The sequence below is a fragment of the Medicago truncatula genome, chromosome 1 (assembly GCF_003473485.1).
Source record: "Medicago truncatula cultivar Jemalong A17 chromosome 1, MtrunA17r5.0-ANR, whole genome shotgun sequence".
Lineage (NCBI taxonomy): Eukaryota > Viridiplantae > Streptophyta > Magnoliopsida > Fabales > Fabaceae > Medicago > Medicago truncatula.
The window spans coordinates 41,859,774-41,931,862 of record NC_053042.1 but is presented as its reverse complement, the minus strand read 5'-3'; the positions used below and the strand labels follow the sequence as shown (position 1 = coordinate 41,931,862).

General features: G+C 32.9%; 5 protein-coding genes across 7 annotated transcripts; 3 read left to right on the top strand and 2 right to left on the bottom strand.

The window, feature by feature from the left end:
- The first annotated feature begins 31,220 nt into the window (after positions 1–31,220).
- On the top strand, positions 31,221–36,475 carry LOC11405950 (phytochrome A). The gene is made up of 5 exons (XM_013613649.3): positions 31,221–31,663; positions 32,174–34,240; positions 34,354–35,170; positions 35,331–35,621; positions 36,102–36,475. Exons 2-5 carry the CDS (start codon positions 32,185–32,187, stop codon positions 36,310–36,312), a joined length of 3,375 nt encoding a protein of 1,124 aa, XP_013469103.1. The 5' UTR covers positions 31,221–31,663; positions 32,174–32,184; the 3' UTR covers positions 36,313–36,475.
- Positions 36,476–39,159: 2,684 nt separating this feature from the next.
- Positions 39,160–43,957, top strand: LOC11407510 (glutamate--tRNA ligase, cytoplasmic). The gene is made up of 6 exons (XM_003591225.4): positions 39,160–39,382; positions 39,462–39,558; positions 40,285–40,438; positions 40,844–41,967; positions 42,140–42,607; positions 43,485–43,957. The coding sequence occupies exons 1-6, from the start codon at positions 39,237–39,239 to the stop codon at positions 43,701–43,703; spliced, it is 2,208 nt and encodes a 735-aa protein (XP_003591273.1). The 5' UTR covers positions 39,160–39,236; the 3' UTR covers positions 43,704–43,957.
- A 270-nt stretch (positions 43,958–44,227) lies between these two features.
- Positions 44,228–45,947, bottom strand: LOC11405949 (rhicadhesin receptor). The gene is made up of 2 exons (XM_003591224.4): positions 45,728–45,947; positions 44,228–44,980 (listed from the first exon to the last, which is right to left on the bottom strand). Exons 1-2 carry the CDS (start codon positions 45,840–45,842, stop codon positions 44,436–44,438), a joined length of 660 nt encoding a protein of 219 aa, XP_003591272.1. The 5' UTR covers positions 45,843–45,947; the 3' UTR covers positions 44,228–44,435.
- A 3,663-nt stretch (positions 45,948–49,610) lies between these two features.
- Positions 49,611–57,188, bottom strand: LOC11412823 (flap endonuclease 1). 2 transcript variants are annotated; one of them, XR_005643795.1, is made up of 19 exons: positions 57,028–57,188; positions 56,826–56,942; positions 56,678–56,736; positions 56,235–56,294; positions 56,078–56,131; positions 55,930–55,978; positions 55,779–55,826; positions 55,595–55,660; positions 55,467–55,517; positions 54,163–54,282; positions 53,997–54,081; positions 53,797–53,878; positions 53,437–53,551; positions 53,288–53,344; positions 53,150–53,196; positions 53,013–53,067; positions 52,149–52,337; positions 49,917–50,041; positions 49,611–49,810 (listed from the first exon to the last, which is right to left on the bottom strand). XR_005643795.1 is itself a non-coding variant. In XM_003591222.4 (18 exons), exons 1-17 carry the CDS (start codon positions 57,037–57,039, stop codon positions 49,964–49,966), a joined length of 1,155 nt encoding a protein of 384 aa, XP_003591270.1. In that variant the 5' UTR covers positions 57,040–57,187; the 3' UTR covers positions 49,611–49,810; positions 49,917–49,963. The 2 variants fall into 2 exon arrangements, 1 of the variants encoding a protein (XP_003591270.1); XM_003591222.4 differs by lacking the exon at positions 52,149–52,337 and having other exon boundaries at positions 57,028–57,187.
- A 994-nt stretch (positions 57,189–58,182) lies between these two features.
- LOC11412326 (putative FBD-associated F-box protein At5g53635) lies at positions 58,183–61,704 on the top strand. Of its 2 annotated transcripts, none has more exons than XM_013613645.3 (4): positions 58,183–58,579; positions 59,616–59,798; positions 60,354–61,289; positions 61,375–61,704. In XM_013613645.3, exons 1-4 carry the CDS (start codon positions 58,331–58,333, stop codon positions 61,651–61,653), a joined length of 1,647 nt encoding a protein of 548 aa, XP_013469099.1. In that variant the 5' UTR covers positions 58,183–58,330; the 3' UTR covers positions 61,654–61,704. The 2 variants fall into 2 exon arrangements, with proteins under 2 accessions (XP_013469099.1, XP_013469100.2); XM_013613646.3 differs by having other exon boundaries at positions 59,616–59,834.
- The last annotated feature ends 10,385 nt before the right edge of the window (positions 61,705–72,089 follow it).

Sequence of the window (72,089 nt, the reverse complement as noted above, 5' to 3'; positions counted from 1 at the left end):
GCAGCTCGCGAGGCGGTTGCGACAGACAACTCTACGGGAACAGACCAGTTTTCAGCCAAAAACCCAATTTTTCACCACCCAAACCCCAAATTTGATAGGAAACTTAACCTATGATTAATCTGCAACTTGGACACCAATTATTACCCTAATTCATCAGATTATCTACTCTTAAATCAACCAATTACAACTTCTAAACCTAATTCCCAAAACATCAAAACTAACAACAACTACAAGGTTAAACCCTTTTTCAGAATTATACAACCCATTACTAGAGAAAGCTAGTCCCACCCTTACCTTAGATTAACGATCGGCAACCTCTCTTCTTGGTTCTTCTCTTCTCTTGGCTTCTCACTTTCTCCCTTTTTCTCCCAAAAGCAGTTTGCACGTAATCCTTATTTTCTAATTCTAACTCTCCCTTTTTATATAAATCCTTAACCTACTTATTTTCTCTTATTTCCAAATTTATCCTCCTAGTCTCAATATTCTATTCTAATATATATATATATATATATATATATATATAATATAAAATATCTCAATAACAAATATATTTCTATAACATATATATATTTCTACACCAAATAAGAAATATATTTCTACATCAGATAACATATATTTCTACACAAAATAACATATATTTCTACACCAAATAACATAATATTTCTACACCAAATAACACATATATTTCTACACCAAATAACATATATTTCTACACCAAATAACATATATATTATACTAATAAATACCAACATATAACATAACAAAATATCACTCATCAAAATAAATCGACTAAATTATAAAAAGACATCTAAACTAAATAAAATAAATAAATAATAAAATAGGGCGTTATGTAACGCTCCTATTTCTATTAAAGCAATTAAACATGCGAATAATACATTTATTCAAGAAATAGAGATTACGTCTTATTCAAAATTCAAAAACCGATAGACATGTATGTAAACCTCAACAGTTACAGCGGAATATAAATCAGAGTGATCAAATATATACATGCCATGAGCAAATAAATCATATCCAAAAGATAAATCTCAAAACCCAAACATCGGGTAGTCATCAACAAAATAATAATCCCAACGAAAATATAAACAACCTAATCTAGACCGACACGACAAGCCTAGATCAGAGCCGACACGACACCGATATCGGAGGAAGCTCCCGATATCCCAAGCAAAGACTCACCGAGACTACTCCTGCACAACGTCTACTCACCCATACAGGCAAGTAGGCGGTTAAAACCACTGGGGGTAAGCATTACATTATCATAATCCAGATAATAATCAAATCAAATAAATATCATGTACCTGAATAATAATAGTCATGCATAAATACTTATATCACAACTTGATAGCTCATATCCACATATATCAATCACATGAATAATTATCCAATCATAAATATTCATTCACAACATCAATCATAAACAATCATTGTCAACTTTCATTCTTCTCAATTCATCACCAATCACATATTTCACATAGGACTCATGCTATGATATGCACTTATTGACACATAAATGCATGTGGTACCAAATCTCAACAAGGTCGTCACCTCCGATGGACAAGTCAACATCGCATGTAAGGCTCACCTCTGCCTTACAATAATCTCGAAGTAAAAGATTCATCCCTTTTACAGCAACAACGACTATGATGCATGGACATGTGTAAGGACTCGATAATGCGACAACAAATCACAATCTCAACTCAATATATAGGACAACACCCAATTATATTGATTATCTCCACAACATTGCATTATCAAGAAAACATGCCCACACAAATAAATCATAGTATTCATCATCACACATCAACATATTATCAATAATCAACAATGTCACTCAACATCAACTATATCATATAGTTTCACCAATTCAAGCATTCTCATATTCCAAGTAAGATAGCAAAATATATCTCATGATCATTATCACATCCCAATTACATATTTACATACTCAATTATTCCCTCTAAATACTTCATTAAGCCAAATATCAAGTTTGGAAAAGTTTCACGACTCATAGAAAAAGTTATGCTAAGTTTTCACAAAAATTCACATGACCCATGTGTAGTAATTTGATCATAACTCGAGTTCTAAAAATCATTTGGACCTGAAACCAACGCCATTAGAAAGCTAACAAAATTATCTAAAACTTTCATGTTTACACCAAAGGCCAATTCGAAACAGAAATAGGTGAAAAAGACGCAAGAACGCGAAACAGGAGATGCTGGAACTGGCGCTTCTTGAGAAGCTTCTGGCCTACTTCTGAAGAGTGCTCCTGAAGTACGCTTCTGAAGAGTGCTTCTGAAGTACGCTTCTGAAGTGTGCTTCTGAAGTATGCTTCTGAAGTGTGCTTCTGGCCTGTTCGCTTACAGCTTTTCCAAAAGTGCGTTTTTCACCATTTCGCGCGTAAAATGCAAACCGTTAATCGGATTTTGATGCCGTTTTCACCTACATGATCTTGACACTTGACTCTAACATAATCTATAAAAATTTCATGTTTCAACCATCCCAAAAGTCATTTTCCAAAACCTCACATAATCACTTATTGGCGAAAACGCTTAAACATCGACATTTCACACGAAAAACCCGTTTTCTCCCAAACGACTCAACTAACATAACCACAACGTGAAAACAGAAATTCTCATAGGTTCAATTCATCCAACAATAACAAAATTTCAGTCAACAACCATATATATATCAAAAGTTCATTTTGGTCCTTCACATGAACACTTAACTCAACTTCACTAATTTCACAAAACCATCAACAACAATTTATTTCTCATCATCAATCCACAATTAAGTATACCCAAATCATAATTCACTTACAATAGCATCAGTTAACAATAACCACATTAATGGAATATGAATCACATCTCTTTTCAATCAAAACATATCAAATTTCATCAATTAAGCATAATTTCATAACTTAACATTTATACATACTTTGAAACATGTAATTTCACCCATAAACATACCATAATCATCAATTCAAGCACAAGAAAATAACATCACAGTAAAAGCACGAATTTAACAACAATTGTTCACCAACCCATTTTCATACAACATGAGAAGATGCAAAGATTGTACATGATTATGATAATAACTAACCCCCTTACCTTTGAAGTTGATTATCTCTAACCCTTGCTTCAATTCAGCTCCTAGGTCACCCAAATTGATTCCCCAAGCTTTCCCTTCAACACTCTTGTTCTTCTCTTCACCTCTTTCTCTCTCTAGGAAAATGTTTTGTGAAGTGAATGATATTTTCTATGACAACCCTAATGTTATCTCCCTTAATGGGCTTAACTCAAAATGCTAATGGGCCTAACCCATTCTAACACAATTCAAAAGTTTCTATACACTCAACGGTAATTACTAACAACGGTAAAATATAACGAACGGTCACTAACGATAAAAACTAATCATTACACTAGTAACTTGGTAAAATAAGGGTTCTCATTAAATATTAAAATGATTCTCACCAAAATTACCATTTTACCCTTACCCGTCAAATGACTAAAATACTCTTCTAATACGGTAATCCACGTAGATGCACCCGACGACAATTAAATACACACAAGCACATTTAATCACACACAAACACAATTAAAAGTAATTAAAATAAATCTAGCTAAAAATTGGGCTGTTACACGTTACAACATACTAACTCCAAATCTGCATTCATTAGTGAAAAGAGCACAATCAACACAACCAACTAGGCGAGTCTATGGTAGCTTGTGATTCAACTTGGGTTGAAGAGAGAGCTTTGTTGCACCACTTATAGTCCCTAACAACCTTTAAGACAAGGTTACATTACAAGTTTTAGCGTTTGAAAATGATTTTTACTCCCAAAGTAAAGTGATACGGTTATCCCATATACTCCAAACGGTAGCAACAAAATTGAATTTAAATCGTCATTTAGACTTGCCATAAGAGGGGAGGGAGGAACACAGCAGAAAACTGGTGGCCAAAAGCAAAAATGGTTATCAATTGCCACAAGTGAAGCTTATTCCAACACTTAATCACGTGCATCTCGTCTTCCACTCCAGTGTTGCACATACAGTCGGTTTGACAAGGGACACCAAAAATGAAGCAAACGACAACAAAAATGATTGGTTTTTGGAGGGACATTCAATGACCAAACTTGACCCCTATCACCACAAATTCGAGGGATTGCATCTGCATGAACTGTAAGATTAAAGCAAATTTAGTATGTTGTTTTACCATATAAACATTAGTTGGAGAATTTTCCAACACAGTATAATCAACTTCAACTAGACAATGAATAGGGACTTTGCAGATATATGTTGCATCGTGGGGATTCATAATCGATGAGATGAAATCATGATTCCAAGAATTAAGCGTCAGATCAAAGAGATGGGAGATCGTTACATGTGAGAGATGAATATGAGGTGGTGTTGAAGGCCTCATATTTTGTCTAGTATGAATCGACAAATCACACCACACACTGAAGCCTCTTATACTAAGATGTTTATGTTAGTTCATGTTCCCCTCAAAGTTTAAATGCTCAAATAGAATACGTGAAAGTCATGATTCATTATTGCAAGGAGATTTTTTATATATATATATATATATATATATATATATATATATATATTTAAAACATCATTTTGGAAATCCAACCAAAACATCTTATTTTCCTACATTGGGGCCTTGATGATGAGATAATTTCTCCCATATTTGATAAAGAAACTTAAACCTTCCATATGAATATCATAGCCTATTAGTAAAAGTTGTCCGAGACTTAAAATATCGTTCTTGATATTTGAGATGTAATACACATTTAAAATTTGAAATGTAATACACATTTGAAATAAATTGATATCTTCCATCTTTCAAGCAAATCAATATTCAAATATTCAAATTACAACCAAATGAGACATTGTTACTTGCCCATTCATCAAGATCTACAAACATGTTCCCCTTTCAGCACTTATGGTTGTTTGCACAAGTGTCAAGGTACCATGAATTTTTGTGGGGTTTTAATCGTCACATCCATGTGCTAGAAGTACTATTTCAAACTTTTCATCATTTTTCCACATAGTTGGTTTTCACTTCTACTCTATTACTGAAAAATCTACATTATGAAGTGCAGCGACCTAACTTCGTTTAAGTGTAGCATTGAATTTGAGATTTACCATACCTATAGTTTATGAATATCCTCTTTCAAATCCTCTCGTTAGAATTTCTCACTTCTTATAACTACTGTTAGCTAAATTTGAACTTAGTACACCATTTCCATGCATGTTCAAATTTATCTCGACTACAGCCTCATTTTTTTACCTTTATCTCACTTTTGTTGGTTTCTCTCATTTCTTTGAATATATTTCCTCGATTGTGCACCATATGTTAGCCATCCTGAATGATAGACATAAGGATGAACCAAAAATGATATTTTAGGGAGACAGAAACTCTCGACTTTTGACTGTTAAAAGTGATAGATAATATGAGCTCACTCCACAAGGTCACTTGGTACAAGAAATACAAAATAATTACTAAAAATTAACTTCAAAAGCTTAACAAGAGGACACTTTAATGTCTATCATTTCTCTTAACAATAAGGGAATTACAGAAGTGATATAAGGGTTTAACTTCAATGATCACCAAGAACAATCCATAATTTTTCTCCTTTCCTCCCTTTTCAACCCACTCAATAATTTTCAATCACCCAAGGTGTTTACGATGTGTTTCTAACACTAAAATCTCAACACCAGCCCTCAATTCAAGAGCACATTTTGAGTTCCCTCTTTGCTAGTGTTTGTCTCACATTCAAGAACCTCGCAAGCACTCAACACAAGAGTCATGATCTTCTTTTTGTTCTCTATTCTTGCCTCTTGTTCTTGAATCCTAATCCCTCTCCCAAAAAGCACCAACCTAAACCTTTAAGTTTCCTAAGGATTCCATTTTTTTTTTGTACAACTGAATAATGAGGTAAAAGTATGTTTTATAGCCATTTACACATGTAATTCGAATCACTGTTTATGAGTTTCAACATGATTCGAACAACACCTGACACAAACTTCATGATCACAAAAAAGGAACATGTATTGTCAATTCGAATCACCCTCGAAGTAATTCGAATGACTTCAGCTAAAATCCCTAAAAAATCAATTTTTGTGCACTATCTCCACTCGTAAATTTGATGCGAATGCGGGGAATAACTCATCTTAATATGGAGAGTGATTACAAAGTACCAGTGGAGTTGGTAACCAGAAAATACAAAGCCATTCTTGTCCCCTACTTTGATTAGGCGTATTCATACGCATATGAGCTTTAATTGGAATATTAAGATAAATCATACTTGGTGTGATTGAATTGCAAATTTTTGTGTCACCCTAAACTTTTATTTATCAAGACTCCTCCGAGTGAAGTTGAGAGTCTCATTTTCGATTAAACATCGATAATTTGCATGCTTAGAGTGTTTGTTTAACTTAATTAGTTACATTTTCTTTTATCACCATGCTTTCTCCTTGTACAAAAAAAAAAAAAAAAGAGAGAGTCGAATGTGTTAATTTTTTGCAATGGAAAGTATAACAGACAACACAAAAAGCACGTGACCGTCCATCTAAAAGAAGAAGAGCTTATCCAGTTGTCAACGTGTTATTATAAAGTACTCCTCCTATACTTTAAAATAATGTGCTGCCCCAATACTTAAGAGAGAAGAAGTAGGAGAAGAAAATATTGAGTTTGTTTTAAGACTTTAAGCCACTGTGTGGTGGCGTCCTGGTCATAACGCAGCGAAAACACAAAGCAATTCCAAATCAGGTTCGTTGAACTTTTACACCTTATACTTCATATTCATATTCATACCCCCTTTTCTTCCTCTTTTTCTTCACTTAACACGTATTTGTCTCCATCTTTGAAAAACTACAAAGTTCATCGAATCATATTATATATAATACTTTGTTCTATACTTCCAAACAGAGTTCTTCAAAGTTCAAACCAAGACATGGGAAGTGTGACTATGAATCCATTATTTAGGACTGAATCTTTTGGATATTACAACTTTCCTGATCAGAACTACACCATGATAGAGAAGAGACAGTTATTCCTAAGAAGCTACCAGTTCTGTAGAAAGAAGAGTCTGACAGAGAGAATCAAAGGATCTTTAGTTCGTGCTAAGAAAGTTGTATGGTTAAAGTTAAGGTATGCTCGTGGACTAAGAAGAAAGTTGGTGTTTTTTCCAAGGTTTAAATGCGGGTTTTATTACCGTAGAAGAAGGTTTTCACAGCTTTTAAACAATAGTGGCAGCAGCCACCACCGTAAAGTTGATTCTTCCTCGTGTTTATGGTAGTGCATGGTAAATACAAAGACAAACCAAACCAGTCTGTAATTCATTTGTTTTTGTTTTGTTTTGTTTTGTTGTTACTAAGTTTTATGATTAGAGTTTGGAACATGTATGTATGTATGTTGTTCATTATTCTTGACACAAAAATTGGTCTGTTTCTTTATACTATTGTTTAATGGTTTTGCTGGTAGGTTTATGTGTCATATCTTTAACTGCTCCTTCCTTCTTGTCTTTTCTAATGGCGTTAGCATACTATAGAAGAATTGATTCAGAAATTGATCTTAGTGGTTGCGTGCAGCTCTAAGGTTTTAAATATATTAATCATTATTAGGTTTTTATATTGCCATTTTTTTTTTCTTTCTTTTTCCAAAGATCTTAGAGCAAAGAATCTCGGGTTCAAACCTGCGACCCAACATATCAATTGTCACTAAAGAGTATTTACATTTAAGTTGTATATTGGGAGGTTGAATTGGACTTAAATTTCTTAAGCAAAGATTTAGGTTTGAACTTCAATATAATATATATGTGGTTGGTAGGAGGACAAGATATTTTGCTAAATTAAACATGATTGATCATATCCTTCAATGGAAAGTAGTAATTGGGAAGATATGTGAATATTTTCAACTTAGAAATATTAGAAATATTAAAAAAATTACTATTATATCTCATTTTTCAACTAAATTCTCTCATTGAGAAGCCTTATAACAAGGCAGACATTGGGGAAAAAAACAAAATTGGTCAATTCTGGAGCAGGATTTCATGCGTATTATTAGAGTTAGGAACTTCATAATCCCAAGATAATACACACACTCCAAACAATAACAAGGTCTTTTTAACCCCGGCAAAGCTGCAAGGGTTAAGGACTTTGGTAGGGGACCCTTAATTTGGCATTGTTAAAGAGAAACATGAATAGGAAATGTAACTGCAAATTACTATTCCAAAGTTGGTTTTCTCAAGTAATGGGACAAAGCACAAAAAGTCAAGTATTTCAAAGTTCTATACTTAAATAATTGATTAATGAGTTATTGGGGAACATAGAGATAGGGTTATTATTATTTTTTACTGAAATTTATATTTTCACAGCTGTGTGTGTGCGGCATGCATTTTTGCCATTAAATTTGGTTGGAAGAACCACACCAGTTTCCAGTACTTTTACTTCTGATTGCCATTATTATCAATAAATAGTTGGAATATTATCATATTTCTACTTTCTTGTTTCCAATTTAAGATGTTTCTGAGCCATGCCTTATTCTTCACCTCCATGTGATTCCATCAACTTTTATTTTGGTGATAGTGATTCTGGTGATAGTGATTCTTCTAGTATTAACTTTAATTCACGGGCAAGTGGCTAGCCATAGTAGGTGTTTGGTGGTTGCTTCTATTACTCTCAGGCCATCAAAATATTTATGACACTTTATTTTTTAGGAGATATTTTTAAGATTGTATCTAACATAATGTACTCTAACAAATTTTAATGTGTTTTTACTCAACAAAATGGTGTAGCTAGTGTAATTAGAATATTTGATGAGTGATAAATTGATGAAATAAAGAATGTTACTAAGAATACATACGAATGTGTTTCTAGATTTTCTCTCCTCTCATCTTTATGTTTTATTCTATCTATCAAACTCCCCACCACCACAGCGTGCCAGAGCGGCCACTTACAACAATTGCAACCGATCTGAGTCGGAATTAGAAATTGCACCGGGTCAGTCACTTAGAAGCAAACAATTATTAAAATGTGAGATTGACTTATTGAAGCAATTTTTTATACTCAAATCAGATCACTGAAGAAAAATCCTCATTCTGTTTTGATATTTTATTTTGGTCAATTTATGTTTCAAGAGTAAACTACACCTTTCACACTTTTGTTTTTGGCTTAAATTCATTTAGTTTAATAATAATGTAAAACTCCTCCTTAAAACTAGATGACTATCTTAGCTGCGCTCATGTGATTGATATATTTATACACTAATCTATTTTTGCTTACGAATAAAAAGCCCACGTTTGAAAGCATTTTCAATTTTTCAATCTTTGCAGATCCATCGATGCCATAAAGTATATTATTAATATTTTGATCTACAAATACAGCTAATGACCTTAGCATGAAGTTGACTAAAGCAGCTAGCAAATGAATGGAAACCAATTAATGTGAATCGAGTTTTCTTCTTTAACGGATATATATAGCGTGCTTCCATTAGAAGAAAAAGATTTTTCCATCAAAAAGTTGAAGAAAAAGAATGCTACCAAATAAATAATAACCTTGCTCAAGGAAAGATGAAACATGTAGCATCTTATTTAGATATATATAGTACTCGTGTAACGTTTTATTAGATAGATGCTAATATATATATATATATATATATATATATATAGGACATATCACATGAGAATGGTTTATGTATGTGAGAATGGTGAGAACAATTATAGGCCCTTGGATATTAAATAGATGGTTGAGATTAAAATGACTCATAAAGCAACAAATGTATCTCTTCTTACTCTATTATTTTTTCCTAATCCCAACATCACGTGCGTCGACTCTTCTACTTCCTTCAAGGCTACTGTTTCTTCTTCCCCTCCTTAGCGACCCCAACCATCCCCGGCTCAAAGCCTCCGTCCCACCGATTCCCGGTCGGAATCCTGCCGTCACCACCGTTTGTGGTCGGAACCCGCCGTCGCAACTTTCCTTCACCTGTCCGATGTTGGAAACTGATCCAAAAGAGAAACCAATCCAGATCCCATAAATCGAAAACTGCTCCTTTATTCTTCCCAGTTCCCATCCCTTTCTATCGATCTTGATCTCTTTACCGCATACGACTAAGATTTTCAATTAAATATATTTTTTTGTTTTGAAATTTTTGTCTGGGTTGTTTTCACTTTTTAGTAACTAATAACCCGTTCAGCAAAATATTGAAGAGGTTGCAGGAAAAACCTCAAGCATGAAAATTTAATTTCAGAAACATGTGTTGTTGATGGAGAATTTAATTGGAAACTATAAGTGTAGGAGTCAGGTTCAAATCTCAATCACAATATTCAATCTAGTAATTTCAACATTAGTCAGGACTTGTGGACTTACTCGTGTAACATTTTATTTGAAGGAAAATAATAATTTTGTATGAAAAAAAAAAATTATGTTCTAGTGTAAATTTGTAGGGTTGTTCTTTGAGAGGTGCAAACAGCTCTATAGAGCCGAGCCTCCAATTTTGGAGCCCAATTTTGTTTTATATAATGCATGTTAGAAATGAATAAATACTGATAACGCGGATAAGTTTGTAGAAACGGTCCAATGGTAGCATTCTGTGTTGAAAATTGCTTTTCTGACATTGAAAAGTTTCAATTGACACAAGTAAAATACCTAAATACCCCCAGCGGCAGTTGACTGCCGTTATGCTATGCGCCAACAGTTAACACCCGCTGGCCTTCCAACGACAGTTAACTGCCGTTGTGTTCGTGATATATTCAAGTCAGTAGCCAGACACTCACTCACTCCATCATCTTCACCATCTTTCTCTCAAATTTTCACTCACTCTCTCTAAAAAAAACTCTACCAAATCATCCAAATTTTCTTCCACTAAATCACAAGTTATCACTTATGCTATTGTCATACATTTTAGGTAGTATATGTGTTTATATGTTTATAATTTTAGTTGTTGTTTAATTATTAAATTTTAAATTTTTGTTTTTAATATAGTTATGTTGTAGATCTGAAATACTATTAACATATATTATGAATACATGTTATAATGAAGTTATATTGCTTGAATTTATATTATTTTTTTTGAATTTTATAAATTTTTAGGGTTTGAATATTTGTTTTTAATATAGTTATGTTGTAGATCTGAAATGTTATTAACATATATTATGAATATCTGTTATAATGAAGTTATATTGCTTAAATTTATATATTTTTTTTCGAATTTTATAAAAAATTTAGGGTTTGTTTAGGATTTTTAGGGTTTATGTCAAATTTTCACTATAAGTGTTTGAATGCGTTTTTCATTGATTATTTTTAATTTCTAATTGTGTAGATTTGAAACAATGGTCGGGTGGATCGACGTTCATGCACAATTCAACGGCGGAGAACCTCAGAGGTTGAAGGTTCGGTGCCTTGGTGTAACGTTAAGAGGTCTCAAGGATGAACTGACTGAATTCAACCAAGGAGTCAACCCCAGAGACACAAGGAGGGTGGAACACGTTCGGTATAAACGTCCAACGCTCGACGAGGGGAGAGTATCATTCACTTGGGTGGAATTAACGAACGACGAAAACGTGACAAGCATGTTTTGGGAGCACAACATGTTCCAGTCGATCAATATGCCGGTGACGTTGCTGAGATCAACTGAAGATATCATCAAAAGTTTGATTCCACCAGAAGATCGTCATTAGGTACGGAATGAATGCACCTTTTAGCTACAACAATTGTCTTCCTTTGAATGGGGTAATTCAAACTTGCCAAACGACAGGTCTCCAATATTCGACCGACATTCTCATTGTTCCTGTCAAAAGATTATACTCTTGTTAGTCTGGTTTAAATGAAGGTATTAAAATGTCAACGAATGGACCTCATTCTTTTGACATTTGAATACCGTCATTTAATCCGAGCCTAACAAGAATTTAATCTTTTGAATGAAATATTGGGAATGCCGGTCGAATATTGGAGTCCTGATGAGATAAAACCGCAAGTGCACGGTCTTACCGAAGTAGTAAAATATGAGTATCGTTCCGACAGGGAGTTATGAATTCAATTAACTTTAGATAATGATTGGACTAAAGGTTTATAAGGTAGAAATGTTTGGGTTTTTGATTAAAAGCAAATAATAAAATAAAAGATAAAAGTCTTGGGGTTATTGGTTCATCCTAACGACAAGTCCTTCTCAAACCAAACTATTAAACTTATAACTTTATGTTAGACCTAATTTCTCAAGACAGTTTCTCTTTTGTTCCTCTAGCAACCAAGCCTATTTCGCTGACTTGATTACTATTAGATTTTGGCTCCTCTAACAACCAAGCCTATTTCGCTGACTTGATTGTTATTAGTTCCCTTGAAGATCGAAACTATATGTCTCAAAGATTGCAAAGCCTATTTCGCTGACTTTGCAATCCTTGTCTAAATTCACTTGTTCAAATATCAAAGCTCCACTTTCGTTTTATGAATTGATATTTGAGATGATGGATAAACAATTATCAAACCCTCCACTTTCGTTTCCACAGTTTGATAATGGTTGATCCATGTTAAAGCGGTGAATTTAGATAAGGAATTAGGGTTACATAAGATTAAGGTTTAAAGCTTGGTTTGATTAGGATTATGTCATTAGACTTATCCAACAATCCCAAGACAAGAGAAGTCTACTCACTGACGTTCATCGTAGACAAGGAGAAGAAGAGAGAAAGCATAAAAGTAAATAACAATAAAGTAAATGAACTTTTATTAGAAAACAATTGTCACATATTGCATTCCAAGAAAAGATGAATATTTGTGATGGCTAGCTACTCTATTTATAGTACACATTCGACTTAAAATCTAAGCAAGTATATTCCAAGAATATTCCACGATAGATTGTGCACCAAAATAGAATAGCTCAGAATCCAAGCAAAAGCAGCAAAAGGTGTTCTGGAGGGTGGCACGGCCGTGCCAATCCTAGCACGGGCCGTGCCAAGCTTCTGACTTTGGGGGAGATATATTTTGTCTCCAAATCTTCGTATTTTCGTACCGAATCAACTCCAAATCCCTTTCTTTTGCTCCAAGACTCAATCAATCAAATATTCGTTCCTAAAATATAACAATATGCAATTGTAGTAAAATAGTTCAAGAAAGGAAATAATATTAATATAAAATAAACCTAAATCTAAATAAAACTAAACTAAATAACATATTAAAATAGATAATAAATGACTCATCAAGTCCTGCTGCTTGGCAAGTTTGAATTTACCCCATTCAAAGGTAACACAATTGTTGTAGTTGGGAGGTACAAACGTCCAACTGCAACAATTGTCTTCCTCTGAATGGGGTAATTCAAACTTGTTAAACGGCAAGAATACAACATGCGATGAGCATCTTGAACAATGCTATTCAAGTGTCAAGGAATGCACCTCATTCTTTTGACACTTGAATACCATCATTCAAGATGCTCATCAGATGCTAGAGTCCTGTTGTTTAGCAAGTTTGAATTTGCCCAATTCAGTGGTAAGATAATTGTTGTAGTTGGAAGGTACATACTGGAGTGTAATGTAATGTGATAACATATATTTTTTTTTAATGGAACAATAATTATCTTATTTATTCACTTTTCGAATTTATTTATTCATTACGCAATTTTAATTAGTTGAATTCACGTTAGATTTAATTAGTTTTTATTCAAATACGCAATTATTCAAAATGCGACTTTAATTGAAATTATTCAAAACGCGATTTTAATTGAAATTATTTAAAACGCAAATTTATTCAAAGTACCAATATGTCAAGCAAAATGTACCATAAAAAAAGATCCAAAACAATTAGATATTACAACCCATTACATTCAATCATCTTCCTCATCACACAGGTCAATTGGGTTGTCGTCGACAGTCCCTGAGGCACCTGCTTTTGGTTGAGGACAAAAATAGCATGTCCTCCCGCTCCTCCTCAACCTCGAATGATTATACACCAACACCTTCGAATCCTTCTTTTTGACGGATCCATCATATGTGATTCTGTGCCATGTCATCGACGATTTTTCTTTCTTCTTGCCGTCACCCTCATTCTTCTTATTCAACTCAACGTTTCCCTGATTCTGAGACATATCTACATAAACATATCTGCGATCAAAACCTACATCATGTCGTAACAATTCTACAATAATTCATCAAAACCTAAACTAATCCTAAAAATTATACCGTAACTAATCGTAACAATTCTATCACAAATTCATAACAACAAAATTTCATAACAAACCTAAACTAATCGCAACGATTATACAACAACTCATCTAATCCTAAAAATTCTACCATAATTTCATAACAATTCTTCAATTCTAACAATCTAAACAATTCTAACCTAAACCTAACAATTCAAACAATCTAAACTATCATAACATCATAAAATCAATAAACCTCTATAATCACAATTTAACAAAAAAAAAAATATCAAATCAATCACAAAATAGCAACGCAATAGGATTCAAAAAACTTACTTGATTTTGTGTTTGAAATTGGCTTGGAATGACTTATGGTTTGTGAAATTCGCACCTATGGAAGCAAAAAACGTAACAATGGAGTTTTGGAAACTCCTATGTTGTGTTGTTCATATCACGAACACAACGACAGTTAACTGCCGCTGAAAGGCCAGCGGTTGTTAACTGTCGGCGCCTTTCCTAACGGTAGTTAACTACCGCTGGAGGTATTTATGTATTTTACTTCTGTCAATAGGAACTTTCCTTTATCAAAAAAGCAATTTTCTTCTATGTTTGTACTCCATGGTCCTGGGTTCAATCGTTAGGATTCATGTTCTTTTCTTTATTTTATTTTTTTACTTTATATTTACAAACACAATAAAACTTTTTTTCTTCTTCTTACTTTTTTAGAGAACTTCTTGCAATTTTTAGCCCATTTTTATTGTATAAAATAATAAAGCTCTAATAACAAACATTATAATGCAAATTTGACAACTTTATTTAACAAATTGTGTGGAGTAAAAGTTTTTCCTTCTTTTTTTCCTTCGGGTATTCATCGATAAGAGGTGGTCCTGTTTGAAACACTATTGAACATTAAATATAATGATATTTTTTAGTGAGCTTTCAAACTTTCATTCAAATCGAGGATATTAACTCCTTATTGTAAAAAAAATATCACTTTATGTAGATAGATAAAGGCAGGTGACATCTTATAATTTTTTGTAACATAAAGATAAATTTTTAAGTGAATAATATTAATTTGGTAAAAAAAAGTTAATAATATTAATCATTGATGAATAAGTTAATGTTGAAATAAATCATAAATTTGTTTTTTAAAAATAAATCATAAGTATGTTGAAATACCAATAATTGATTAGTTTTTCAATTTACCAACAAATCATTGAAGAAAAGCCAGCTCTCACTTCTTATGGGCTTGCCCTCCTTTTTCTGTGAAATCCATATATCAGTACTTGCCAAAAAAAAAATCTACGATTGTCATATACTAAATATTGTTTTCATAAAACACGGCATCAACGATTGAATAATATGATTACTCAAAAACAAAACAAAAAACGATTGATTAAAATGTGCTTGGAAGCATTCTTAATGTTTAAGCTGTTTTTGGGACTAGTAAATATTAGAGTTATCATCTATGATACAAAAGAAGTAATAAGTCCAAGAAGATCAACTCTTGAAATATTAAATGTTTATCAAAGGTTGGGCGTGAAGTACTCATCAAATTTGTAATTAAATCTATCCGAACATATCATAAGTATTTTTACTATCCCTGTATCGTTGTGTGAAAAAATTATGAACAGTTTTTGGTGGGAACACGCAAGTACTCAAAATAAAGGTTTTCACTAGCTTTCTTGGGATAAGCTTTCTATGCATAAAGATGGCGATGATATGAGCTTTAAAAATCGAAATGTTCTTAATCTTGATATGCTTGACAAACAAGGTTGGCGGATCAGAACAAATCTCAATCTTCTTATTTCCCAACTTTTTAAAGCTAAATATTTCCCTCATTGCGATTTTTTGAACTCTACTTTGAGGCATTAACCAATTTTGTTTAGAGAAGTATTTGTAATTGAAAATTTATTCTTAGAGTAGGTAGTAGATGGATGGTTGGAAGTAGCCGTGACATATCATGTTGGAATGAGAATTGGCTAGCTGACAATTCCTTTCTTACTCCATTACATGATGGAAATTTCCCCTTGTTTAAAGGTTTTGGATTTATTATTACTCTAGGACTAGGATAGGATACTAAAAGTTGGAGAGTTCCTTTTGTTTTCTCTATCTTTGAGTAACTTGTGGCTCCAAAAATTATCAATACTCCTCTCTGTTTCGGTATTGGATGGCATAAGAATTTGGAGAATAGAAGATAATGGTGAGTATTTTGTAAAAAGGGCTTACCGTTTGTGTTCACAGGAGCTTATAGAACATCTCATTTCAAGATAAATGGCCCAGAATTTGATTTGGAAGCTTAAAGCACCTCTGAAGGTGATGAACATGATTTTGTGTGTGTGGGAAGTGTCTTCCAACTCACATGAGACTTCGAGATAAAATTGTGAATTGTCCAAATTGTGAACTATATGTATTGTACTTTTTTTTCCCTTCAAACGTCTTAATAGTTGTAATATTGTGAGGATAAGCATTTTCTCTCAAGTTGTGAAGGATGCGATGACGTAGTTGTAAGATGCTACTATACATGGATGATTTTGAAACCTTACAAAAGTTAACATATGAAGATATGGCTTTGTTCGCTTGTATAATGCGGAGCATTTGTTAACAACGAAATAATATATAAGATTTGGAATAACAAGATTCATGCTCAAGTTTTGGTATTCTCACAGGCACAAACAATGCTGCAAGATTGGAAAGCTGTAAGAGTTTGGTTCCATCATTGCTCAATGCAGATCTATTTTTTCTCCTCATTGTGTAAACTCCAGTGTGAAAGAGATTAACACATGCGTGAATTAACTCACGCATGAGCATTTTCAAAAGTTTGGTTGGAAATGAGCAAAACGTGTTGGGAGAAGAGCAGAATTCTTATTGTTATTCTTGTGGTCTCTAAATTAAGGTTTTGAGAACTTTTTTCTGGTATTGTTCATAGGCATCTAAAATAACTCCAAAGATAGTTAATTGACATTCGTGCACCTTTTAAATCAGTTTGATTTAACCAATTTAAAAAATATTCAAACGAATATTTTGATTGTGTAAATACTTTTGGTTGGTTTGCCTCTTGCACATCTTGTGCGGGGTGAATTATTGTGGTTTATATATATATATATCATTTTAGTTTGTTAAAAAAAAAATATTCGAACGACAATTAACTAATGTTCAACAATGAAAGATAATTAACTATGATCGGTCTTTTATTACGGCGCCTAAAGAGCAATTGTTAACTTTTTCTCACCCCAAAATTACTTCAAAATCTAAACACAAAAAAACAGTTTTTGTAGAGTTCTATTTGTTCTTTTAAACAAAAATACACTGAGTCTCTTCACATTTTGTCTTACCTAGGAATTATTTTTTGTGTTGTGGAGCACACCAAAGTTTAACTAGATAATAAACTTGAGAGATTTATCTTATAGATGAAAAGGCTAATATATTCTCCTCAATGTTGTTGCAAACAAATCATAATTAAAAGCTCTCTTAGTATACATATCAAAACTTTGAATCTACTACGACGACCTTTTTAGATTTATTATTTCTACATAATATTATAGATCAAACAATTGGCTTGTACTTCCTCCGGTCCTATTTATAAGAAAAATTTGACTTTTTAGATTCATTGATTAATTGATGTATCTTGTCTAGAATATAGATCAAATATATCATTTATGCAATGAATCAAAAAAGTCAAATGTTTCTTATAAATAGGACCGAAGGGAGTATATAATATAAGATTTCAGCTAGAGTTCTGATTTCTTCTACCACTCTTTAGACTAGAGTGTGCCGTATCGAAATTATTTGGATCACAACGGACTATGTAAAATGTCAACTATTTTGGCAGAATAATATGCAATCCATTATGGCAAAAAAAAAAAAAATTAATCAGGCCAAAATGGTTAAACAACATAGCACATGATTACAGTGAGTTTTATATTAAGGAAAAATATATTAGAAAATAAAAATACATATAGTACTGTACACACACTACATACATACATACATACATACATAAAATAGTTAAGGATTACACACACAAACACCGTTATCATTACATCATAAAAATTGAAATTGGCCCTGTCAAGATAAAGTATGAAGGTTGATGAGGTTAGCGTTGAAGAAACCCAGCAAAGTTGCTTTTTGAAGCAAAGCCATTAATAAAGAGAATATAAGATTGCTTTAGATTAACATGGGGTACTAAACATCGTCCTGCTTTATTCTTTTTCCCTTGCTTCTTTGAAATCCTCATCATGTGTCTTGGTGGTGATGTTAGATTCTCTTCACACAATTCAGGTTCTTCAATGATAGTAGAAAGCTTAGCCCTTAGAATTTCCTCCATGTCCTTCCTAGACTCATTTCTCCTGCTCGTGCAAGGCACTGACCTTAATATTTTCCTGCATGCCCTCCTCATTTCTTTTGCTTCTGATTTCAATCTTTACATTTGCACCTATGTATCGATCCTTTAACACTTACACACACATATATATAAATATATATGCACTTTAATAAAACTATATGCCACTTGGTGATGCCTTGAGTGACCTTCCTCTTACTATATGATGACATCTATGAGTTGTCACATATTTTATTAAGGGTATCAAGTTTCCTATTACTATTTTTATCTATTTTTATTAATCCTCCAATTTTTAGGTTACCATATTAAATTTTATATTAGGTTTAATTAATTCTTGAAAAATCGTTCCGTAAAGATATAAATGGTGTGCGACCTAATGAACAAATTCTCATGTAATGTTAAGTTTTATATTACGTTTAACTCAATTCACAAAATTGGTGTGGTGATGTTGGTTTGGGATTGTGGAGTGTGCTCTTTTAAGGTCTCGTGTTCGGTTTCCATGAGAAATCGGAATAGTTGGAAAGGCAGCAGCTGTTGAAAGGGGCCAAAAAAAGCAGTGATTATGGCCCTACAAATGTTCATTCCTTTACAGCGATGTTTCAATAATCATAATGAACTTCTAAATTATAATACTTTGCCAACTGAACTGGTATTCATTAGCAATCATGCACAGGATTAAGTTTAGATTCCACATTATCTTTTGAGTAGGTAGTAATAATTAATAGCACTTTTGTGTTCCAGGTCCAAAAGTTTCAAAACGAACGTTCACGAAAGCAAATTTTTTAGTAAGATATAATATTCTTGGTGCATGCTTGGTTGTGAAAATTGATTCCCTGCAATTGGGATATTCTGTGCATTATTTATTTTTGGTGGTTAACATTTCCCCTTTTTTTTATGCATACGAAGAAAAAAATGGATATTTGATTTATTTATTTTTTAGAAATTTTAAAATTTGAATTTGAATTCTCAATCATTTGAAAATTGATCTAACGGTCATCATGTGTCGATAGTGAGGATAATGCTGCCGGAAAAAATCTTTTCACTATAAGAAATCTTTGAACTAGTAGCAAGAATTTGCAGCGGTGTGAATTCCAACGCAAGTTTACGGCAGAAATATATGCATTTGCAATGGAAAAAGCCCACACAAATACATTTCCAATTATTTTAATTTTGAAAATCATTTGCTGCACATTTTTCTCATTTGCCTCAAAAAAAAGACCCACACAAATTCTGGACGTGAAAACAAATAGAGGATTTGAAATTTGCGGCGGGTTAAAGTCGCCACAAAGATTAGGCGGGAAAAACAAGAAAGTGGTATTTGCAGCGGAATAAATCTGCCGGAAATACAAGGAACAAAAAGACAAAATTTGACTTTGCGGCGGATGGAAGCCGTTACCAAATACCAATGCATCAACAACTACTTTTTTTCACTGCTAGAGTTTGCGTCGGACATAAGACCGCCGCAAATATTCAACGATCATTTTTTTTTTCCTTTATAAATAGCCACATTGTCAATCTTACGCCAACTCTTCTCCCTACCTTGTTCTCTCAACAAATTTCTTACTTCAATAATTTTATATTTCAAACATTAATTTTCTTTTGTAATATATGCGAAATCTAAAAAAATGACCATGTAAAAATAAAAACATATATTTTATCTCCCGTAATTTGAGATTCTTTCTATGTTTGACCCTATAATATATACGAATTCAATAAAAGTGACATAGATGTTGAATTTTTTCATGATTTTTTGCAGACATATTTAGGACATTAAGATGCGACTTTCTACAAAAAAATAGAATTTTCAACATCTAAATCACTTTTCTTGACTTCACGTTATATATATATATATATATTAAAAGGCCAAAAAGAGAAATGATATATTAACAAACCAAAACATACCACTTCAACACAAGGTATACGAAAGAAGCTTGTCAAAGAAGCAGAGTGCAACAATAACAAGAGCAAACGAAAAACAGAACAAAAACAGGCTATGTAACTGCAGTTAAACGGTAAATAGGATTTAACCTCCATAATTGGTAATCAAAATCGAACAAAACATATTTCGACTTAAACCATCAATATGACTGAAGCTTCACCTTTTCACATAGGACCTGCAAGTTTTCCTCCTTTTGCTGAAAAATACAACTGTTACGCTCTTTTCAAATAGTCCAAACAACAGAAAGCCAAATAACATTTAGGGAGTTTCGAACTTTATGTAAAATAAAAAAAACTAAACTACCAACCTGAGTAATATGCTCCACGAGGTTGTCATTGAAAGTCGTATAGAAACCAAGCCAATTGGAAATAACATATCAAATTCTACCAAAAAATCACATTTAACCAATACGTGATGAACATCTTCATTCTCACCGCAATTCGTCGTGCAACCTTGCTCATTAACTGCCAAGACGCGCCTCTTCATCAAATTATCCCTTATCGAAACTCTATTAAGCATTAACCTCCATGCAAAAATAGATACCTTGAGAGGAAACACCTTTAGCCAAACAAAATTGTAAGCATTCCGGTGATCATTGTAGTCACATATATTAGAGGGTAAAAAATAGGAAGAATATCAAATTACATAGGTAGAATATGCGATTCTATCTTTGCAGTGTAATTTTCCAGATTGTGTATATTACATAATCAATTTAAACAATTAACCCTTTAAAATCTTGAATAAAAAAACTATTTTTTAAAAAAAGTCAAATGAAATAATTCAATTAAAAACGATTATGAGCACAAGATGTGCCCATAACAAAAACAAACATAAATCACAATACATCAAAAGAAAAGAAAAAATGAACCAAAAACCAAAAAAAAAAAAAAACAATAAAAAGCCAAAAAAATTATGCAAATCAATTATTTGTGAATAATTGATTTTTTATAATCAGAGAGCCTATTATTTTTATCTTTCCGAATACTCCATGAACAAGCCAACCAAAGCACGCAAAACATAAGATAAAAAAAAATATGAATATTTATAAATATTGTTTTGGCTATGGATGTTCTTGGGTGGATTTGGGTTGGGTTTGGCCAAACCTAAGACCCAAACCATATAGGATACTTCGGTTTGGGTGAGGTAAAACGTCCACCTGTTATATTAATGGATGAGTTTGGGCAAACCCACTAGTTTTCGGTTTGGTTTGCGTTGGGTTGTGGGTTACCCAAATTATTTATTTATTTATTTTTGTTATTATTAAATGACGTGTCCTCGTATTTTTTTCTCATAAAAATTACTCAACTTTTTATTTTCTTAAAAAAAATTGTGTAACCTATTTCACTATATTTTAGCGTTATAAAATAATAAGCTATAATATTAAATAACAAATTTCATTATAAAATACTTGCAACAAACTAAGTTGGATGACGTAAAATTGCTTTAACATCAAAATAACTAAAAAGTGCAACATCGTAATTTTTAACTATAACATGTTTTAATTTTCAATATAGATGATGTATTGTGTCAATTTTAAAAATTAGACTTTGATTTTGAATATAAAGGATTTGTTGTGTCAATTTTTGAAATTAGACTTGATTTATAATCAATTATTTTATTTTTTTTAAAGAAAGATTATAACCAAAACTTTTGTTATTCTCCTTCCTCCCTATGAAAATGAAAATGAAAATAAAAATATGGACATTATTGGGTAAGTGGGTTTATTGAATCTGGGTCTGGTTTTATCCAAAATCCGTTATTTTTATGGGTTTATCATTTTTTAAAATCATATTCACCCAATCACCCAACCCAGCCCACTTTTTTGGATTTTTTGGGTTGACCCAACCCATGAACACCCCTAGTTTTTGTAACGCCTTATTTCTATTAAAGCGGTAAAACTCGCGAATAAGACAATTATTCAAGAAATAGACGCTACGTTATCATACAAAATCCAAATTCAACATGCATGCATAAATCTCAACAGTCGCAGCAGATATATAAACCATATGAATCAAGTATACATGCCATGATACCAAAAATACATAATCATGAAAGTTCTCCAAGTCCCGACAAATGGGAATTCTCCAAATATGAATAAAATCCAAACAGATAAATCTAGGAAATCTAACAGACACCTAGATCAGAGTCATCCTAGCATCAAACAACTCAACAGAGCAACTAATCATGCACAACATCTACCCAACCATACAGACAGGTAGGCAATCAAAACCACTAGGGGTAAGTATTACATCATCATAATCCACATAACAGTTAGACATGAATAAAACATTTCAAATTCCAAATAATTGACATGAATGATTAATCTCAACAATAATACATAATGACAAATCCAAGTATCACAACCAATCACTCACAATCACAAGTATGTCAATCATTCCACATTTAGGACTCATGCAACAAAATGTTATGTCCCTAAACAAGACACATAAATGCATGTGGTACCGAATCACCTCAAGGTCGTCACATTCGATGCAACAAAAACATCGTATGTAAGATTTCACACCCGTTTTACATAATCTCCGAAGTAAAAGAGCTCAACCCTTTTACAACTACAAGACTCGACATGACTATGATGCATGCACATACAAGTAAGGACTCAACAATGCAATCACCTCAATTTTCACAACAATATAAAGGACAACTTCCAAATATATTGATCATCTCCACAACATTTGCATTATCAAGAAATTACGTCCACACAACATGCAAGTCATAATTCAAATAAGAGTCAACATCACATTATCACCATAATCATCAACAATCATTAACATCATTCAATAACACATGATAAATATCATATCTCCATATAACAAATCATTCACGCATCTTCATGTAGTTATATGAAACTAGTCACCAAAGGTCATAAGTTATTTAACTTAGAGAAATCATTTCCGATAAAACTGTATCAAGTGGCAAACGGTCAACCTTGATAACTCTCAAGTAAGTAAGGTAACAATATAAAGTTTGAAAATTCACCAAACAATCTTAATCAATCGTATAATCAAGAGCTTAAGCCACTTACAAACCATTGAATATTAGTTCAAAGAATAGCTTAAGTTCGTATGATAAAACCCAAGTTAACATTTTTCACATTCCCACCCGAAATTCACATTTAACATGATTAAGATGTTTGACCAACCTTACAAGTCTTACCTAAGTTTATATGAGTTGTAGGTTCAACTTGTAATCTCAAATAGTTTGCAAAAGTTTGTTTTCGACAAAATCCGAATTTCCCCAAAAATGTACAAGTTATAGCCCAAAACGGAAAATTTCAAGTTTAGGTAAGCTAAGCATGTTCCAGTAGGTTTAGGGGTTCCAACAGTAGTTAAACAAGTTGAAAGAATCATTTTACAAAGCTTGGATTGGCCCCCTAAGACCCGGAACCAAAAATTAAAGTGGCTGAAACTGGGCTTGCTCGCTTAAGCGACCACCTGGTTCGCTTAAGCGAACGAGTTCCAGTAGCTACCAGAAAGGCACGCTTACCGGTTCGCTTGCAGGGCGCTTAAGCGACCTGAACCCAGAACGCACTATGAAGGTTCACTTAAGCGAACATTCATAGTTCTGCAGAAAATGTTACTGGTTTCAACCCCTTTTTACCCAAAATCCCCAATTTTGATCTTCCAATACCCAAAAGTGTTTCCAGATATTGTTTTCAGGTCAATATAGCTAGAATGATCTACAAAGACACAACAAACATGAAAACAATTGATAATTGAACCAATTCAACCCATTTTACAAAGTCACCAACAACAACTTATTTCTCATCAACAATCGTGAACTATGCACACCCAAGCCATGAATTAACAACAGCAACATCACTTAGCAGCAATCACATCAATTGAACATGAATCTCAACATAATTCAACATCAATATATCACAACTTGACATTTAGAGCATAATATAACATATATCATTTTCATATACTTTGATCATTCAATTTCACCAACAACAATTCAATTATCATCAATTTCTTACATACAAACATAACATCATAATAGGAGCACGAATTCTAATAATCATTAACAATTAATCAATTACTCAATTAAGCACTTATTCATACAACAATTGAAAATTTACACTAAAAATGATTATGATGAATTCTAACCCCCTTTACCTTAGTTATATCAATTCCCTAGTTCGAGCTTCACTTTAGCTCCTAGGTTCTCTCCTCTTCTTGAATCTTCAAGTTCCTCTTCTCTCTAACCCTTGTTCCTCTTTGCTCCCACTTTCTCTCTCAAAATATCTATGTAAATGAAAATTGTGTGATATTTTCTCTTAAGACAACCCTTATATAGCCTATTTTCTTAATGGGCTTAACCCTAAACCTCAGTGGACTTAACCCACTCCAACTCAATTCTAAAATGTTTCTACACACTCAACGGTAAATTACTAATAACGGTTACTTAACGGTAAAATATCAACAACAATCACATAACGGTAAAATACTAATTATTATCCCACTAAACACTAAACACTAAAAATAATTCTCACCAAATTACTAATTTACTCTTATACCTAAAATGATCAAAATACTCCTGAGTCCAAAATGACTAAATTATCCTTCTCACACGAAAATCTATGAAAATGCACTCAATGATAAATAATCACACACAAACACATATAAACACGTACTAAAACAATTAAAAATAAATTTAGCGAAAATCGGACTGTTACAATTTTGGCCGTGTTAATATGACACACTTTAATAGATGTAGTACATACTAATTTTTTTCTTTTGGAAACTCAGTATTTGGATCGATCAATCTCATCGTCTACTAACAGTAATCTATTTAAAGTCAAAATAAAACTTTGTATAAATTCATCCATAATAATCAACATCAAAAAAATTCAAAGCTAAAATCTCGAGAGAAGTATACTCCAAAGTCTTGAACATACACCACCGGACCAACCAATGTCTATTGTAGTACCTACTCGTCAATTTCATATTCTATGAAAAGTAGTGAAAGGAGTTAGACTGATAGAATAGAGGCTACCCAATTTTGAAGTGGGGAAATCCACATCCATAGACCACGAAGGCAATCTTACAAGGTAGGGGACCATGATCAACTCGCGAGGCTAGATTAGATCAGCTGCGAACTCAAAATTATAAGTGACTTACGATAAGTGCATCAAGACAGTTTTTAGTTTTATTACTATTTTAAAGTAGTACGTCTTTGTCTTTACGTAATGTTGATCAATTTGGTTTCTCAATCACCTAACATAATTAGACATACTAATGTGTTACATCTAATATTAGGACAAAGTTGATGTATACAATAATGTTTCAACTGAGTTCAAACATAGAATTTTCTCATTCTCTCTATTATTATTATTCTTGATAGAAGCTATTTTTTTTATCAAGTAGCCTAGTGGCTAGAGCTCATACAATTTAATTGTAGAGAACTGAAATGCTCGGGGTTTGAACCCCAGATCCTGCATACAATATGCAATATCCCTACCAGCTGATCTAAGTTCACGGGGATTAATAAAAGCTATTGTTTACTAGGAGAAAAATGAATCATATATTATTGCTAATGAGAGAATAAATTATATGAAGGGATACATAAGATCTATAATACCAAAAAAGAATAACAACATAATTAAGTACCAGTATAACTAACTTTTACATCTAATACTCTAATTTCTTCTTGTCTCTTTTTTCTTTTCTTCCACCTTACATTTCTAACCCCGGGTTTTCATGTTATCTCCAACCATTTCTTGAAACAGCACTCATGGGTAATTTCAGAGACGTTGCAAAACCACTGTTTACAACTTCCAACTAACAACTTTTAACGTTGTATATATTCTTCATATATATAACAATAATAGGATGATATTTTTGGTGCTAAGTATAGAATTAATGATGCATATGATAGAGCATGTTTGTGGCCGTTTCTTTTTGTTTATTAGGAAAAGAGTGGATGGGGGCATGTTTGAGATTGAGATATCTCATTTGCAAGGAAATCAAGAGATTTACCATGAGACACCCTCTCTTGTTGGACGATTAAGGCCGTGTTAGAATTAGTCAAAACGCGATATAGCTTGACAATTGGGAAATTTATTTTTTGTTTCATGGTTATATAGTGTTACTAGTCTGTGAAAGCTAAAAGCAATGGACCACGTTTGAAAGAGTTGAGTACATGTGGGATGTGGATGAGCAACGAAAAATGTCACAAAACTGAAGAGTCCTGTGAGGCGCTACATATACGGAACAACATTACCCATCTAAATGGTCAAACAAGGTCACTATAAGCCACATCATTTTAACATTTTTTTCTTAATACTCGTAATTTTTGTTACAAGATCTTATAAAAATGGATGGGGGAATACATTATACTAATTAATTTCAATTATATATTAGGACCATGATATTTGAACACCCTCATTTTTTCTCGCGTCCGTTCAACATTTCATTTCATCTCTATATTTCTCTTTCTATCACATTATCATTCTTTTCTCTTTAATTCAAGGTGTATATACCAAACATTTTTCTTTATATTATTTAAAAATATTTTTTTAAAATCTATTAAAAAGTTATCTTTTGAAACTGTAGTGCGGGCATATACCTCACAACTATTAATTTAGGTTCGTTCATGGACTCAAAAGTTATTGATTGAATTAGAAATGATTCATCAAATTAAACAAAACAAATCATTTGACTCAATTTTTAATCAACAACAACTTAGCTCATGTATTCATGGGTGATAATTTTAGAGACGTCTCCAAACCACTATTTACAACTTCCAACCAACAACTTTTAACATTGTATTAACAAGAATACAATGAATAGAGCTTATTTGTGGCCATTTCTTTTTTATTTATTAGGATAAGAGTGGATGGGAGGAATGTTTGAGAATTTAGATGATTTGCCCACTCTCTCTTGGACGACAAAGGTTATAGCTGCTGGCTAGTAAGCTACCATATGGCAATGTTGATCCCGTATGTTACTGTTTATAAATCATGATGTGTCTTAATTTTATTATTTGAAAGAGATGTGTCTTAATGCATTTATACTTGGAAAATGACATAGATGACTGGTGGATGATCCCGGAAAATTGACTTTGTTCTGCTTATAATTTGACTTGATACCAGTAAACGATTATACTACTATTGTTCATTTGGATTTTGGATTAGTCGACCTTTGAAGTTTCAAAAAAGAAAATAACCGTCTTGCTAAAGTCGTTATCATCAAAACTAGTACGTACCTTTATCCATTAATTGGTTGTCGTCTTGTCGATAATAGTAGTTATCATGGGCGAATTACTAACGACCTTGACGTTATTACTTTTTAGGTTCGTTAAATAAATGATGTATGTGATCTATATTAAAGGTCACATACATCACTTATTTAATGAATTTAAAAAGTAATTTTTTTCCTTTTAATTGTGACTGAAGAGAATACTTTTTTTTATTCATCGGTTCTTGCATTTACCTATCACATTTTGCTACCAACATTCAATTTTATTGTCACTTAAAAAACATTGAATTTTTGTATTGTGATGTGGATTAATTCCTGTCAGTCCCATTTCTTTTTTGATGAATCTAAGTAAATTTCACCAAATCAATAATTTAACTTCCTTTACATTCTTTTTTAGTTTCACAATATAAAGGTTGTGATTTTGAATTTAATTTAAAGACTGATCTAATATTTCTTTTTGTCCATAAAATGAGTGGTAAACGTCATCTAAACATTTTTGTTTAACAAACAAAAATGAGATATATTACCACAATGAAACGGTTCTACTATCTAGCACAAGGAGTGCATAGAAGAGCAGAACAAAAAACAACAAGCATCTTGAATAGTACAAAAAAAGACAGTCAACCAATGCCCAAACATGCAAGAGGTTGCTGCCACCACAAATGGTAACCAAAAGGAAAACAAACTTTTTTGGCTTTCAGCCAATTCCATGAAGTAATTTTGACCTTTTCCATGAGCTGCATAATAGATGTTAATTTGTTGGAAAACAGTCTGTTATTCCTTTCAGTCCAAAGCACATAAACCGTGAATAACCAAATAAGCTGCAAAAACGATCGTCGGATCGGGGTTTAAAACCTCCCGAAGAGTAAGCAAATTGGTGAAAATGATCCATAATATGTTGGGGATCCACCGTATCCACTCAAATCCAAGTTTTTACATGATGCCATAACTCACCAAAAGTCGGGCAGTGAATTAAAAGGTGATTTGTTGTTTCGTTATTACCACAACCGAACACACATAAATGAGAATCAAACGGAATAATACCACGTCGCACCAAATTATCCTTTGTAGGCCACCTGTTGCGAAGAAGTCACCACACACAAATTGAAATCTTCAAAGGAGCATTTTTATGCCAAATTGCGTCAATAACTTCATCGTGATTATGCATCTCCTGCCTCATAAGCATTTGATACACACCACAGACTGTGTATCAATCTACCACATTAGGACGCCACTGCCATATATCAGTAGTAGTTTCCTGCAAAATAACATTAGAAAGCAAAGATATACATTCCTTCATTAGGTCCTCCTCCCAAGCCAACCACCTACGCCGCCACCCCCAAGCATCTCCACCTTCCTCCCAACCTAATAAACACATTTCCGCCACCGTCTTTTCCTTATAAACTGATAAATCAAACAACCTCCTAAACCTGTCCCTAAGTGGGACCGCCCCCACCCAACAGTCGGACCAAAAATAGGTTTTAAAGTCATCTAAACACTTACACACACAAAATATTAAGGCTAATTTAATTTATACATTGTCGATTGAGTTGGGTCACATACAAAATTGATTTGATCTAATCAATTTGAAAGGAACATACATGATTTATTCACTATATATACTCATTTATTATAAAAATAATAGGCAAAATTACTCTCATCATCCATTAAGTTAATTTGAAATAACAATTTCATTTTTTATTTTTTTCTCACGTTATTTTCGTTCTTTTGGTCAATTGGCATATAAATTTTCAAGATTCAAATCTACGATTTTATTTCGATATGAACCCTTACTCAAATATATAGTTCTTTACTCATGTTTTTTTTTTGTCAAGTAGCCTAGTAGTTAGAATTCACATTTTTCAAGGTGAATAAGTGGGGTGTCTAGGGTTCGAACTCCGGCCCTAGCATATAACAATGCATGTCCTTGTCAACTAAGTTATGCTTACGGTGACATTTTACTCATGTTTTTGTTAATAAATTTTAAATTAGTTGATCATTTTTTTAAAAAATACAATGTTTTTTAATAAAAGTCAGACGGAAATATTGATAATGAGCTGGCCCAAAGCTCAATTCAATAGACCAGCCCCATCCCATTTTTATATGGGCAAAAAATGTTCGAGTACATTTTAGATTAGCTTTTTAAACCTGTCCCAACCCAAAATGTCGATTAATGGACTGACCTATTAACTCGTCCCATTTTTTACATCTCTATTTACATAAAGATAAACAACAAGAACTTACCAAAGAAGAAATGTAAAATAAAATAAATTAAGAAACCGAATTTTTATTTTTATTTTTTATAAAAAAAAAAAAAAAAAAAAAAGGAAGAAATCTTAAAGGATAGGAAACCCGAAACCGATTAATAATGCAGTTGAGTAGTATATATGGAGGCATTTCCTTTGAGTCAGTAACGTTACAGTGGTACACGAGGCATGGGCTAATTTGATGAAAGTTTATTTATGTCAGACAGATATATTAGCTGTGAATGTGATCTAAGAGATGAATGTGATATCGAGATATAAACAGTGTCCACCAATTAAAAACAAAGGATATGATGACATGGCATTTGTGTTACTTACTTAGCCGCATATCACCAAAACTTTGAGCCTTTGCACGTGACACCCATAACTTACTCCTTTCTCCATATCCAATGTATGGGACTTGGACCCCATCCAACCAAATTCATCCACCTCATAATTAAATAAAAATTTTATTAATAAATATCTTAACTTTTTTCCACTACTTTTCTTTAGTTAGCAATTTTTTATGTTTAATTATTGTGGGTGGGGAATTAGGACTTAAAACTCAATGATTTATGAACCCTACATGTACCAAAAAAATAATTATTGAACATTGTACCAAAGTGGTGTTAAAAGAATTGACAATATGATTCTTTTTAGGAAAAGAAATTGAGTTTAACTTCTAAAATTGTTCATATAAGAGGTAACACATTTAGATAAAAATATAGATGTTTTTTTGTCGATTTGAGAATGCGGTAATACGACACGCTTACAAGTTAAATATTGTTAGAAAAGCTATCTATTTAGGAGATAGCATAATCTTGATAAAAAAAAATGCAAATACTTTATTGCGAGAGTTAAGTAATACGATGCACTTACGAGTTAAATATTGTTTGAAAAAGTCGTCTATTTAAAAGGTAGCACAATCTGATAAAAAAAACATATGTTTTATTGCGAGAATGTGGTAATACAACGCGCTTATAAGTTAAATATGGTTAGAAAAAAGTCATCTATTTAGGACGTGACACAATCCTAATAAAAAACAAATGCTTTATTGCGATAGTCCGGTAATACGACGAACTTACGAGTTACATGATTAAAAAAAAGTTAATGACCCCTATTAAAATAAATTTAAATTAAGAGCCGACATGAAATCTAAGATGGTAAGTGAATTGAGTGATGTTAGAGAAAAAGGAAGGAAAGTCAAGGAAGCAAGCAGTAACAGTAACTACCATGTTTGTTGTTTAATTAAGTGTATGTGTTATCATGCATTATTTAACTTTCTTTTTTTTCTTATCTATTTTAGGAACAAAGCCAAACAATCAACTTGCCCAAATTAGATATTTTTTTACATATACTATTATAATAATAAAAACAGCACCAAGTAGATGGATGCTGGTGTGATGAGTGAATCTATCTAAGTGTTGGATGATGATTTGATTTTTATATTCTTTATTTATCTTTATTCATTTCATTCCTTCCCATCTTCACATGGGGGGCACCATAAAAAATTGATATATTATATAGTATTTATGGCATGATGGCGGTCCCTTCTCAGTCACAATTGTGTGCTGAATTATACTGACCTTGCTTGGTTGGAGTTGTGAAGTAGAGGCTCCAGCTGGGTGGGAGACAAACAAGGGCGGTGCTTGCTGCTGCTGCTGCAGGTGCAGGGTATGGTATGGTAGTCACATACAATTGGTTATTTTAACCCTTCCTTTCTTGTACTTACTCTTTCACATCAACCAAGTTTTTCCCTTCCAACAAGGTTAGTTAGTTGTTATTTGTTCTTGTCTTGTTGAATTTGCTTCATGTGTTTCTGTTTTGTAAAAGGAAAGAGATACAATTGTTTGATGATTGTAATGATGGATTTGTTTCTGACTTGTTTGGTGTCATCATTGTTTATAGAATCAACTGACAGTACTAATCAATTTTTTTCTGAAAGTTATGATTATTAATGATTACAACCAATTTTTATACTGTCATCTTTCACTTGATGTGTGAGTTTTGTTTATTTTCTTCTATGATTGGGTCACAACTCAAATTATAACTAATTAAAACCTTACATAATTGTTAGTATTATGATTGAGAGTGCTGATTGAACCCTTAACATGTTTTATGAGGAGAGTTACAATTACAAAGATTGACATTCAAGTAAATTAGTAATAGACTTCAAAAGTTCTGCAGTATCACATATGCTCAGTGATGATTCTTATATGGTTTGGATTAACTCGGTAGTTATGTTGTTGTTTTTTTTTTTTAATCATTGTAAATGCAGTTTGTGATAAAATGTCGACCACAAGGCCTAGCCAATCATCCAACAACTCAGGGAGATCAAGAAATAGTGCTAGGATTATTGCTCAGACGACGGTAGATGCAAAACTTCATGCAACTTTTGAGGAGTCTGGTAGTTCCTTTGACTACTCAAGTTCGGTGCGCGTCTCTGGCTCAGTTGATGGAGAGCATCAACCGAGGTCCAACAAAGTAACAACAGCTTACCTCAATACAATACAAAGAGGCAAGCAGATCCAGCCTTTTGGTTGCTTGCTAGCTTTAGACGAGAAAACGTGCAAGGTTATTGCATACAGTGAGAATGCACCCGAAATGCTGACCATGGTGAGTCATGCTGTCCCTAGTGTCGGTGACCACCCTGCCCTTGGCATTGGAACTGACATAAGAACTATCTTCACCGCACCGAGTGCTTCTGCGCTACAGAAGGCACTGGGATTTGCGGAGGTTTCGCTTCTTAACCCTATCCTTGTTCATTGCAAGACTTCTGGGAAGCCATTTTATGCGATCATTCACCGTGTTACAGGTAGTTTGATCATTGACTTTGAGCCAGTGAAGCCTTACGAAGTTCCCATGACTGCAGCAGGCGCATTACAGTCTTACAAACTTGCTGCTAAAGCAATTACAAGATTGCAATCTTTGCCTAGTGGCAGCATGGAAAGGCTTTGCGATACAATGGTTCAAGAAGTTTTTGAACTAACGGGTTATGACAGGGTGATGGCTTATAAATTTCACGAGGATGATCATGGGGAGGTGATTGCTGAGGTAACAAAGACAGGCCTAGAGCCATATCTAGGATTGCACTATCCGGCCACAGATATTCCCCAGGCTGCGCGCTTTTTATTTATGAAGAACAAGGTCCGTATGATAGTTGATTGTCACGCAAAACATGTGAAGGTTCTTCAAGACGAAAAACTCCCATTTGATTTGACTTTGTGTGGTTCGACCTTAAGGGCCCCACATAGTTGCCATTTGCAGTATATGGCTAACATGGATTCAATTGCTTCCTTGGTTATGGCTGTAGTAGTCAATGACAGCGATGAAGATGGAGATAGCGCTGATGCAGTTCTCCCACAAAAGAAAAAGAGACTTTGGGGTTTGGTAGTTTGTCATAACACTACACCAAGGTTTGTTCCTTTTCCTCTAAGGTATGCTTGTGAATTTCTGGCTCAAGTATTTGCCATCCATGTGAACAAAGAAATAGAATTAGAATTTCAGATTCTTGAGAAGAATATCCTGCGCACACAGACGCTGTTGTGCGATATGCTGATGCGAGATGCACCCTTAGGTATTGTATCACAAAGCCCTAATATAATGGATCTAGTGAAATGTGATGGGGCTGCACTCTTGTATAGAAACAAGTTATGGATATTAGGAGCGACGCCGAGTGAACCTCAGATAAGAGAGATAGCTTTATGGATGTCCGAGTACCATACGGATTCGACTGGTTTGAGTACGGATAGCTTGTCTGATGCAGGGTTTCCAGGGGCTCTTAAACTTAATGATACTGTATGTGGAATGGCAGCTGTTAGAATAACTTCAAAAGACATAGTTTTCTGGTTTAGGTCGCACACCGCTGCAGAAATCCGATGGGGTGGTGCAAAGCATGAACCTGGCGAACAGGATGATGGTAGGAAGATGCATCCAAGATCATCATTTAAGGCTTTCCTCGAAGTTGTGAAGGCTAGGAGCATACCATGGAAAGACTTTGAAATGGATGCTATTCATTCGTTACAGTTAATACTGAGAAACGCGTCCAAAGATACAGATATGATTGATTTAAACTCAAAGGCAATCAATACAAGACTAAATGATTTGAAGATCGAAGGGATGCAGGAATTAGAAGCAGTGACAAGTGAGATGGTTCGATTAATTGAAACAGCAACAGTGCCTATTTTGGCAGTGGATGTTGATGGGATGGTCAATGGTTGGAATATCAAAATTTCCGAGTTGACAGGTCTTCCGGTTGGCGAAGCTATTGGAAAACATTTGCTCACACTTGTTGAGGATTCTTCAACGGATATAGTTAAGAAGATGCTTAATCTGGCACTACAGGGTATGTCTTTCTCCTTTTCCATCTTATTATCTTTACTCAAGCTCCTTTCTTTTCTTTGTTTTTCAAGCCTTAGGATTTTAATTGTTGATTTTGTTCTCTTATAATGTAATCAGGTCAAGAAGAGAAGAATGTTCAATTCGAGATCAAAACACACGGGTCTAAGACGGATTGCGGTCCTATTAGTTTGATAGTTAATGCTTGTGCAAGCAGGGATCTTCATGAAAATGTAGTGGGAGTTTGTTTTGTGGCCCAAGATATAACTGCTCAGAAGACAGTCATGGACAAATTCACCCGAATTGAAGGAGATTACAAGGCAATTGTACAGAACCCTAATCAATTAATCCCTCCTATATTCGGTACAGATGAATTTGGCTGGTGTTGTGAGTGGAATGCAGCTATGATAAAGATAACTGGATGGAAGCGAGAGGAGGTGATGGATAAAATGCTTCTAGGAGAGGTTTTCGGAACTCATATGTCTTGCTGTCGTCTAAAGAATCAAGAAGCTTTCGTTAATTTCGGCATTGTACTTAATAAAGCCATGACTGGTTTGGAAACAGAAAAGGTTCCTTTTGGTTTTCTCTCTCGGAAGGGAAAGTATGTAGAGTGCCTACTTTCTGTGAGTAAGAAAATAGATGCAGAGGGCCTAGTTACCGGGGTATTCTGTTTCTTGCAGCTAGCTAGCCCGGAGCTGCAACAAGCATTACATATTCAGCGCCTATCTGAACAAACCGCTCTCAAGAGACTGAAAGTATTAACTTATATGAGAAGGCAAATCAGGAATCCTTTGTCAGGGATTGTGTTTTCCAGTAAAATGTTGGAGAATACTGAGTTGGGAACTGAACAAAAACGAATTGTGAACACTAGTTCTCAGTGCCAGCGCCAGCTAAGCAAAATTCTCGATGACTCGGATCTAGACAGCATCATTGATGGGTATGATAATGATATCAATAAATATTTTGTTCATCAATTTTTTTTTTTATAACTCTTCCTTGCATTCATGTGGTGTGAAATTTGAACACAGGACCAAATACAACAGTCTCTGACATCATTTAACTCGACATCTTCTTTTTCTTCATGTATGTTTTAACAGGTACTTGGATCTCGAGATGGCTGAATTCACTCTGCATGAGGTACTGGTGACCTCTCTTAGTCAAGTCATGAATAGGAGTAACACAAGGAGTATCAGAATAGTGAATGATGTTGCGGAGCATATCGCGATGGAAACCTTGTATGGTGATAGTCTTAGACTTCAGCAGGTCTTGGCTGACTTCTTACTGATTTCCATCAATTCCACACCAAATGGAGGTCAGGTTGTTATAGCAGCCACTCTAACTAAAGAACAGTTAGGGAAATCTGTCCATCTTGTTAATTTGGAGCTCAGGTAACTTTCCATACTCAACCATTTCAAACTCCTTATTTAATCTGGTAAAATATGAATTAAATTGGGTTATAAAAAATAGTATCATACAATTGTTTATGAATTTACCATGCAGAACTCAGATAGCTTAAGTTTTTCAGCTCATAACCATAAGTAACTAGCTTAACAGAACTAACAGAAGCTCGCAACATGCGAGAGAAAAAATGTTGCATTAATTGATGCATGATGTCACATTAACACCTAGTTCTCTTGTGCTAGGACACTACCTTAGGAACATAAGAAACTTGTATTTTTCTTGTCCTAGTAAGTATCTCATGCAATATTGCACCGACGTAAGGATAAATAGCAGAAAACATATGCGTGAAATTCCACCACGTGTCATTATCAGACCGACTTTTCTTAGAATAGATAGAAAGGAAAGAAGAAACTTGTGTTACAAGCTAAGCTTAAACTAATATGTCTTTTGTATTTATTTTTGTGTAGCATAACACATGGTGGAAATGGGGTGGCAGAAGCAGTGTTAAACCAGATGTTTGGAAATAATGGGCTAGAATCAGAGGAGGGTATTAGCCTACACATCAGTAGAAAATTGTTAAAGCTTATGAACGGCGATGTTCGTTATTTAAAAGAAGCAGGAAAATCATCTTTTATTCTATCTGTTGAACTTGCAGCAGCCCAAAAGTTGAGAGGTTAAAGTTTTGGAAAAATAATAAAAGAGGACACAACATGAAATTGTTCAATGTAACTCTTATGTTTCAGGTTTCTTTAACTTGTTGTAACGTATGTTGTAGATATATGTATTAATCTCCTTCACCTATTCTCAGTCAAGCTTTTCGTTTTTTTTCTTTCTATCTAAATTCAATTCTTGGTTCCTTTTTTTTTTTTAATTACAAAGAGAGTAATTGTTTGTTTTTTTTTGGCGTTAACCTACGGTTCCGAGGAGAAAGCGGCACCGGTAATCCCGCGAGATAAGGATAGCCTGACAAACAAATGTTCTACCTAGGAATCGAACTCAGGTTCTCTCAAATGATTTGTCTTTCGTAAAGTTCATTAACCATTTGAGCTCAATTGCTTGGTTAATTGTTGGTTCCTTGTTGCAAAATGAAACGTTAGACCACATTTAATGGCAATGATTTCTTTTTTTTTTTTAGTCAGGTAGCCTAGTCGCTAGAAATTCACTTTTAAAGTGAATAAGTGGGGTGTCCGGGGTTCGAACTCCGGCCCCTGCATATAATAATGCATTGTCCTTGCCAACTGAGCTATGCTCACGGGGACAATGACATTGATTTCTATCTAATAAATTATATTTTGGTATTTAGAGTCCTTAAACAACGTCTTTAGGATATTTGTTAGCATGACCATTTTCTTCTTGTCTCCACTGTTTAGCCATTGTTTTTACATTATTAGTACATACTCGATCTACTCCAAATTAATCATAGTTTAAGACTTTTTACACAAATCTTAAGAAAAAAATAGAATGAATTAATTAACGGACATAATAGTTTTATTTAGGTAAAATTACTCTCGTCGTCCATTAACTTAATTTCAGTAATAATTTCATCTTTTATCTTTTTTTACGTCATTCTGATCATTTTTTTTATTATAATATGAGTTCTTAGTGTTCAAATTTACGAGCATGTACTCGTGTTTTCGTATGAACTTTAGATTTGATGCTTAAAAATCAATATGCATATGATCAAAAGGACAAAAATGACATGAAAAGAAAGGATAAAAGACCAAATCATTATATGAATTAAGTTTTTTTTTTTTAAAGGAATATGAATTAAGTGATGAGATGGCAAGTGTAATTTTGCATTTTACTTTACTTAATTAACTATATGCCTCAATATAAATATTCTATCAATCCTATTAAAATAAATGGTTGGATTGTTTTACTGTGTCAAACTGAATTAAAACATGACTTTTTTGATCTAAAATAAAAAAGCGAGATATGTTACAACGTGGAACTGCATGTAAACTCTACATTAGTGAATCCAAATTCATTGGACAAACTTTGTTTTCCGGCAAAACAATATGCACACAAAAGCAAGATCAATACTACTTATATAAATAGTTCGGAAGAAATCAAATTGAATACTTTGATGAAACCATTTTGGTGAGATTTTACTTATATGGTTGAAGTCCATGTTACTATAGTCTCTTCTTCATTGAACCAAGGATTAAGTAAAAAAAAATGACTATATTTACTTTTTATTTAAACATGATTTTAGTTATGCAATTTTAATGTTTTTTTTTTTGTTTTAGTCACTATTATAATTTTGTTTGTATTTAGTCCCTACAAATTCAAAAATTTCTGTTTTTTTATCCATAATGTCGTCAACTTAATGGATCATATCAAATGATTATATTCGACCATACATGATGTTTCAGACCGAAAGCAGCAACTTTTAAATTTGGAGTGATCAAACCCAAATAAAAATTTATATATATTAAAATAAAAAATACATAGTCCCGTGAGCATAGCTCAGTTGGTAGGACAATGCATTATTATATGCAGGGGCCGGAGTTCGAAACCCCAGACACCCCACTTATTCACCTTATAAAGTGAATTCTAGCCACTAGGCTACCTGACAAAAAAAAAAAAAATCATATTTAAATATTCATGATGATCACTTAGTTTCAGCGTTATTTTGTTATTGTTCCTCCGTTTGAGACTCTCACATGTAATAAATTAAAGATCATACTCCTTTCCATAACTACTAACTACCTTTTAATTTCAATAAATAAGTAATGTATCTTGTTTATAAATTAATCTAAAAATAATACTACTATGTTTATTTTTTTAAGAAAATATTACTACAATGTTGTTTACAATAACACTTTAGAGATATTAGAATATAAAATGTTCATTATATACTTACTTGATGTCTAAATTATAAATAATACACATTAGAGCATAATGAAATAGAGTATTTATAAATGAGAAATGATATTTGTATAATTATTTTGTGATAACTTTTAGACAACTTTCTCCTTCATACTCACATTATATATTCTTAGTCTCTCTCATCATTTTTCTCTCTCCATTATTTTTGACCAATAACAAAAGAGAAAAAGAAGGTTGTCATCAAATTGTACCAAATGGTTGTTCAAATATCACTGCTCTTTATAAATTCTAGATTTAAATATGTCTTTAGTCCTTGCACTTTCATCAGATTTTGACATTGGTCCCTACACATTTTTTTGTTTGAAATTGGTCCCTGCACTTTGTAAAAATATTGGTATTGGTCCCTCTATTAGTTCAAAAAAAAAAAACACAAAACTATTGGTATTGGTCCCTGTACTTTGTAAAAATATTGGTATTGGTCCTTGCACTTTGTAAAAATATTGATATTGGTGCCACGTGGCGTGAAATGATTGGGCCACGTGGCACACCGTTGGTTTTGTGTTTTTTTTTTAACAGAAAGTTAACAAAGAGACCGATACCAATATTTACAAAGTGCAGGGACCGATGTCAAGATCTGATGAAAGTGCAGAGACAATGACACGTTTAAACCTAAATTCTACTATTTTTGCGACTGCGATAGTAAGAAGTTAGTTACCGAAAACTCACTCTAGTCTTGACCTAGCAGCACAGTGCACAAAGCGACGACGAAGATGGATATCAAAATCAAAACCCTTTCTTTCTCCGCCGCCGCGCCACCGTTAGCGGTGATCGCCGCATCCAAACTCGCCGGATTCTCTCCATCCATCGACACCTCCCTTCCTCCTGATTCCGCCCCCACGTTTCTCTTTTCCGACGGGTATGTTTCCTTTCTCATATCTTTTCACCCTTTTCCTCGTTTCTATGATCTATTCATAATTTGCAATTATTCGTAACAGGTCGAAATTGCCTGGAGCATTTGTTCTTCTGCGTCACATTGGAAGAACTGCAACCCTTCCTAATTTCTATGGCCAAAATGCTTTTCAAGCTAGCCAGGTATTTTTTTTCTCTGATTTATAATAGGAAAATTATTTGTTTACAAATAAATAAGGTTCTGTGTGGATAAACAGCTTATAACATAATAGTCGGTTTATAAGCTAGCAAAATATAGTATAAAGTTAAATTGTTTTCGTATAAGCTAGAAGCTGTTTTCATACATTATCTTGGAGAATTCATGAAAATAAGCTGAAAATACCTAATGAACAATGTCCTAATCTGCTTTCATAAGTTTTCCCAACCAGTCTCACAAAACTTATGCCAGTAGATAAGCCAATCCTAACCGTCCCAAAGTGATGTTGTCCAAGAATGGAGTTTTTTTAATGTTGAAGACTTGAAGTAACAAATGGAGTTTTTAATTGTTGTTTAAATCTTTCTTGATTAAAACTTCAAATTGGGTCCTTAAATTATCACATTCTCTCATATTTGGCCCTTGAACTATAGAAATATAATAAATTTCTAGACAATTCTCAGTAGTTAGTCCTCTGTTACTTTCATTATAGGAGAGTGGTAGTTTATGGACCCAAATTGATAGATTGAGAATAGTTTAGGGTTTTGTTAGTACATTTCTATAGTTTAGAGACAAAACTGGTGGGTGGGTGATTGCTTAGGGATCAAGTTGAAGGTTTACTCGTATTTCTTTTGTTAGTTGTTTTTGCTTCTGGTTGTCAGTTCAGTCATTCTATCGCAGTTTTTACTTATTTCCTGTTTCTTCGGTCTTTTCAGATTGATGTATTGTTAGAGTATGCACCTGTACTCTCATCAGGCCCTGCTTTTGAAAATGGATGCAAGTATATTGATGACTACTTGGAGAAGCGTACATTTTTAGTTGGTTATTCGTTATCAATCGCAGATCTAGCTATCTGGGCAGGTCTTGCAGGTAAATATATTTATATGACACCTATACCTATTCAACTTTACCTGTGATACTACTGCTGAGTCTCTTTTAAACATCCTTCCTATGGAAAAGGAAATCCCTGTGCTTGTTTAGTGGTTGCATTTTGTGGTTATTTCCTAGTTGTATCCCTGCTGACAGGGTTTATTGTTGCCTTATATGGAATATAGCTTGCAACATAAACTAGATCCGCTTTGCTCTATTGTTTGGACAACAATAATCTATTGTTGTGGCTGATTGTTTTATTTAATTTCATTATAGTCCGTGGCTCTGTGCAGCTAAATTACTCTATCTTCTATTTCTCTATTATTTGGTAACTTCACTGCATTCAACCTTAATCTATGAAACTTGATGGTTCATGTCATCGCCATCTATATTATGCCCTTTCAGGTGCTGGAAAGAGATGGGAAAGCTTGAGGAAATCAAAGAAATATCAAAATCTTGCACGATGGTACAATTCAATAGTTGCAGAACATGGTACTGCCTTAAACGAAGTCACAGCAACATATATTGGAAAAAAAGGAGTGGGAGAGCCATCTGCAACCAAGCCAAAAGACCAGCCAGTCGTCAAGGATAAAGTAAAGAATGTGAATGGGGATGTTTCTGATAACATTAAGGGAGGAGGCAAGCCTTCGGCAGAGATAGATCTTCCAGCTGCTGAAGTTGGAAAAGTTCGCTTGCGATTTGCACCTGAACCCAGTGGCTATCTTCACATTGGACACTCAAAAGCAGCTCTGTTGAACAAGTATTTTGCTGAACGATACCAAGGTCAGGTTATTTTGCGTTTCGATGATACAAATCCTGCTAAAGAAAGTAATGAATTTGTGGACAATTTGATAAAAGATGTTGAGACGTTGGGGGTCAAATATGAAAGAATTACATATACATCAGATTACTTCCCTGAGTTGATGGAACTGGCTGAAAAATTAATTAGCAAGGGTAGGGCGTATGTTGATGACACTCCACGTGAACAAATGCAAAAGGAGAGAATGGATGGCATAGAATCTCAATGCAGAAACCATAGTGTTGAGGAGAATTTGAAATTATGGAAGGAAATGATTGCAGGATCAGAGAGGGGTTTGCAGTGTTGTGTCCGTGGGAAGTTGGATATGCAAGATCCAAACAAATCACTCCGCGATCCTGTTTATTATCGTTGCAATCCAATGCCTCATCATAGAATTGGGTCCAAGTATAAAGTATATCCAACTTATGATTTTGCTTGTCCATTTGTTGATGCTCATGAAGGCATCACTCATGCCCTTCGGTCAAGTGAATACCATGATCGTAATGCTCAGTATTACAGGATTCAAGCGGACATGGGTGTTACGAGAGTTCTCATCTACGAATTTAGCCGGTTGAATATGGTCTACACTCTTCTCAGCAAACGAAAGCTTCTATGGTTTGTCCAAAATGAAAAAGTTGAATCATGGGATGATCCACGATTTCCTACAGTGCAAGGAATTGTGCGTAGAGGCTTGAAAATTGAAGCGCTAATCCAATTTATTGTTGAACAAGTATGTACAAGGTTTTGCTTTCTTTTATACATCTAAAAGAAAATATGCACTTACTAACAAATAAGAAATACAGTAGAATATGGCATTTAGTTGTCATACTCTTTTCTTTTTTTAGTTTTTTGTTGTATATCCATGCTTAAAATGTTGATCACTGTTCTCTGTACTTGTACAGGGGGCATCAAAAAATCTCAATCTCATGGAATGGGACAAGCTCTGGACCATCAATAAGAAGATTATTGACCCTGTATGTCCCAGACACACTGCTGTCATTGCGGATAGACGTGTATTGTTAACCCTCACTGATGGTCCTGAGAAATCATTTGTCCGCATCATACCTAGGCACAAAAAGTATGAAGCTGCTGGGAATAAAGCTACCACATATACAAAAAGGATATGGATTGACTATGCCGACGCAGAGTCTGTATCAGCAGGTGAGGAAGTAACCTTGATGGATTGGGGAAATGCCGTAGTAAAGGAAGTAGAGAAGGACCAAGATGGGAATGTCACAGGGTTAAGTGGTGTTTTACATCTTGAAGGATCTGTGAAGACCACAAAACTGAAGCTCACTTGGCTACCTGAGTTAGATGAATTAGTTAGCCTGACATTGATGGAGTTTGATTACCTCATTACGAAGAAAAAGGTATGTGCTTGTCTTCTGTTTGTTTCTGTCATTAATAAAGGAAAATATATAATATGTGAACATTTAATGTATTTCTTTTGATGGCCGTATCTATGGCATTTGTGCTCATGAAAGAATTGCACTTCATTAATATTGGGTCGAAGTGTGAAACATTAGTTCTTCTGCAAAGTGTCCTATGAAAGACACTTCTTGTTTGATCTTGCTGTCTGTTTGTCAATTGTCATTGCATTATCTATCCATTTGGCCGGTATAATTTTTGTGTTTACAGATAATCATATTTAGCTTATTCTTTATATTATGTTCAGCATAGCCGCAAAGGATAAGAAACTAATCTATACACTACCATCAGGCAGCCACCCTCCCATCCTCCGGCCACCGACACTTAATCAAGACACTACCATCACTCCCTTGGCCCCCACCTTTCTATCAATCATATCACCCACCAATAAGCCTTGGCTTTAATTTGAGAGAGAAAAATGACACTTTGGTCCACGTGGATATTTGTTTATACTGTAAGGTGTTTATGCAATTCTGCATCTCCCATAAATGTTATAAGAATTTATTAACGGCTATTGTCTGACCTTTCATGAACCTTCCATGGAACTAGTTTTATAGCACCTAATTGTCCTTATTACTGTCCATCCTGATCCCATTCTCTTAAAAGTGGATACCCTATGCATACTTGTTTACTTCAGTGTTAAGTATTGGCATAGAATTTATGCAATTAGTCCTTATCTCATTTTTATTTGAAATTCTCTTAAAAGTGCATACCCTATGGTTAGACACTTTGGTTCAGTGTTCATTTTATCTACTCATACTTAATATACGTCAAACCTGCTTGCTTCCCTGTTTAAGTTTATATTTGCTTTGTTTGCAGCTTGAGGAAGGAGAGGATTTCACTGATGTGCTTAACCCTTGCACAAAAAAGGAGACTCTAGCATATGGAGACTCCAATATGCGAAATCTTAAGCGTGGAGAAGTATTGCAGCTGGAGAGAAAGGGATATTTTAGGTGTGATGTACCCTTCGTCCGGCCTTCGAAACCAATCGTGTTATTTGCAATCCCAGATGGCAGGCAGCAGACATCTTTGAAGTAAAAATCTTTTTTTTGTTTTTGAATGACAGGTTGGTAATTTGGATAGCTTTGTGGAAGTATTTTAATGTGTACCATCACTTCAGTGTTATGCTTATAAGCAACCTTGTATTTGGGTTCTCGACTAGCAATTTGAATATATTCTCTGTATTTTGTGGACTATTCGTGAGTATGTTGAGAATGCTAAACATGTTGAGAATGCTAAACAGTGCCCTCAGGGCATTGGTTAAGTAACTTTTCTATTTATAATTTTCTTAACCATTGCCTTGCATATATTATGCATTGTCGATACCAGCTGGAGCAAGTATTTAAAATAATCCCGGAAGTAGGCACTCGGACAGAGTATTTTAAATGTCCGGAGACGTTGGCGTGGGCCCCGGAAAGAGTATTTGAAAACTTACAGAAAAGAAGGTGTCAAGTATTTGATAACTCTCACATTTATTTCAGGAGCAAGTATTTTGACATTTAATTGTTTAATAATCATTTTATCAATGTGAGAGATTAGTTGGCAAGTATTTACAAAATTGGTTGTTATACTATTCTGTCGCAGTGAATAAATATAAGGCAAGAGAATTGTCATGATGGCTGATTTGATTATACAACAATCTTTCAAATTTCAATTATTACACAAATGAATATGCTCCACTTGCTCTAACTTTTTCCTTTATGAGTGTTCCAACATTTTTTGCAAAGGGACAAAGATTAAAAGTGACAAAACAGCCACACCATGATAATTTTACTTTTTGGGTGCAAGCCTAGACTTGATTTTCTCAACCTCTTTGGTACCCACCTGGAATGTCTTGGTCAACACATTGTCTGGAACAGAAGGTGTGGCTGCAAACAAGGTAGTAGCAATGGACTGTGTACCAGGAAGTTGGCTGTTGAATGCAGAAAGAACAGAAGCAGGTACATTGGCATTGTTCTTTTGGAAGTGAACTAAGCCTTTTGGGAACACAAATATCTCACCCTTGCTAATAGTCTTTGATATGAGCACATTGGCTGTGGTTATGAACCCAACATCTAGTTGGCCTTCAAGCACAAACACCACCTCGGTGGCGCGTGGGTGAGTGTGAGGTGGGTTGAGGCCACCTGGGGCATAATCAATCCTTGACAGAGACACACCAAGAGTGTTGAGTCCTGGAACTTTCTGAACGTTGGCTCCAGTCACCACTGAGCCAAATGTGTTGTTGGTGCTTCCTGGTTTGGCTAGTATGATGGAGGAGAAATCAAAAGCATTTACCTTGGATGCCTCTTTGCAAGTGAATCCGTTCACTGTCACACCTGTTTTATATATTACAGCCCTCCAAGAATTAATCTTTCAGAAAATATAATCATTTCACAACTCTTAAATCTACAAAGCTGACTTGTTAGTTGAGGATTGCTCAAGTTTTATAAATTTCATTTGAGCCATATCTCAACTCTCAAGGTGGCATGGGGCAATATTAGACCATTAAATTCTTGATGAGGATTCACTACAGTTGAGAAATCTCACACTTGACGTAGTCGCAACATCACCAAGTCTAATCAAAATTGGACAACTCAGATTTCAATCCTGCGTTTTAACTTCGATAGTGCAGTTGAATTGTGAGTTATCCAATTTTTTGATTGGAAGTTCCGCAATGCACGACTGCGTGAAATGTAGGATTTCCAAATTGCTGAAAATCCAAATCTCTAATGTAAGATTATCCATTATTCAGCTAGTGGTGCTACAAAATGCGGGGTAAGGAACAAATGAAACTTAATCATGTTATATTAGTGGGAATACTATACTATAAATCAACATAATTAAACAGTTGAGTCAGGAAAAAGCCAAATTAAAGCAGTTTGGTAGAAGTGGCATGCCTTAAGGAGTGGGGTTGAGAAAACTAATTAAGCAAATGAAAGAAAGAAAAGGATCAAATCAAATTATTTTGATAAAAAAAAAACATATTTAAAAAATAGGGAGCGGGAATAATGGGGGTCTTATTTTCCAGCTTATATACATATATGAATGGAAAAGAGGGTAGAGTGATGTAAAAGGGTAGGTACCTGAGGCAAGGTCAGCAACACAGAGGTCTTGAAGATAGTCAGGATCTGATGAGAAAGAGGTGGCTAAGAGCAGAGCCAAAGTCCCAAGAAACAAGGAATGTTCAAGCTTCATCATGGTTTGGTTTGGGTAGCTGTATAATAATTATTATGAAACTGAAAATAAGGGTTGGACCAACAGAAATGAGAAGAAAGAAACAAATGAGTTTGGTTGGGAAAGGGTGGGGCTTCATAAATGAATTTATAACAAGTGAGGATGAGTTGACAAACAAGAAAAGAAACAAAACAAACGTGCCACTTCTTCATTTGATTTTGTCACACTCATACACCAACCATTTTTCTAAACTTTTAAGTATAGTTTTCCATCAAAAATTCAAACTCAAGTCAAAAGAAAACAAAGGCCTCCATAAGGTAGATCCTTGAGCCTCCTTCGTTTGGGCCCTTTTCATGTATAGCAGCTATATATTGATAACTTTTAGAGTAAATTACACTCCCCTTCCCTTAAAGATGCTTGAATTACACTCCCCTCCACTCTTAAGTTAAAATATACACTCCCCTCCCCTCTTATTCAAAACATATTAGAAAAAATTTCACTCCCCTCCCCTAAGAGAAGCTTGAATTACATTCCCCTCCCCTCTTATGTTAAAATCTACACTTTACTCCCTCAATATTCTTTTTTATTATTTCTAATAATCTAGCAAAAAAATAATAATTTAACACACTTAAAAAAAAATAGTATTGCGGGTCTATTTTAATATAATAAAAAATTGAATACATATTTTTCGCTATTTTTTATTCACAATTTCATTAACATGTAGTTTTAAACTCTATTATAAAATATGAAACAACCCAAAACAAAATTAAAATATGTGAAAAATTACTAAAATCATTAAAGCATGATTATTTAAAAGTTAATTTTATACTCTAATTTATAAAATCAATAGCAAGATATTTAAATTTAATTATCATTAACATTTAAACTATAAAGAAATGAATTAATTTTTCTTAAATGGTGATTCAAAATTAATATATATTATAAGAATATTTATTTATGTTCAAATAGATTAAAGTGTAGTGCATATTTAATTATTAAGGGAGGGATTTGTAATTCAAGCATCTTATAATGGAGGAGAGTATAAATTTTAACGTAAAAAATAATATTGAAGGAGTAAAGTGTATATTTTAACTTAAGAGGGGAGGTGAGTATAATTCAAGCATATTTGAGGGGAGGGGAGTGTAATTTTACTGCTCGTGCAGTGATTTATTGTGACTAAAACAAATTTGAACGAGTAATTAGGTAATAAATTGAATGTAGTGTAGTATGGAATCGTCTGAAACCACACAAAAAAACTAGATTAAATAATTAAGAGACAAAGTTCATCATGAGTTTGATGAGTTGTTAAATTCGGTTAAGCTGCTGGTTAAGCATTTGAGTGTTTTCCATTATATTCCAAAAAGAGACAAATGTTTGTTCCAACTCTTTATTAAATCATGATTATATCATAGTTTTCCTTTGGATTATTATTTACTCTAGGTTTTGTAATGATTATATTAGACTCAAATAAATAATTTACCTATTTAATTTAGAAGTATAATTATATTAGTTTGTCTTTCATTGAGAGTTGTTTTTAGTTGGATCTTTAAGTTGGGTCTTTAGTCTTTAAGCTCATTAGGGTTAGTATCCTTTATCATTCCTATACATAGTGTCTTTGACATACTATGCAAATCAATCAAATGAATCAAAAGTTATTTTATTTTCTTTAGTTTATTTATCTTTATTGTTTCTTTAATTTCCAGCAATGTTGTTCTAGCTTCCTAACAGATTATATGTATTACTATATGTATAGGAATTCAGTTCTCTCGTATTGAGTTTTTTTCCTTCCTTATACTACATGAAAACGGTGCTCCATTCGTCCTTTTATTTGTACACAGGTAAATCAGCTTATAATTTTTTTTATGATTTACATATAGTTGAAGACAAAAACACTTAAATAGTATATGCATTTTTTTCCCTTCAAATATTTGAAATTTACTACTTAAATTAAGTATATATAGTAAACTAGATCGAACATGCTGTAGTAAGATGGTAAATGAAAACGTTACTCTAAATTTCATGTCATTTTTTTATAAAACAAAATAAAAAGAAAAGAAGAAGAAAATTAACAGGGTTTATTATTCTGTAATGTACGAGTGCTTTAGAATTTATGCTTATTAGTTACTACTGCTATTTCTTGCCTTTTAGTTTGTCCATTTTACATCATTGGTTTCTATATCGTTTTCACTTCTAGAGTGTGTACCTGTATTCTTGTCAATTTGAGAGCCTGTATTCTTGTCAATTTGACAGCTTGCCTTGAGGGACACCATCTATACAATACAATATGATCTAGTAATAAACAATGTGTAATTTATTCGTTTTAGATACTGAAAGTGTGGTGGAGGTGACTTGCTCTGCAGTCGTTTCTAGGCCTCGTTTGCTTGTTCAAAATCCTTTTTGCATGACTCTAATTAATTGATTATTTTCTGGCGTGCAACTTGTAAGTGTCAATATGGTTTTAGGTTACAAAATGAGACAGTCAATCATATTTTATCGAATATTTATTGAGCGCAATTGCATAAATTAATCCATCGAACCGGATAGAATCATATTGGAAGACAAAGTTTTCTCAAGAGTTTAAATTCTCATGCATTCTCATAGTTAGATTCTAACTCAAGACCTTTAGTTAAAATAGAAAAGACAACCATCCCATCCAAGCGTTTTTGGATAGTCTGTTAATTATATACACCAATTGTCTAGCTAGGAGAGATTCATATTTGAAATACTTACTTTTTGAAAATCATTGAAAAATTATGAGGTGTTTGTTCAGCTGATAACTATGAAGTATCTGCCTAAAGGGACCTTATCTGCAATATAACAATTTTGAACACTTCAGAAGAAGTAACGATAACATCGTATTGGTGGAGGGATAATAGTTCCCATTTAAAAGGTGGGAAAATATTTCGTAATATCATATCAGAAAACAATTAGAAATAGAACCCTCAAACTTAACCTACATTAGCTAGCCCCACATGTTACTGACCAAGTTGGTGAGCAATCATAGTGCTCTCACGACAAACACTAGGATAAAAAAGGGGCTGGACACGAAAATATTGGGTTCCACGATACTAATGACTTTTTTTTTTTATAGATTTACAAAATAACAATCCTTGTTGAAAACTCACATACACAATCAAAATTTAAACCTCAATCATTAGGTTGTTATTTTTACCAATTGAACTAGGAGTTGTGGACAATACTAATGACTTATTATTATTCATGTTCATTTATTTCTTTTTTATTATGACAATAATTCATTTTTCTTAAAATCTCAATAATTTGTTCACTAGAATATTGGAAAAGTAAGGTCTTATTTACGCTATTACATTCGCCAATTGGCATAACAAACACAATTTGTCGAAAATATGTTTTGACATCAAGTCAATACATTCTTCATTATTCTATTTTTACAGTGTCATCATCCATAAGGCTTTAACACCACATTTTTACCCAAAATCTTAAGACATTAAGTTTGTGGGTCATCTCTCTTACAAATCCAACATTTTCTCCATTTCTAAACGGTGCAAGACTGATCACATTCACTTGAATTTCCAACAGCTACTACCCAAACCCCAAAAATTAATTTTCAACCGAAGTTTTTGAAAGAAAAAAAATCCGGTAAAATTGAAATGAGGGGTACAAAGTTGAACTTGATCAACCCAATACCGATCTCAAATTGGATAACTTAGTACACAAGAGGCTTAAACCTAAATTTCCAAGTAGTTTTGCAACTGCAATTGAGGGCTTGCAAAATATTCAGACACACGACAGGGAAATAGTAGCGCAGGACAGTAGAGAAAAACTACCAATTCAAATTAACTCAAAAGAAAAGATTAAGAGCATCTCTAGTTCTCTACCAAATGAATTATTGTATCTCAAATTGTTAAATACCATAATTATCTAACTTAAATTAGTTAAATTAGTCACACAAATATTATACAATTTGGAAGATTGAGCATGAGTATTACGAATTGGACCCTCCTTCATGCCAACTGCAAAAAACCAAAGAAAAGAGAGGTAGAATCATAAATGTTAACAGGTGCAAAGGGACAGTCACATAAATTAGCTGGTGAGATAACAAACATCTACAACACTAACCTGGTCAACATGTAAATGACTCTGGGCATCCAAAGATACAAAGCCAACTATTTTTTCTTCTTACCGCCACCCACCTTAGTTTTCTTGTTACTCCCTTTAGCTTTAGCATCATTCACTGGAGTTTCCTGTCAAGAAAAAAGAGTACATGTCAAACCATGGACCTACAGAACCAAAACAGTAACATATTATGCAGGTGCCTTTAATTTTTTTCCATTATCTTTAACATTTGTTTAGTTAAACTATCCGTGTGTATTTTGAAAATGCTGCTGCTTCATTAGGCTTCTTGTTAGAAGATATGGAAATATCTTGAAATTATCCTAATTACCTTGTAGGATTAGTTTCTTTTTTGGAGTATCTAAAACTACCACTGGAGATTACTTCTCATATTTCTTGATTATTATTATCAATTTGTTTTCATGGTAGGATTATTTAATATTTTATCAGTATAAATAAGAGTTAGGGGGCGTTTGTTTCAGGGATTCATAAATTAATCCCAGGAATAACTTACCTGGGAATAAAGTAGTGGAAAGTTTATTCCTGGGTATTTTAAAAAAAAGTGTTTGGTTAGTATTTTAATTTTTCAGGAATATTTTCAAAAAATGTTCCCATAAATAGCTAATTGTTGTTTAGTTTAGAATATATATTCCTAGAAAAAACATGATACAGTTACAAAAATACCTCTACCTTGTTTCTAAATCAATTTGAATTTATTTTACTACATTTTATTTTCATTATAACTTGAAGCATTTGAAAATACACCATGAAATAAAATTATGTTTTCATATAGTTGATTGATAAAATATAGTTGATTGATATAATAGAACAATATTGTTGAAAACTTTAATAGACACATAAATATTTTTTTGCACAAACCAAAAAGAACATAAAGAAATAATAGATGAATTACATATAATAACATACATTATAACAATGTCTTGATGTAGAGCATGTAAAAGAAAAAAATAGAAATTAATTGGCAGTTGAAAAAACATGGTGGTAGTGGGGTTTTCATGTAGCAAGGCAAATGTCATTCCTAGGAATAAAACATTCCAACTCCTTTTTCATGGGAATAAAAATAGGGAGATCATGGGTTAAAAATTTTCCTGGGTATAATTTGTTCCCAGGTATATTTTTCTTTTACCTTCTACCAAACATGGGAAAGTGCATTCCCATCCTCATATTCCTAGGAATAAATTTTATAACCTGGAAACAAACACCCCCTTAGTGTTTAATGTTTATGCATTGTACCAAATCATCAATCATATCAAACCATAATAACAAGAAGTTTCTGTAATAGATTGAACAGGTTTTTGAGATTGAGGCTTATTGGATTAATCTTTTTCAGTTCTGACTGTCTGCTGCATTTTATTTATTTCTCTATAGCATTCTGCTCTATTCCTTTATTTCTGAGCATATTTTGTTTCTGTGCAAGAGATTTTTATCCTTGAGAGAGGCTTATAATTTCAATAGCTTTTCTGATCCTATTACTTTGTCGTCTGAACTTTGATCTCCATGATAGACTTTAACATCAATTTATCTTTATAGAACATTACTACCACTCACTAATACAGTAGCGAAGATAGGATCCAACTGAACTTCTTGGGCTATAAGTTTGACAAGAAAACTAGAACCTATGAGCAGTTCTGCTGCTATTAAACATTTTAGCCTGTAACCCAACACCATCTGGTGCAGAGCTGGCTAACTAATAGTACATTGGGGCAGTCAATAGTATATGCCAAATGCAGTATCAGTTGTAATAATCGATATTCATTTGGATATAGTCTACAGATAAATCAATTAATAGATAAATAAAGTAGAAATGAAAAGGAGGATATGATAGCTAGTCAACAAAAATGCAGAAGAAAAGAAAGAAACATAAATATAAAAAGCTATCCAGTCATCTCTGCCTAATCAATGTGAACTTGTTTCAAGCCTAATCAATGGAAACTTATTTCAACATAGAAAAACCAATGAGACTTCTTAAAAGTTTAAAAGAGAGACTAACTAGATCCAGAAGCCTATATGCTTATGATAAAGGAACTAAAGTGAAACCAGGAACAACATTTCAGAGTAAAGAGATTTATACTAGAAGTAAAAGATAAGAGACCCTAGCAGTCGAGAACCATAAGGCCTGATGTAGTTTTAAAATTTCTCAGGTAAAATCAGTAGAAGGTTATCTTAATTACTAAGAGACAGATTATGCATTAGCATAGATTGACATTGAAGGTTCACCAGGTCTATTCAGCTTCAGGCACCAAAGCAGACATTTCTGGATAATGGCACGGAAAGCTTGGAATACAGACCATAGATCGGCATGCTCAACTGGCCAAAAACCATGGACCTTGACTGGTTAGAAATTCGCAGAGAGGACATCTTATGATCAGTTGCTGGTTTGAAAGATCTAAGCACGCATTTGCTTTCCTGTCATTAAGTGTAGCAAAATTATGCTAAAATATCAGCTTAATATTTCTGGTACATTTGGTAAAAATTCCTGTTTCTGGTACTTCAATTTTTCTCAGATGTGGAAGGAAAGTTACCCTATTATTAATATTTAATAAAATAAAGGATCACAAAGGGGGGGGACTAAAGTGAATAGTTCCAAATCCAGTTAGTGAACAAATGATATGATAGGATAAAGGCATTGTTTGCCAGTTGCCACACAAATCAGTGTTTTCAATTGTTTATTCTCTGTACCCAACAATGTTTGTCTTAACATTTTGATAAGAAATCCAAAAAAAAATACCCCATATAAAATGCATGAATAATGTATATCCATATCTCGGACTTTAAAATGTATACTCTATCAGTTTTTTCACACAATTTAATACGACTTATCATGGAATGGAAGAGTTTTTCGTCGTCGATACGACATCATAAGAGGATGAAAATTAAGCGAGGAAACATTATGAAAACTATGCAAGGAAACAATAATCCCTGATCTAGTTTCAGGAAGACAAATAGGTACCCAAAAGAAGAAGGAAAAACTAAATCACAGCAGTCCAAAAGTCTGACCATAAATGTTCTGGTGGAGAAATTGCCAGGCCTTTAACAACAATTTTGAATGTCAACAAATAGTGGAGGTGATAGAGTACATACCTTCCGTTTGATAGGTACAGATGGATTCGCAGTTGGCTTAAAAAATGATTCCAATCTGGTATTTCCAGAAAAAAAAAGTTAGTGTGACAAGACAATAGAAAAGGTCTACACTGATGTCCAATAAGTTGATCACTTACCGGCCTTGTGATGACTTGTTCTTTGCCGCTTTAATTTTTTCTATTGCCTAACATTGAAAAAAAAATCATAACAAAATGTTTCTTAAGAAGCAACGAAGACCCACTGAAACTCAACTCAACGCATGTTTAGCTACATACCTTTGTCACCCTATCACTGTTGAACCCATTCTCATTTACTAGAAATGTTATTAACCCCTGTAAGAAAGACAACATGCAACCTGGTTATCTTGCCAAAGAATTGATGCATAGATAGAATATTTAAAGTTATCAAACAAAATAGTTATTACTTCTTCATCTGGAGGAGACCACTTAAGATTAAGTACTTCATCATCAGTTGAGACCTCTGGCTCTTTAAAAAGTCGTCGAGCCTCCTGATATGGCCAATCATCTGGTACCTGGTACCTGAATTAGTGGTAAACTTGAAAGATCAACATAATTGATATATTAATAAAATTTGACTGTGGTATGAATTATTACAAAAGCACTTTATAAAATGTGCCATATAAGTGGACTCATCATTCAAGATCCAAATATACAGGCCAGATATCTGATTCGTAATGCAGTGCAAACATGACAGAGAAACAAGTAAAAACCTCTATTGCATGCACTTGAAAACAAAGAATTTCAAAATGGGAAAAAAAGAAAACCTCTCTTTGCTTATGTTTTCCAGTATTTTTTCAATAGAGCCGTGTTGGCGTATGAGCTTCAGAGCTGTCATCCCCCCAATACCTGTGGCACACATTGATTATTATTCATATTATGCACATGTACAAGTAGCAATCATATCGCAATCATAAAATTGAGCTTGATCCTAGCACCAGTTGAATAAAAGCGGGACAAAAAATACCTCGAATGTTGTCACAGTAATCACATCCAGAAAGTATACATAAGTCAATAAATTGGTCCATGGTCAAATCTAGCTCCTCCAAAATCTGAAACATGAGATATATTGAAATAAGTAGCTCATACAGTGAGAAACCCATACATTTTGAAAGCAGTCAAGGACAACGGACCTTTGCAACGTCAAATTCCATTACTGGAATCTTCTTTGAACTAGGATCCATTAGATGGCGAAGAAACTTAGGAGCTCCAAACGTTAAGGAATCCATGTCTTCAGAAGCCACAGCATACACCTGTATAATATATAAAATGTTTAATATAAACTCTGAATTAACTTTATATTAAAGAAACTTGTATTAATTTGATATGAAGGCATAGCAAAAGTTATATTTATCAAATGCAAAAAATATTAAAGGAGGAACATATTTGAAATTTAAATAGTTTCATAAGAAGTGGTAATGTAACGTTTAATTTTGGGCAAATTACACTCACCTCCCTTAAGGTCTTCTTAAATAGCACTAACAACCCCTCTACTTTTTAACTAAACACTAACTTCCTATAACTTTTATTCAAAGTGACAATCACCTCCCCTATCATGTAACAGCGTGAGTGCTCTGTTAGCTAGCATACTCCCTACCATTTGATTTAACGCAGCGTTCGTTATACTCTCAAGCACATAACCCCACCCACATTGCGAATGAAAACCACCAATAGAAGGTAATAGGAAGAATGGTTCCAATTGTCAAAAAGAAAAAGAAAAAAGGATGTTTCAAAACAGACCCACATTTTTAATCCTCTTCGCAAACCTACTTTTCGTATCTCATCAAATTCATTTGCATGCACCACCTAAACGAATCTCTATCTTCAAGTGAAAAGCTATTTCCTTCATTTGTTCATACGACACCGTACCACCGGTCACAGTAATTCGTCATTGCTTAGAGCTTTAAGCTCTCCAAGTCCAAGCTTGTCCCAGGTGTTAACTAAAATTAATATGCAACGGTCTAGCATGGAATCAACCAGAGAAAATATCTCATGGAGTGTGAGGCGCGGGAAAATGGAGGAGTTAACTAACAGAGCACTAACAATGTTACATAACAATGGAGGTGTTTGTCGCTTTGAATAAAAATTAAGGGAGGTAAGTGTTTAATTAAAAACTAGAGGGGATGTTAGTGCTATTTAAGAAAACCTAAAGGGAGGTGAGTGTAATTTGCTCTTTATTTTTCTTTTCATCTCCATGAAGTGTGTTTGAAAAGGATTTCTATTTAGTAATAATCTTATCATTTTAGTTTTCAAGAAGGTGGACACAGCATATTTGAACCTGCCTTTCCAGTTTTGCAAAGAGTGGAAGAAATATAAAGTAACATTTTTAATTTATTTATTTTTCATTTCCACGGTCTGTATGAAAAGGATTAGTATTTCGTAATAATCTTATCATTTTAGTTTTCAAGAAGGTGACACGCAACAGATTTGAACTTGCCTTTCCAGCTTTGCAAAGTGCAGCACACTGAGCCTCTGCTTCTGAGGGTGCCTGCAGAATTTGAAGCCTTAGCCAAATGGTGAACACATTGTACGATAAATTATTTCATTTTAGTAGTGCAATGTCACCTCAACAACGGGCACTCCCATGAGTCTCAAAAGTCTTTTGCAGTCGTCATTATGTTGCTTTGTCACCTACAAGAGTATAGAGATATATTCTCAACAGCATGCACCAAAACCTTGTTTCAATCCACTATAATATTAAAAATTGAAAGCTTTTCAAATAAAATGTCTAGTAAACGAAGACACATACCTTCACTGTCCGTTTACTGAATTTTTCAATATCTTCCTTATTGTCAGCCTGAAATGACAACAAAGATCAGCCGAGGGATGAATATTATATTTAATACAATGAAATGTAACAACAAAACCAGAGAGAAGTTGCCAACAAACTATGCATATACCTCTAGAGCTTCTGTCAAACCCGCGGTAGCCTCAGCTCTCTTTGAGAGACTGTAAAAAGTTTTAGAAAGAAATGCATTAATTAGGAACACTGATAAGAATCTATAAATAGAACTCTCAAGAAATAACATCAAATCCACGCAAAAATACCGTTTTTTCAGCTCTTGATTCTTCATCTCCGGTGGCTTCCCATCAAAAACATATCTGGATACGAGCATTGGTAAAAATCAGCAAGGGCACAGTTTTCAAAATGACTTATTCTCATATGGTTTAATTCAATGAAAAAAAGAAAAAAAAAAAGAATTACACTGGCTTCATCCCGGCTTCTAGAAGTCTGATTGTCCGCGCAAACATTCCTTGCAAATGACTATAAAATTCAATTCAAAATCAATTAACTAACTAACACAATAATCACCCTTACATCAAAATTAAACAAAAACAACTAAACACAATTAAGGGCCTGCTTGGATAAGCTTATTTGAGTTTATCAACTGACATAAGTTTTGTGAGACTGTTTGGGAGAACTTATGAAAACAGCTTATGACCTGTTCATAAGTTGTTTTCAGCTTTTAGTTCTTCAAGATAGCTTATGAAAACACCTTATGGCTTATATAAAAACAACTTAACTATTTTATCTTTTGCTATGGAAATAGATTACACATAAGTGCTTATGTTATAATCTGCAAATAAACTGATTATCCAAACAGGGCCTAAGCTTATCTCACACTAAGAGATTTAATTACTACTTACCTAGTTACTTCACCAGCTTCATTAGTCAACATTTCAGTTCCACTTCTCCCCACAACAATCTACATCAAAATCAAAATCAATTAATTTCACACATAATCAACATTAATATAACTTAACCCAGAGTAAATCGAAACCATGATATACTTACAAGAAACTGGTAAATGCTCATACTAGCATCAACAGCAATCTTACGCCCAAAGTAAGATTCGAATTTGTTCTCCTTCATTGATTTGGGAGCATTATCAGCTAAAAGCTTCGTTAAACCCTAAAAATTAATCAACAATAATATAATACAAAATAAAAAACAATGATGAAATTGAGAGAAAAATAGAGGGATGAAAAATGAAGACCTTAATACCCATCGTTGTATGAATGAGAATTTGAAGAGGATGATGTGAATTTGGGTGTGACGGCAGAAAAATTGATAAGGAGCGAGAAAAGCAACTGCTTCCCGCGCACTCTCCTGTAAAGCTGTTTTCGTAAGGGGCCGATTGATAGCCCGCTATATCTAACGGCCCAAATAGCCCATGAAGTTACATGGAATGACCTAAAAACTTATATGCTGGTCTGACATTCAATCTGTCTTAGAAATACAAGTAAATGATTAAAAAATCTAGCGGCAGTTAGCTGTTGTCGGATTCCTAATTATAAAGTAAGTGGTAGTTAACTACCACTAGGAATATATTAGTATTTTACTTGCGTTTTTAGGAAGTTTATGATGTTAAAACTGCAATTGTCAAAACTTACATATGGCGATGTGATGACTTTTTTTAGTGTAATCTCTTTCGTTGGGCCTTCAAGTATGTATCCATATAACACAAACTCTAACGTTTATTTGAATAAAACTAATAGAAAGGACTAAATGTAGTAACAATGAGAAACTTAGAGGACCGAAATAAATCAATTTTTAATTAGAAGACCAATCCGATACCAATTAAATAGTTAGAGGACCAAAAAGGTAATTAAACCAAAAAATAATAATCATAATTAAGGATTGGACAATAATTTAAAATTTGAAACATGTTTCGTTAGGTATGTGTGACTCTAAAATAAAAAATTTGATAAACCATTTTATTGGGACTAAAAATGTTGAATAAAAGTTTTACAAAACTAAAAAATGTGATCTATATTTGTGTATATTAAAAATGAAATTCTAGAATTTTACAAGGTACATTTAGTTGATTAACCCTTTATTTTGTCAAGTAACTTAGTTGTTAGAGCACATACATTTTAAATGTGAAGAATTGGTGTGTCCGATGCTTGAACTCCGACCTTACATATAATATGCAATATCGTATCAACTGAGTTAAGTTGATGAGGATAGTTGATTAACTTTTTTTTTATGGTGGCCGGAATTCGAACCCCGAACCTTACATATATTATGTCTGAGATAAACTCACGGGTATCGTTGATTAACCTTTTACTAATACCTTTCTTAATTTAAGTAAATTTCAATTTAAATGAAATGGTTTGTTCCAAGTAGTTAGTAAATGAGATGAGGAACCCCGATTCAAACTTTACTAACTTCTCCACCTTATTAGGGCCCTTCCCCTAGAAAGTGGAGATAAGCTGGAGAATTAGAAAGTTGTTTGAACTCCATCATTAGGTTTATCGCTTCAGCTGCCCAAGTACAAACAAAAACATTATAAAAAAATGGGATTCTGCTACACAACCATAGTATTGGATTCAATAACAAACTACACAATGGAATTGTTCACAATCGCCACATTCTTAACGCTCTTCGTCGTTTACCGAATTGTAATTAGTCCCAACGTGTCTACGTCTCTAAAAACCAAGTTGGACAATGGAGAAAAGTGTTGCAGCAATGAAGAAAATGAGGCAACGAACGTCATCAATAAAACAACAGAGGGTTCTTTCAATTTCGTGTTCAACTCCGTTCAGGTTAATTTCTTCACAAATTCCTAGTGCATTCATTACACTCTTGTTACCTATATAGAAGTGACTCCAACACAGACACCTGATCCAAATTAAGCAATTTATTTGATTTAGAAAAAAATTCTAAAACAAGATAAGATAGTATTTGACCTTTTATGTTGTAATCAAATTCAATGTCTTTGACTTGACCCCTCATTCATTAACATTGCTCCCACATATTTTTAGTCCTAATAATTATGTTTAACATTGCTCCGACAACAAAATATTTTGGGACACTTTCTGCACGAGTTTTCCAACACGTGTAGAACAAGTGTCACATGAGTGTCTGATATGCGACAGGCCTGATATTAAAAGGTGTTTGTGCTTCATAGTTATCTACTTCTAGTGTTACCTTGATTTTGCATCTGACTAGGGATAGCAGTGAGACTGTATTATTCCTTAAATTTGTATTAAAGAGGAGAATCTTCAATGATTCATCACCTCCTAGTTTTGTTGCTACACATATTTTTTCCTCTTTAAGAATGTTTGTGACCTTGTGGTGCATGTGCTTGTTTCCTGTTCACTTTTTTTCTTTCCAATTGATCAAGCATGTGCTTTTTAATCCGGCTAGCAAAAATTATATACATGACTGATTTATCCTTTGAAAGGATAAATATAGAACTTGTAGTACCAACATTACTTATTAAAAGTGTGATGACTGTCCTGTAGATTACATAAAATTACTTCAATTCTTTAGAAATTATTATTGGTGTCGATGTATCAGTTCGTACCCGGCCGGTGTCTGTACTTTTATAGTAAACGAGATTTAGAGTTACTGATGGTAAGATAAACCTGAGTGCTAGAACTAACAAAATAGCTTTGTTTGGTAAATTTCTTAGTGTTAATTGAGTAATCTAAATATTTTCTATTGTTTAATTCAACAAGTTACTATCTTCAATTTTTATTTTTATTTTTTTGAGAGGACTATCTTCAATTTCTATGATTGTGTTTAATAATTTGTTTTACACTTATTACTCATTCATATCATTGTGCTTTAAATTAGACGAAGGAAAACATGAAGTCTGGTTCCAACAGGACAAGAAAGAAAAATCGTGTTAAGAAGAGTACTAAAAGAGCAACAAGAGATACAAGATGGCTAAACTATCAGACATTCATCACCAAGCTAGACTTTGGTGATATTCGCTATTCCGATTCCTTCCCTTCACAAATCTGCACTCACTGCAAAGTTAGTTGTTACTCTGCTTTCTCTGTCTCTGATAAGGTTACTTACTTTTCTATTCTTCCTCTTGCTCTCTTCTTTCATGCTAAACTATTATTAGTTTCTTTTTCTTTCAAAAATGTTAGTTATTAGGAAATTAATTAATGATTATGTTAGTTTCTGTGGAGTGAATGAGCATTTTAATTGTGTAGAGCAATTTAGTCATTCAAATTTACAAAATAGCAGATTAGTCTCTTGATTTAAAATATGTAAATCAATGTAGTTTCTTCTACTAAAATATTTTCTCTAGTAAATATATATCAAAACCAATGAAAGATCTATGTATTGATTTGATTAACGTCTTGCTGCATCAAGACAAATACAAAACCTTAAAATTGGGGAGCCAAAAAAAATGACTGACCTTATTTAATTTAAAGGATTAAACTGTTACTTCGTAATATTTAGATTCTAAATTGATCAACACCCTTACAATAATGAGGACAGAAATGATCGTTTGCTCATTTTTTGTTTGTCTGCATGATTGTTATTGGATAGTAAACTAACACATTGTTGTGGTTTTAGGTGTGTTATGATGATCTGACTTTATGCCAAAGGTGTGCACTCTACAATGGTGGCAACAATTTGGACGATAGAATCAGCGATTTACCAGATGAGTTATTGTGTTACATACTCTCTTTTCTACCAATGAAACTCGCTTTTACTACAACTGTTCTTTCAAAGCGGTGGACCCTACTCTGCTGTTCACTCTTGGTTCTCCGTTTAAATGATCAAACCTTCAAAGACTATGAGGCCTTTTACCAGTTTTGTCGTTTTATGGATACTCTCATGCTCTCTCCTCTTACTACCAGCCAACCCATCAAGGCATTTCTCCTCAACTGTTGTATTAAACACCGCGCGCAAAATAGTAAATTTAATGTAACAAAATGGCTAGAAGTTGCAAAACGGCGTCGTGTTGAGGAATTTCACCTCACGTTATATTACCACAACTTGAAGCCCATTATTTTCATCTCCCAAACCCTTGTTGTTCTCAAACTTAAAAGGTTAAATGTTGGAAATGATACTTTGTGTGTTGATCTTCCATCGCTGAAAACCCTTTATTTGCAATTAGTGTATTTTAAAAATCAGAAGGATTACATTAATTTTCTTTCCGCTTGTCCTATCCTTGAAGATTTTCATGCTAAATCTATCTATATACATAGTGAGATGAATCATGATGAATACGATGCACCAAAAGGGTTGAAATCCTTGACCTTGTCTAAATTGATTAGAGCGAGAATCAGTTCAATGGATGTTCTATTTAATGGTATTAATAATGTTGAATTTCTACGTATAACCACTGAATCCAGAAATCAAGAGGCTTCTTTCAAAGTCATTCCAGTGTTTCCAAACTTAATTCATATTGATCTTGTGTTTTGTCATCACTCATTTCATTGTTGGGATGGTGTGGTAGAACTTCTCCGCTGTTGTTCCAAGCTTCAAATTCTTTCTATTAGAAAGGTTTGTTGAGTAGTATGTTTGTTTGTTTGCTAGTTCTTTTTTTATCATATATTTTAATAAATGTTATTTTTTATTCCTTTGACAGTGGACGGAGACCAACTCATCCAAGGAATGGAAATGCCCAGTTGCAGTTCTTGAGTGTATTTCGTCTCACCTAAGATCATGTACTATTTTAAACTTTGAAGGCTCGGCGGATGATCTTCGATTTGCAAGATATATTTTGCATAATGCAAGTCTTTTACAAGACATGAGAATCGAAGTTACTGCAAATGGAATACTTTTGGAAAAAAGTCGGATCATAAAAGAACTGTACTCCTATCCAAGGATATCTACAACATGTAAACTTTCATTTGAATTTAAATAATGTTACTAAAATTATCAATGTTATTCTAATATGCAACCACATTGTTTGATAGTTTGAACTGTAGTAGGAACAGGCTTGGTCTTCTTTTGTACAAATTAATCGGGATGATGATCTTTGGTGTTGTCAAATTCTAGGGTGAACTACCATCGTGCTCGATAATGATTCTATTTGGATCAATGCTTTTAATTTTATTTGAATAAGTCTCGTTTAATTCCATTTCTTTTTCCTTTCAACATTTCAATAAAACACGATTTGATTTGGTGGTTCTGATTTTGATGATCTAGTCGAGCCGCCACTACATAGAGAATCGGTTTAGGTTAATTAATTACTTCATGAATTGCTTATTGGGTTTATCTCCTTCATTGCTTCTCTTCTTATAGAGTTTCTTTTATCTTCATTTTGTATTTCTTTATTTGAACGAAGAGTGTATTGAACTTAAAAGGATAATCTTCAACTATGTGGCACTTAAGCGTGTCAGTATTTCAACATGTGTTGTTATTGGCAACACACTGACAGGATACTAAGACATATGATTATGTTAGATTAAGAGTTAATTTTAGTCGTTTTTAGTGTCTGTATTAAAATTTGTCTATCAGCATTCTTGGGTCATAAACATGCTAAAGAAAAATGTGGGATGTTTTTGTTTGTAAAGATTAAGTTAATTGTCATTTTTAGTGACTGTATTAAAATTTGTCTGTCAGCATTCCTGGGTCATAACCATGCTAAAGAAAAATGTGGGTTTTTTTTATTTGTAAAGATTAAAAATGAAATTTTAGATATTTATATAATTAACCCTTTAATTAATTCATTTTTTCAAAACTTTACCTTAGCATGTCCGTGTCATTATAGGTGCTTCATAGATCTTCAATGATTCGTCACCTCTTAGTTTGCTGGTACACATACTTATGGGATCCTAAATTGACCTTTGATTTAAGGGATTAAACTGTTGTTTTGTATAATTAAGATACTAAATTGACCAACCCTTACAATAATAAGAATTAAAATGTTTTTTTGTTTTTGTTTTGTTTGTGTCTATGTGCTTGAGACTTATTTGATAGTTAAACTAATACATGCTTTCCCTAAAAATCACACACACACGCTGTTTTAGAACATGCACTCTACAATTTTGAAAACAGTTTGGTCGATAGCCGAGCCGGTCACAAGGGGGTGCAAACAACTTTAGCTGGGTCTCCAAATTATTGGGTATAAATATGAAACATATTATAAAGATGATAAGATTTTAGCCGTAGATCGGCGGTCGTTTTTAATTTTGAGATCGAATGTTCGAGTTATTGATTAAAAATCAAAATGTATGGAGAATGGGAGTTGAACCACACACATTGAGTTGAAAATACTTGTAAACCAATGGACCAAGTAAACAGTTTTTTTCATAATAAGGCATAGGAGCTATTGATTTTTCTCCATTGAGAGATAGTTTGGACATTTGGGTTTAATAATCTTTGAGCTAGGACTCACAAATGCGATGAATGATTCATTTGTAATAAGTTTTGTTCCAAATTAAATTATCATTTTAATTTTCAATGTAATTTTAATTATTTTCCTTTCTTTTCTGATTCTACATTAATACTTACATTATTCTATTCTTGAGTAAAATAACTTATATGCCTTATATTTTATGAAGACATAAATACATTAATATTTGTTAGGTGTAATTTTGTAAAAGTATTATTATTTATCTTTCGGCTTGAAAAATCTTAAATAATAGTAGTGGAAACTTACACACATATGAAGAAGTTGGAATTCACACTCTCATCATAACGTCAAACCTAACAATTTTGAAATTTTTTGTTGGTGGAATTAAGCCATGTAAACTATTGTAAGGTGTTTATTTTACTTTCGGCTTGAAAAATCTTAAATAATATTTTAGTATTACAGTATATAAATATTGCTCCTATAATCTAAAATAGCTCAATTTCCATTAAAATTTTAAGAATAAACTAATATGATTATTTATAATCTTGTAAGGACGGACCATCCTAGGCAGACTAGTCATCATATTTTGATTATTCTTCTAATTGTATTGCCAATTTTATTTCCAATGGAATTATATGAATTTATTCATGTAAATAAACTAGACAGATCGATTACTTACGTTTTTGTCATTATTTTACAAAACCATAAAATACTCATCATGAACTAAAATGTCAGCCAAACATTTTAACATATACTCTAAAACAGCTGTTTTGATGGACCAAACTATCCCTTTTTCCAAACTATCTCCTACAATGCACATGGTACCTCTAACCTTTTTCTCTTTTTTTCGTTAGTAATAATAATTATGCATAGAAATACAATCATATTTGAATTTCAATTAATTTCAAACTTTGGATTGCAACTACCTAGCTAGCTATTTTATAGGTTACTGCAACACAACACAGATATCAGACAAGTCACTAATAATACATACATTCACAAAACAAAGATAAATATAAAGGTTATGCCAACCTGTACTCTAATAACATATGTTAAGGATATTAAAAATTGAACTTTTATATTGAAAAAAAAAAACAATTTTTGAATGTTTAAAAACTTGAATGCGCAATTTTTAAGACAAAGTTTTTACATTAAATTCATTACCATGTGCCCTTAATATAAATGTTAGTATTTCCTATATATATAAGAGGCAAAGAAAATTGTAAGTTTGCACCTTGTTGCAACAAAATATATAAACAGTGCACACAAATGACAGCTACTATTTCCATAGTTGAAAATGAGTTGAAGAAGTAACACAATTTAATGTCAACATCTTAATTAACACGTTTCACTTTATTTATTTCATTTGCAATTTACCATAAACTATTCAAAATTATTGAATCACTCTTACACGCATAAACAGAAATGACATATTCCTGGCACAATCATAAGAAAGCATTACGTACGAATATGATGTCGTGAGCAACAAGAAATTAACAATAGTAGAATTGGCAATGTCGAAAACAACTTGCACACAGTGTATGTCTAGAAGTAGCAAGTCATAGAAGAAAAATATTGAAACAACTCAATCACTCAAGCACATTTAGGAAAAGCATGGACAAATTTGTGGGAAAAAGTGATAGAATTGGTGTCATTGAAAATCATGTAGCATGGAAGGTGGGGTTAATAAATCATCAATCTTTACTCGAATGATCAATATTAATGAATTAAGGACCATAACATAACACCGTGGCTTTGATATAGACAAGAATCTATACTATAGGCTTTTATGAAAGTAAGCAATATATTCATAGATATTAGATAAACCCCCCACACGCAAAAGAATGTGTTAGGTTCAAAATTTCAACGGCGTTGTCACATTATCTTCATATCTTGATAGTGGACCTAGGGCTAGTGGCTAATGTGTATAGTGAGAGGTAGAGCAACCTTTTTTTTTTAACTAAATAAGTAAATACTATACATTATTATCCAACAAAAGTTTAGACTTAAAATGAACTCAATTATATATACATGTTGGATAAGATAATAATTAGATGAACCAAAAGAGAATTTATTCTGGAATATACATGAACCTACCACCTATGCTTTTGAGAAGTGGGATATAATATAAGCATCAATACCTGCTTTTAGAATTTAAATATGCTGGCACCTAAAGCTTCTAGCTCCGTACAGGTTGGCAGTGCATTCGTGCTAGCTTCTAAAGTTTAAACTTAGAATTATCTATTACATTTATTAAGTGTGTGTGTGTTTTTCGCTCATTTTTGCATGAAGTAAAATTAATCCCCTTTTTGTGTTTCAATATTTTTTTTTTAGAGGAAGGCAAATAACTCAATTTTGTTTTCAACTTGTGGACTATCCTTTTTGAGAATTGTTGTTGACACTAGTAATTTACCCAAATATCCCTCGACAGTTAACTGCCGAATTATGAAACCGGCTGCAGTTAACTGCCGAGGAAAACTTCGGCAGTAAACTACCGAGGAAAACTGAAAACTTCTGCAGTTAACTGCCGAGGAAACCTCAAATCTATTTTTTTTTTTTTTTACAAAAACCATAAATATTCTTTGAGAATATTTCGCGATCTTTATAATTTTTGATTGATTTTTCTTAATAATTCGTTTTTAATTTTATTGATTTGCCTTTCTTATTTATTTTAATTGTATTACTCCTTTGGTCTTCTTCTTTTTTTGTTATAACTGCTTTGATCTTCAACAATAGTGAATATTTTATTTCCAAAGAACTTTCACGGAATTTTCTTCTTTTATTTCCTTTTTACGGAAATATTCACAATTATTTTAATTGTATTACTCATTTGATCTTCTTCTTTTTTTTGCCTATTTTATTTCCAAAGAACTTTCACGGAATTTTCTTCTTTTATTTCCTTTTTCTTTGTTTTAGGCTTAACATTTAAGTCCTCAAAAAACATTTCAATAAGTGTAAAAATTAAGTATTTGAATATTGTTTTGCAAATTACTTAAATAAAAAAAAAATCTTTGTACACAATTATTTTAATGTAGAAAATATAACAACATATTATGCCTTAAAAAAAATTGTTGTGCACAATTATTTTAACGATTTTTTTATTATTATTTGTATTTAAGTAATGTGCAAAACAATATTCAAATGCTTAATTTTTACACTGATTTAAATGTTATTCTTATTAAGATATATACGCATAAGTATAATACTGCAATTGTTTGAAACGTACCAAAATAATGATTGAAACATTCAAAATCAATAAATATTATTAAAGATAATTTATGGTTTTTGTCAAAAAAAAAAGGTTTTTTATTAATGACAATTTATGGATTTTGTAAAAAAAAAAAAACAGGTTTGAGGTTTCCTCGGCAGTTAACTGCCGAAATTTTCAGTTTTCCTCGGTAGTTTACTGCCGAAGTTTTCCTCGGCAGTTAACTGTCGAGGGACATTTGAGTAATTTATTCGTGTGGGACAGCCAAACCAAATATGGAAACAACAATTCTCGTCCTTTTTTATGTTTTGAGAGTAACTTTTTAATGAGCTTGTATCTTGGGTTCTTTTTCAGGATTTTTTCTTGGTTTTTTCATGACTTTTATGTATGTGTAACAATTTCTTTTTCTTAATATTTTCCATGCACTCCTTGTGTTTGTATTGGAACGATTAAAAGGTTCAATTAATATAAATCTATTTTAATTTTTAAAAAAACAATTAGAGTATAGAATTGATTATGACATGTTTTGAAGTGTTAAGAAACAATTGTTTTTGCTTTTGTAATTACTTTTTTTTTTTTTATCAAATGTCGAAAAGAAGAAAAAAAAACAAATACACACTAACATTCGTCGGAATTCTTTTAAATCTAAAAGGTTGACTCTTGTTGATAGCACCAAATACCAAGATAAACGAGATTTGTTTTTAATTGATATATAGTGATTTTCAAATAGAAAAAGGTTTAGCATGATTTGGATAAGAAAGATAGGTAAATTATATAGTGTCATGAATACGTTAAAATCACACCAATAAAAATTTGATGTGTGGATCAAATTAATCAAGCAATCAATAATAATGTGGGTGACAACACAAGCAAAAATTAAAGTAGCGAGAGGGAAGAGAAAAAACACAAGAAATTTGTTTATCCAGTTCAGTCTAATATAAACCTACTCTGGGAGGCGAGAGCATATCTCCGTTCCAAAGGATTACAAGAATCGGTCTACAAACCTAATTCTACCCAAAATTTCGAATCTCTTCTCGTGATCAAGAGACTCAATTCTAATAGTGTTTCTCCAAAGTAAATTAATGGTGATTCAATCCAACCCTAGTGTTTGTTGCCGAGAGAAATCTCTACAAATCCTAGTTTTGTTGTTGGCTTCTATCCTTGTTTTCCTACTCTCTACGCGCTTTTTCATCTGATACAAGATCTGTATGTATGGAGAAATAAAACCCTAAAAAATTAGGAACAAATCTCATTTTGAAAATACATTTTTATTTTTCTCCTTCAGCGCGAAATCGGATCCTAATTTTTCACGTGGCAAAACCCCCAAAACTACACCCAAAACCGTGGTCCGATTTTTGCAGATTCTCAAACATCAATTTTGAGCCAAAAACAACATGTAGATTATTAACCAATCACTTAAGTGATTAATTAACTTAATCAAAAAATTAATTGTTCAAGAGAACATGAGTTCGATTTTTAGTTGAAAAAATTCTTCGTAAAAATAGATTACTATTTTAAAAGAGATGGTTTAAAAATGTGTTGGAGAGTCTCAGGAACAACAATGAACTAAACGTTTAGGAATCCTAAACGACTTTCATACCATATCTCTACAAAAAAAAAAAAAAAACTTGCGTATATGAGTTCAATCTCTTATATATCCAACATTTTCTCAATTTCTAATCAATGTGAAACTTAACCGCTTACACTTAAAATTAGTCTCCCCTCAAATGTGAGCAACTCATATCGTTAGCATAATCCAACACTAGGATCCCGCACGCGCTACTTCAAAAAGCCGAACCAAAGCTCTTATACGAGTTGTTGGGGGAGTTCGAAGAGCGGTAATGAGTTCAACTTTCAAGAACTCTAAGAGACATTGACATCATATCTCTATCCAAAATATTAAGAATTATGTATATGAGATACTTCTTTTATATATTTTACATTTTCTCCGTGGTGGTGTTTAGTCTGGGATTGGAGAGTTCTTTCCCACCATGGGAAACTGTCCTTTTCCAGGCCAGGTGGAGGTTCTGTAACCGGTTTGAAAAAAAAAAAAAGTTTTTTAATGTTGTTTTGTTTTTAGAGAAACCCTTTTACCACTACTTGACTTCAGATTAATTTTAGAGAAGAAAACAAACAATCTACACGCTTGGTCCCATCATCCTTCTCTTCAAAAGCAAAAAACGAAACTCAACAAATCCAATGAAAAAACTGGAAAACGCCGTCTTCATTTCTTAACAGAGAAATCTTCAAACAACAGTCTATATTATTCCTTCTCCCTCGATAATATTCTATGGCATCCATGGATTAACCCCACTGATCTAAAGTTTGTTGTTTAATCAAGCAAAACTCAATCAGATCTTTCATCGATCTTGTTCGTTACACAATCGAAGTTATGATCTTACACCGATCTAATCTTTTAAATATTACTAACCCATATTTTGTACATCAAAATAAGGATTTATTTTCACTATTTTCATATTTCAACTATTCTTCCTTTTCCGTCGACACTACTGATGAGATCTCCGTTGAAGTAGTTTATTTACTCACTAATTGCACATTTTCGTTGGAGTTAGTTACCAATTTATTTTTAAACTTTTTTTCACTATTTTGCAAATCTCTCTCTACACAGATATGATTATAAACATTGGTTAGAATCATAAATAACCTTGATGAAATAATGTTAATTAATAAGCAGGTGGGGCCGCTGTAAAAGGTATACTATCTGCCAGCAAAAAGTTTTAGCAAGTTGCATGTAAAAGATCACATCCATTAGAATAAAAAACTATTATATCAATGGTCAAGATTCAACTTTTCCATAAAAAAAAAAAGAACTTTCCATTCCCATACTAAATCCCACCTTTCTCCATTATTAATCGATCTAAAATTTAACCATTTAAACTTAAAACTCAACAAAAATGAGATACGAATTTTATCAGCAAAATGAGATTACAATGATAAAGCAAAATGCTAAACTGAATTTCTGAGACAATAAAGGGGAACACTGAAGTTTATGCCTTTATGGACTTTTCTCCCTAACAATGGAGCTCCAAGGGACATAAAGGACGACATCTGAGCTGGATCATGTGACCCATACTTTAAGCAATTTATTTTGACCTACAAGGCTAGAATATTTGCCTTTTTGCCTTTTATTTTTCAATACTTTTTTCACATTAATGGGGACACAGAAACTGGATATACCCACCAAATGTGTTCCTATTTTACAAATTATTAATTAATAAAACGAAATCTTTTAACTTTTTCCTCTTAAAAATATTATCTTTTGGACATCCAAATAAAATATTTTTGTAACCAACTAGTTGACATCACATAGTAAATGAGTTTTACTTGGTTGAATCGATAGAGTAATCGAATTAAGTCTCATAATATAACTTTGATGATAAAAAATAAATACATTGATTTACAAGATGTGAATTCGAAGCCACAAATTTTAACTTCTCAGCACTTAAGTTTAGACTCTTAAGAATGAAAAAGTAAGTATCATATTTGAAAAAAAGAAAATGTTAACATAGTATATCCTTATACCACATTTTTTCTAGGACTATATGACACATGTTAAGACACTAAAATTAGAATTATGTATTACAACTTCTGTTAATTTATTTTTTTTTTAAATTGAAAATTAATTTTTTTTTCAATAAATATTTGTTACTTGTAGAATATTTAACATGCGTTTTTAGGGAATAAATTAGCACGACATTTAAAAAAGTGATTGCCGTTATTTATTCCACTCTAAAATAGTAACTTTATTTGTTTTATTTTGTCTTAAGCTTCTGGTGTAGGGAAAAAATACATTTTGTCAATATGAAGTTTGATCAAAAGATAAATAAAGTCTCGTTAAATCTTCACAAAAAAATAACTTTTTTTCTTCATGTTATTCATCCGATTACGGAAAAAAAAAGGTTTCGAAGATGAACTATGAGATAAATAAAATTTACTCTAATACCATAAAAAATAAATAATAAAATCTACTCATTGTCTCTTTTAATTATTATCATGAATTTGAGTTCCTTCAAATAAAACTTATAGAACCTACTAATACCCCCTTATGTCCTTTTTATAAGTGACAAATGGGACAATAAAAGTTGATTTACTTGATCTTTATTGTGAATCAAATAAATCAACTTTTATTGACTTATTCATCTCTTATAAAATGGATCAGATGGATTAGATATTAGATAATGTATAACGGAAGATCTCTCCCTTTTAAAATTTGGTACCTATGAGGTACCTCTATTGAGGGAACATTATTTTGAGTACATTGTAGGAATAAAGCTTCAATGTAGATTTCCAATTTTAAATGAGATTCACATTTTTTTAATATTAGATTATTGAAATAGAGTTATATAGTGTTATTGACATATGATTAATAAATTTGGTTTAAGATATTTGTTACGAGGGTGTTGAGTTGAAAGGATTTGATGTTTCTCAAATAATATTATTAAAAAATTATAAATAAGTGACAGATGTACGTGAGATCTATTTAAATATAAAAAAATAGATTTCACCATTATGAATATTATTAAATAAGGGGTTAATTATGTTTTAGGTCCCTATAAATAGGCGCGTTTCCAACATTAGTCCCTACTTAAATTTTATTAAATTTTTGGTCCCCGACGTTTTTTTTCGTTAGCAAAATAGGTCCTCGCTGTTAATTGTTGCTGATTGAGCAAACAGAAGCACACGTGGATGCTACATCTGACTTTTTTTTGTTAGGTTAAATATGTTTTTAGTCCCTGTAAAATTGAGGCATTTTAAGTTTAGTTCTTACTTAATTTTAATAGTTGTTTTAGTCCTTGCAAAAATACTATGCATTTAATATTAGTCTCTGCTCAATTCAAATTTGTTTAATTTATTCTTAAACTCTTAAATTTTTTAACAATTTTTTGTAGACGTGTTAAGAACATTACTAAAAGTTCCGCCGCAAAATTTGATTCAATATTAGTCTCTGCTCATATTTAATTCGTTTCATGTTAAACAATTCTAAATTTTATTAATTGAACCTTTCATAGTGTTCTAAACTTGTCTCAAAAAATTCGTTCAAAAATTTAAGAGTTTAAGGATAATTAAACAAACTTTGTTTTAGTAGGGACTAAAATTAGACTATTTTTTTTTTGTAGGGACTAAAAAAACCTACTAAAACTAGTTTTGATAGTATTTTCATCATGAAAAGATATTTTTGACTAGTAATTATTCCAAAAAAAACTATCAATTCAACAACAAAACCACTCATGCCTGACAATGGAAAAAAAGTCATCGATAAGATAGTGAAAATCGTGAATATTTTTGGCATTGGGATAGCCATTCCACCCATTTCGTCAAGATAAAGAAGACGTAGTCTATCATAACAAAAGATGTTGACCAAAAGATGTTGAAGCGACATAGATTATTTGAGTGGAACCTAATATCATTAACCAGGGGCAAAATATTGAATGAGCGTGGAAAAATAAGTCCATATTAATTCGAACCAACCCATATGCTCTCATTTCATGCAAAACTAGTGGCAGTATACAAGATGCCTACAGATCAACCAAAGAGTAATGCTTAACACATCTACAAAAAATTGTTAAAAAATTTAAGAGTTTAAGCATAAATTAAACAAATTTGAATTGAGCAAGGACTAATAATGAGTGCATAGTATTTTTGTAAGGACTAAAACAACTATTAAAATTAAGTAAGGACTAAACTTAAAATGCCTCAATTTTATAGGGACTGAAAACATATTTAACCCAACAAAAACAGTCAGATGTGACATCCACGTGTGCTTCACCGTTTG

Bases quoted from the DNA above. Each gene is read 5' to 3' on its own strand.
- LOC11412823 (XM_003591222.4), bottom strand. The intron at 56,132-56,234 runs GTAATTCTTTTT...GCTCGTATCCAG, and splicing joins GAAGCCGGGATGAAGCCAGT to ATATGTTTTTGATGGGAAGC. The intron at 50,042-53,012 runs GTATGTACTCTA...TTTTCTTGACAG, and splicing joins CTGTACCTATCAAACGGAAG to GAAACTCCAGTGAATGATGC.
- LOC11405949 (XM_003591224.4), bottom strand. From the start codon at position 45,842: ATGATGAAGCTTGAACATTCCTTGTTTCTTGGGACTTTGGCTCTGCTC. The intron at 44,981-45,727 runs GTACCTACCCTT...TATATAAAACAG, and splicing joins TGTTGCTGACCTTGCCTCAG to GTGTGACAGTGAACGGATTC.
- LOC11412326 (XM_013613646.3), top strand. From the start codon at position 58,331: ATGGGATTCTGCTACACAACCATAGTATTGGATTCAATAACAAACTAC. The intron at 59,835-60,353 runs GTTACTTACTTT...TTGTGGTTTTAG, and splicing joins CTTTCTCTGTCTCTGATAAG to GTGTGTTATGATGATCTGAC. The intron at 61,290-61,374 runs GTTTGTTGAGTA...TTCCTTTGACAG, and splicing joins AAATTCTTTCTATTAGAAAG to TGGACGGAGACCAACTCATC.
- LOC11405950 (XM_013613649.3), top strand. From the start codon at position 32,185: ATGTCGACCACAAGGCCTAGCCAATCATCCAACAACTCAGGGAGATCA. The intron at 34,241-34,353 runs GTATGTCTTTCT...TAATGTAATCAG, and splicing joins GCTTAATCTGGCACTACAGG to GTCAAGAAGAGAAGAATGTT. The intron at 35,171-35,330 runs GTATGATAATGA...ATGTTTTAACAG, and splicing joins CTAGACAGCATCATTGATGG to GTACTTGGATCTCGAGATGG.
- LOC11407510 (XM_003591225.4), top strand. From the start codon at position 39,237: ATGGATATCAAAATCAAAACCCTTTCTTTCTCCGCCGCCGCGCCACCG. The intron at 39,383-39,461 runs GTATGTTTCCTT...TATTCGTAACAG, and splicing joins ACGTTTCTCTTTTCCGACGG to GTCGAAATTGCCTGGAGCAT. The intron at 40,439-40,843 runs GTAAATATATTT...ATGCCCTTTCAG, and splicing joins TATCTGGGCAGGTCTTGCAG to GTGCTGGAAAGAGATGGGAA.